The sequence below is a fragment of the Coptis chinensis genome, chromosome 2 (genome assembly GCF_015680905.1).
Source record: "Coptis chinensis isolate HL-2020 chromosome 2, ASM1568090v1, whole genome shotgun sequence".
Classification (NCBI taxonomy): domain Eukaryota; kingdom Viridiplantae; phylum Streptophyta; class Magnoliopsida; order Ranunculales; family Ranunculaceae; genus Coptis; species Coptis chinensis.
The window spans coordinates 59,399,343-59,460,290 of record NC_141457.1 but is presented as its reverse complement, the minus strand read 5'-3'; the positions used below and the strand labels follow the sequence as shown (position 1 = coordinate 59,460,290).

At 36.8% G+C, this 60,948-nt stretch overlaps 1 protein-coding gene, 1 long non-coding RNA gene and 1 pseudogene across 5 annotated transcripts; 1 reads left to right on the top strand and 2 right to left on the bottom strand.

Annotated features, from left to right (window-relative positions):
• Positions 1 to 1,699: 1,699 nt before the first annotated feature.
• On the bottom strand, positions 1,700 to 12,378 carry LOC147516885 (uncharacterized). 2 transcript variants are annotated; one of them, XR_015213758.1, is made up of 4 exons: positions 12,332 to 12,378; positions 12,156 to 12,237; positions 3,169 to 3,243; positions 1,700 to 1,823 (listed from the first exon to the last, which is right to left on the bottom strand). It is a non-coding gene; the product is annotated as an uncharacterized LOC147516885 (long non-coding RNA). The 2 variants fall into 2 exon arrangements; XR_015213757.1 differs by having other exon boundaries at positions 12,156 to 12,372.
• Positions 12,379 to 23,839: 11,461 nt separating this feature from the next.
• On the bottom strand, positions 23,840 to 28,075 carry LOC147516884 (uncharacterized). Of its 3 annotated transcripts, XR_015211233.1 has the most exons (5): positions 26,733 to 28,075; positions 26,114 to 26,159; positions 25,909 to 25,999; positions 24,632 to 24,861; positions 23,840 to 24,140 (listed from the first exon to the last, which is right to left on the bottom strand). XR_015211233.1 is itself a non-coding variant. In XM_086589346.1 (4 exons), the coding sequence occupies exons 1-4, from the start codon at positions 26,854 to 26,856 to the stop codon at positions 24,742 to 24,744; spliced, it is 381 nt and encodes a 126-aa protein (XP_086445472.1). In that variant the 5' UTR covers positions 26,857 to 28,075; the 3' UTR covers positions 24,331 to 24,741. The 3 variants fall into 3 exon arrangements, 2 of the variants coding, with proteins under 2 accessions (XP_086445472.1, XP_086445473.1); XM_086589346.1 differs by lacking the exon at positions 23,840 to 24,140 and having other exon boundaries at positions 24,331 to 24,861; XM_086589347.1 differs by lacking the exon at positions 23,840 to 24,140 and having other exon boundaries at positions 24,548 to 24,861; positions 26,114 to 26,149.
• A 26,057-nt stretch (positions 28,076 to 54,132) lies between these two features.
• LOC147516883 (uncharacterized) lies at positions 54,133 to 59,028 on the top strand (annotated as a pseudogene).
• Positions 59,029 to 60,948: the final 1,920 nt, after the last annotated feature.

The following is a 60,948-nucleotide window of genomic DNA, read 5'->3' as shown; positions in this document are numbered from 1 at the left end:
AATTTAGTACTCTTTTTTTGTAATTAAGAGTAGCTCTTCGTCAGTTCTTATTTGCCCAAGATTCATGAAGACATGAACAGGCGCAACCATTGTCTTCTCTCTCTCTCATAAAACAGACGATGAGTTTTTAAACCCAAAGGCCTCATTTCTACTATTTTTGATCATCAAAGGTTTCCCACAAACTCATGCAAGTATTTTTCTTAGCAAATTAATTATTAGTATTCTTATTATTTTGACTGTTTTTGTATCTCTTCAAACTACTGATTTCTGGAATTTTCTTGACTTCCATATTGGAATGGTTACAAGGTTGTTGGGGAACTGATGGGAGCAATGGACGTCACGACAAAGATAGCGAACCCGACATTCATCACGAATGATTCAATTTCATCTAAATCATTCAACTATTCAAGGATGATTCTATCAAATATACACACACTCATCTAAATTTATTTTAAATATAGTTTCCTAATTGCATCGGAGGCGTCAGCTTTGGTGATTGGGTCCACAAGTTATCATAGTCAATATAAGAGGTGAAGCAAAAATTTGTTCTTTAGTATCTTTAAAATATTAGTAGCGTTGATTCTAAAATCATGTTAAAGCGAATGCTATAAAAAAGAAATTATAAGATCATGTAAGTGTTGCTTTGATCAATCGATTCTTAAGAGTAGCATTGTTGCGCTAATTCCCTTAAGTGTGCTGCATTTCTTTGAAGGTTCTTTAACCTTAAATAAGAAAAACGTATTACTATTGATTCATTGTAAAATGTGTGCTTTCTGCTTTTCAAGAAAATGTTTATTGGTTTTATTTCTCAATTTTATTAATTTCTCAGTTGAAAAGTTCATCAGACTAAATAGATAATTGATATTATATGATTAATACTTGTCAGATAAATATTTTTATGGGGATTATTTATATTTAGATTTTTACAGTTCATCTCTAAATATATTTTTTGTTATTTTGGTTTCACCAAGTTTCTTACTATGGAATAGAACTTGATGGAATGTTGTACTCAAGACGTTTAGATTTCCACAATACCTAATGGTTTAGGATGTCTTGGTTCCGCAACATCTTTAGGAAATAGATTATAGATACGATTGTCTGTCGGTTCTACACCTCAAATCTTCTTTTTGTCAAGCTAGATAACTTTTAGGCTTCGCTTTTAAGCGAAAAAAGATGAATATTATTTACATTCGGTATGTCAAAGTTTTTCCATATTCTAAGAGCTCCATAGATGCTCCAAGGGAGTGATAAGAGTCCAAAATTGTAGTTTTAACCCCTTAATAATATTACATTTAGACCAATTATGTGTATAATAAATAAAAGTTAATACTGTTTACGTGCTTTTGTGTATTTCTGTCACGCCCCGAGACCCAACACACATCCCGAGGACGTGGAATGAATCTCGAGGCCGACACCTATCCCGATTCTACCGAAATTTCGGCAGAGTTTCCTTTGTTTGATCGACGTTAGAAACCCTAAAAAAACTGTCATAACCTTTGTCATAAACCTCGCATAACCACTGAACACTTCATAATACCCTTCCAACAACCATATATATACAAAATCTCCACCCTATACACCACTGTGATACCCATATACATATCCAAAAGGCTTAAGATTAACTACACTCCAATACATCAAATAAATACATCAAAATGAGCTAGCTCTCAATATATACAAAGAAAAAAGAAGGAACTAGACTATCTCTATACAACCAAAAGTATGAACTTGACTCTGTCCTCGTCAAGCATACGGAAATCCTCCCAAATCCCCATAACCCTCATCGCTAGGGTTAGGAAAAGCCTCCTCTGCAACTGGTTCGTCTGAAATGTTAAGTAGGATGAGCAAACAACTATGCCCAGTAGAAACGCACATAACCAATACATATTCTACTTATAGAAATCATTTGAAACATGCAGGTTTTTATAATACGAATCAAAATATCGTGACTATATAAATACATCACTAGCTAGCATAAATCATATCGGCATGCTTCTTTAATATTCAAATATATCTTTCACAACCATCATACAACTATTGTGGCCGCTGCATCCTATTAGAATGGTGAGGGTAATGACCGGTACGGCCGATCCGCGAGTAACTCGGTTCAATGATTCCCAAAGGTGAACCATGCATCGTTGTTTTCCGATTTTACCGGGCAGGGAGATGAAATGCCGTTGTTGTGTTCAGACACACAAAAATCCCCAAAGCTTTAGGGCTCGGTGGGCCTGTGACCACGACCCCATACGGCTGTCACCTAACTTACGGTGGTCAACCGCTTCGACGACTGCAGACCGCCAGATCCTCGACACATCCGAGAGTGGACTAAACTCTCACTCCTCGCGTCTAAACCTCATCGAGGTAACATGTAACCCCACTCAAGCTAATCACCATACAGCGTGACACTACAAGCATGGTTATCTAGAAAAGTAGAAAAGGAATTCCCGGACTACATCCAGTGATGCATCCCTTTAAAGGTGGCCCACCACCTCGAAGGTGTACACCACAGTTGGAATCCTAGAGCCGAACTGCCGTCTCTGGAAATGCGACAACAGTTCCTTCTTTATAGGAATTCACAGTTCCTTTTCTAAATCTCCTCGTGATAAACATAGTAATATCTATATATATATACTCAGATTCGCGATTATTTTCAAATACTCTAGTTACATATCTAGTTTTTCTTTTAAAACTGATTATATAGGTGTGAGTTCATGGATTTCCGAAATCGAGTAGAACAACCTATGACTCCCAAACGGGCCAGTCATAGTAAATAACAACCGATGATTCCCAAACGGCGAATCATCGTAAATAACAACACCCATTCCGAAAAATCCAGAACCTCGCTCCTAATTACAAACAACCGGGTAATTCTTACCCGCGATTTCAAAATCCATCTCTCTCGCTCCTTATCGAGACAAGAGACGCCAACCTTTCCCAAAAACCAGTTTTTCACTTTTAACAAAAAACAATCCTCGCTACCGATTTTATAGAAAACCCATTTCACACGAAAGCTATCTATATATATAGTTTATAGCGAGGAAATACAATGCAAAACATGAATATCATATATACATGCATGGTTGATACACAAACTATCTATTTCCAATTTAAGCAATTCAAATCATGCATGAAAATAAGCAGACTATATATGGGGATGTAGGTTCCTACCTTAGCAAGCTCCGTTCTCCTCAAGCCCACTTAACTGAATCAATCCCGCTTAACCCAATCCACTCGAATTCATTCCTATAATAGCATATACAAATATGTCGATTATTAGAATTGATCGAACAACGAGGAATTCTTATCTAGTGTAAGTCGAGAAGAATTCTCGCCGTTAAGAATTTGGTTTCGGATAACTTTCCATCTAACTACCGTTAACAGAGCTACAGGCCATTTCTGGCACTGTTACTCTGACGGTCTCTACGGCTATTTCGGCCATGGCAGGCCCTCATATCGACGCCAATCCTATCCCCTCTCAATTCAAATTCCAAATTTCAACTACAAACAAATTCCACTCTTCGGTTCATATAAAATCTAATTACAATTACTGTCGTGTTTCTTATCAATCGCAGCATTCTTGAATCAAATCCTAAACAAGTTTAGACTAACATAACGTCTTTAAATTAAAGTGAATATAGCAATTCTTACCGAGTCAGCAAGCGACAAGCGAAAATCGCTCCTAGCTTGCTGCTCCACCAAAATCGCTCACTTTGTCTCCTCCCACAGCTGCTGTCGACCTAACAACCACCCAATTTCAATCATCCTTCATCCATACAACCAAATAGAACGAAATCGAGTTCAAATTATTTGATTGAGGCGAAACTAACTCACCTCTTATCTCGATTTCGCCTCGGTATGCTCAATTCACTTCTACTCCCACTGCTACTGCCGAAATACTACACCCCGTCCAATACTTCCATCAATACATCCCCAACTATCGACGTCGAGTTCAAACAAGTTGTTTGGAGCGGATTAAACTCACCCGGCAAGAGCGCGTAGCTACGGCGACGAAAAAACAATAATTTTTGAATTCCCACGCTTGGTTGAGTGTTGTTAAGGTTTGAAGTGAGGAATTGAGGTTGAATCGATGGAATTTTTGGCTTAATTAGTGTTTCTCTCTCTTAGGTTTAAAGGATTGAGAAAATTGGGGAAGATGGGTGCGATTTGGGTTGTTTTCGCGATTTCGTTTGGTGCGATTTTTGTTTGGGCCAATTTTTGGTTATTAAGGCCCAAGCCCAATATGCCCAATTAGACTTAAAGTCTTAATTCACTCTTAACCGCTAAGTCATTTGACTTCGCGTCGTGATTATTTTTCCGGCCATCCCGCTAAATTTAATCTCCTATATTCTATCTCACCGCAGGCTATAACAATAACCCACTCAAGCGTGTAAGCTGTTAACTTCGTGCCTTCCCGCGGAAAAAAAAAATTAATCGACATTTTGTCAAATTTTTTAAGCCTATGGTCGCTTTACCTAACGCGTGACTTATGAGTCGGAGTTAAGTTTCATCCAGTTACGTACGTTTGAAACATAAACCCGACGACCAATTTACATAAATGACCCTAGATTTGATATGAAATTTACACAATTACCCTTAATAATAATTCAGGACTTTACATCCTACCCTCCTTAAAAGAAAATTTCGTCCTCGAAATTAAATCATACCTTATTGCTCGAACAATTCTGGATATTGTCGCCTCATATCGGCTTCTTTCTCCCAGGTTGCTTCCTCTACATTGTGATTTCTCCACAAGACCTTTACCAACGGAATGACCTTTGACCGCAATCTCTTTTCTCTGATCTAGAATCTGAACCGGCCCTTCCGGATAGGTAATGTCTTCTTCCAACTCCAACGATTCCAAATCGACAACATGTAGTGGATCCGCTCATACTTGCGTAGCATCTGAGATATGGAACACGTTATGGACACGTGATAGCCTTTCCGTAGCTCGAGCTTATAAGCTAGCTTCGGAGATCTTCAATAATCGGGAATGGTCCCACATATCTAGGTGCAAGTTTCCTTTCATCCCTAACCTCTGAATGCCCTTCTTCCGAGATACTTTCAAGAATGCCCTGTCACCTTCATAAAATTCCAAGGGACGTCTACACTTATCCGCGATAGCTTTTCGACGACTCTTGGCGGAGCAACCGATTCAGTATCACTCTAATCTTCTCGGTGTCACTAACCATCTCGGCCCCAACATAATACTATCTCCTCCTGTTTCACCAGTGAGGTGTTCTCAAGGTCCGCCATACAACGCTTCAAAGCGGAGCCATACCAATACTAGATTGGTAATCTGTTATTGTAGGCAAACTCAGCCAATGCCAAATGAGTCTTCCAACTACCCCCAAAATCAAGCACGCAAGCCCGAAGCATATCCTCTATGATTGGATGACTCTTTCCGATTGCCCATCGGTTTCATGGATGAAATGTCAGATTGATTTCAGTTTGGTCCCCAATTCCCTTTGAAGACTTCTCCAAAATGAACCGGTAAATTGAGTACCTCTATCTGAAATTATAGATAATGGTGCCCCATGCAACCTCGAGACATCGACATGTAGATTCTACTTAGCTTTTCAGCAGAGTAAGTAGTCTTAAATGGTATGAAATGGGCGCGGACTTGGTCGGTCTATCAACAATGACCCATATAGAATCCATTCCCTCATCGGTCCTCGGTAACCCGGACACAAAATCCATGGTTATATTCTCCCACTTCCATTCCGAAATCTCCAGAGGTTTAAGAAGACCAGTGTGGTCTATGGTGTTCGACTTTCACTGTTGGCATGTGGCACACTTCTTAACATATTACGCAATGTGTCGCTTCATGCCCGCCACCAAAACTCGGCGTAGATCTCAGACATTTTGGTACCCCGGGATGAATGGTATACTTCGATCTATGTGCCTCCTTCAAGATACTATTCCGCAAAGAGTGATCAAAAGGTACCCAAATTCTTCCTCTGAATCTGATGCTTCCGTCTCCGGATTTTTCCCAATCAACATCCTCAGCATTATTCACATATCCTTGGTACCTAGGTCCATCCCTCGAGGTATTCTGAGCATTCACAATCTCTTGAACCAAGGTGTTTTCTGCGTCACACCGTCATCCGTGCTAAATAACACATTTTCGAGGATCTCCACTTCCATTTCCCGCGATTTCAAAACCATAAGAAGCAGCAGACTCCAGCAATTGCCACTCCTTCATCATCATCTGAGCACAGACATGTTCTCGCTTCCTACTCAATGCATCGGCAACTACATTTGCTTTACCCGGATGGTATTGCAATGTGAAGGTATAGTCCTCCATGTACTCAACCCATCTCCTCCTGCGCTCATATTCAAATCTTTCTCAGAACAAACAAGTACTTGAGACTCTTGTGATCCGAGAATATCTCAAACTTCTCACCATACACATAATGCCTCCATATCTTTAGAGCATGAATGATCCGCTAACTCCAAGTCATGAGTAGGATAATTCTTCTCATGGGCATTCAATTGTCTAGGACGCGATACGCTTATCACTTGGCCTTCTTGCATTAAGACACATCCTAACCCGGTGTTAGAGGCATCGATAAAATCACATAGCTCTTCTCCGGATCCGGAATAGTCAAAAAAGCGGCTGTTACCAATCGCGTCTTTAGCTCTTGGAAAGCTTTCTCGCATGCCTCCGTCCATTCAAACTTCACATCCTTCTGTGTCAATCTAGTTAAGGACGACGCTATGCTAGAGAATCCTTCCACAAAACGACGGTAATACCCTGCCAATCCCAAGAAACTTCTGACTTCCGTCGCTGACGTCGGTCTCGGCCAATTATTCACTGCCTCTATCTTTGAACGATCAACTTTGATTCCATTCTCCGATACAACATGCCCTAAGAACCTCATTTCATTCAACCAGAACTCACACTTGCTGAACTTGGCGTAAAGCTGATGATCAACTAATGTTTGAAAAACCATCCTCAAGTGTTCCTTGTGTTCAAATTTCTAGTCTTGAATAAATCAATATGTCATCTATGAATACGATAACAAATTGATCTAAGTATTTCCACATCACTCGGTGCATGAGATCCATAAATGCAGCCGGAGCATTTGTCAATCCAAATGGTAACACCAAAAACTCAAAATGCCCTAGCCGTGTGCGGAAAGCTGTCTTCTGTATATCTTCTTCTCGAATTCTCATCTGATGGTAGCCTGTTCTGAGATCTATCTTCGAGAAATACTTGGCACCCCTTAACCGATCGAATAACAGTCATTAATCCTAGGCAACGGATATTTGTTCTTGATAGTCACATTATTCACTTCCGATAAATCCACACATAGCGAAATGACCCATCCTTCTTCTTCACAAATAACACCGTGCTCCCCCAAAGGGACTGACTTTCCCTTATAAACCCCAATCTTTTCAATTCATCTAATTGGGACTTGAGTTCTCTCATTTCAAGAGGAGCCATTCGATAAGGAATCATCGAAATCAGCGGCGTTCCCCGCATTAGATCTATTACAAAATCTATCTCACGCCGGAGGCAATCCCGCAATGCATCCGGGAACAACGCAAGAAACTCACTAACTACTGAGAACAAGCTCGGAAGATTCAAACCGCCCTTGGAGACTAAGACCAGCTAACAATCCAGATCTATCATACTTGAAGTCGGACTTGGTCTTCACCACTTCGAGATACCGTGATTTCTAATCCCCTCAAACACAACCTCAGGCTGTCCCGGTACTCTAAACGTCACTGTTTTGGCAAAACAATCTACATGGCCATGATACTTCCCTAACAAATCCATTCCTACGATGACCTCGAAATCTTTTAGGTCCATCACCGTTAGATCGACTATCATCTCACTATCACCTATCTTTATCACACAATGGTGACAAACTTCAAAGAACATAGTTTTCTTTCCTAGAGGAGTAGATAGAATAAGCTTCCTCCCGGTATTAACTACATCCAACCCAAGAATTTCCACCATAGTTTTAGAAATGAAGGAATGAGTAGCACCCGTATCAAACAGGACATGCACATTATGAGTAAACAAACATATCATACCTTCCACCACTTGATCGGTAGCACTGATATCTGCCCCCATAGCATTATATACCGTGGCTTCCTCTTGGACGGATGCAGGATCCACAACTTCTTCCTCTGGCACTAGATAATACACCTTGGCCTGTGGTCTCTGTTCCACCCCTGAAGTGGACTTGGGACAAAACCGCTTGATATGCCCAGCTTCACCGCAACCATAGCAAACCACACTCTCTCCCCGACATTTGTGTACTCGGGGTATTACAGATTGCAATCTAGCTCTCTGACCCTGAGGCCTCAAATTCTGCACTGGTGCTCTGGTCTGAGAAGGAGCAGGTACCCTCGGTGGCCTCTGTGATCCACTCATCGGTCTCGCAACTGGTAGACTCTGTGCTGGCCTAACCACATTCAAACCCCCGCATTATGCAGCCGGTGGTGCCTCCACTGTGGTGCCTCGCCAATGACCGCCTATACATCTGTTGCGACCCTGAACCACTACCTTGGTAAACCTGCCTCTTTCCCGTATCCTGCCTACCCTGAGATGCCGACTGTCTTACCCTTCCAACCTCTTTTGCCTCAGTGTAGCAATAACTCGATCATCCACTCTTTCAATACCTTGAGCTCTTCTCACAGCCCTCGATAGGAATCGATCGGAAGGATCGACATCTTGCTCTCTGCATATCACGGTTTCAGCCCGTCAATGAATTTCCTAGCCTTAGCTTTTTCGTGGAAATCAACTCCTTCCCATATCGTGAAAGAACGATGAATTTCTCTTCATAATTTCCCCACTTGTCATGTTTCCTTGTTCTAACTTGAGGAATTCCATTAAAGCTTCTTATCTCTCCGCCTCTGTAACATACCTCAAAAGGAAGAGTTCCTCAAACTTAGCCCAACTCATAGGAAACGTCTCCACATCCTTAACACTGATCCACCAGTGTTTGGCTTCACCTCTAAGCATGAAGGCAGCCAAAGTAACCCGTTCTGCATCAGTACACATCATGGAGTCCAGCATACTAGACATGTCTAACAACCAGTCTTCAGCTACTTTAACCTCAGAAGACCCCACAAATTCAGGTGGACGTAACCTGATGAAATTTGCCAGCAGAAAACCTGATTGACTTTGCACTGGTGGCCTGAACTCCTCAACCCTCACTGTGGTCGGGGATGCTACCTCTGGTGTTACACCAGGTGGAATAACAGTGGATGTCAGAAGAGTTTGGGGCTCGTTCCGACTAGCCCTCAAACTTTCGATCTCAGCTCTCATCTCATTTTGTGCTTGAGCCATTTGATTCATCATAGCGAGGAGCCTATCCATTCGGTCCTCCCGACCACGATCCGTAGCATCATCACCACTAGTACTTTCCGGATCCATGGTGACTATTCTGCACATACACAAAGAGCCAACTCAGTGTATGATAAATTAGAAAGAGAGTTCTCAAAATTATGCAAGAAGCATAGGCCACGCCCTATGGAATTCACATGCATAGAATGAGCGCGAGAAGAATTTCAAGAGATGAGCGCAGGTCGCGCTCAGGTAAGGCTTGGGCAAGCGCAGGTCGTGCCCCGCACCTCGAAATGAAAATTCACTCCGACCTAATGGTGTCCGATTCATCAAATTTTTCCGACACGTGTCCACGCTCTCCGCTGTGACAAAACAACTCCCCGTGCGACGTCTCGACATTGCTAAACTAGTCTTAACGCTTAACGTACTCACTAGGGGTAATGTATCTAGGGTTTATCGGGTTTCGACTAACACTTCTGAAACGCGTCGCGATCGAGTCCCCCACTACAGCTCCCAGACGGATCTAATAGTGGACGCCTCGATACCATTTTTACATCACGCCGAGACCCAACACACATCCCGGGACGGGAATGAATCTCGAGGCCGACACCTATCCCGATTCTACCGAAATTTCGCAGAGTTTCCTTTGTTTGATCGACGTTAAGAAACCCTAAAACCTGTCATAACCTTTGTCATAAACCTCGCTATAACCCTCAACACTTCATAATACCCTTCCAACAACCACCATATATATACAAAATCTCCACCCTATACACCATCATTGTGATACCCATATACATATCCAAAAGGCTTAAGATTAACTACACTCCAATACATCAAATAAATACATCAAAATGAGCTAGCTCTCAATATATACTGACAAAGAAAGAACTAGACTATCTCTATACAACCAAAAGTATGAACTTGACTCGTCCCTCGTCAAGCATCACGAAATCCTCCCAAATCCCCATAACCCTCATCGCTAGGGTTAGGAAAAAGCCTCCTCTCAAATCGGGTTCGTCTGAAATGTTAAGTAGGATGAGCAAACAACTATGCCCAAAGAGAAACGCATATAACCAATACATATTCTACTTATAGAAATCATTTGAAACATGCGGGTTTTATAATAATGAATCAAAATATCGTGACTATATAAATACATCACTAGCTAGCATAAATCATATCGGCATGCTTCTTTAATATTCAAATATATCTTTCACAACCATCATACAACTATTGTGGCCGCTGCATCCTATTAGAATGGTGGTGAGGGTACGGTACTTTTCGGCCAAATCCGCGGGCAATCTCGGTTCAGTACTTCCCAGTGTGAACCATGCACCGTTGTTTTCCTGATTTTACCGGCAGGGAGATGAAATGCCGTTGTTGTGTTCATACACACAAAATCCCCAAAGCTTTAGGGCTCGGGGGCCTCTGTGACCCGACCCCATACGGCTGTCACCTAACTTACGGTGGTCAACCGTTCGACGACCGCAGACCGCTTTCGGGATCGACACACATCCGTGAGTGGACTAAACTCTCACACTCGCCTAAACCCTCATCGAGGTAACATGTAACCCCACTCAAGCTAATCACCATACAGGTGACACTACAAGCATGGTTATCTAGAAAAGTAGAAAGGAATTCCCGGACTACATCCAAAGTGATGCATCCCTTTAAAGGTGGCCCACCACCTCGAAGGTGTACACCACAGTTGGAATCCTAGAGCTTAACCGCCGCCTCAGAAAATCGACAACAGTTCCTTCTTTATAGGAATTCACAGTTCCTTTTCTAAATCTCCTCGTGATAAACATAGTAATATCTATATATATATACTCGTATTACCGATTATTTTCAAATACTCTAGTTATATATCTAGTTTTTCTTTTAAAACTGTTGATTATATAGGTGTGAGTTCATGGATTTCCCGAAATCGAGTAGAACAACCTATGACTCCCAAACGGGCCAGTCATAGTAAATAACAACCGATGATTCCCAAACGGCGAATCATCGTAAATAACAACACCCATTCCGGGAAAATCCAGAACCTCGCGCCTAATTACAAACAACCGGGTAATTCTTACCCGCATTTCAAAAATCCATCTCTGTCTCCTTAAGGACAAGAGACGAACCTTTCCCAAAACTAGTTTTTCACTTTTAACAAAGAAACAATCCCTCGCTACCCCCGATTTTCTGAGAAAACCCATTTCACACGAAAGCTATCTATATATATAGTTTATAGCGAGGAAATACAATGCAAAACATGAATATCATATATACATGCATGGTTGATACACAAACTATCTATTTCCAATTTAAGCAATTCAAATCATGCATGAAAATAAGCAGACTATATATGGGGATGTAGGTTCCTACCTTAGCAAGCTCCGTTCTCCTCAAGCCCACTTAATCAATCAATCCCGCTTTAACCCAATCCACTCGAATTCATTCCTATAATAGCATATACAAATATGTCGATTATTAGAATTGATCGAACAACGAGGAATTCTTATCTAGTGTAAGTCGAGAAGAATTCTCGCCGTTAAGAATTTGGTTTCGGATAACTTTCCATCTAACTATCACCGGATTAGAGCTACTGAGGCCATTTAAATCAAGTTATTCGACGGTCTCTCGGCTATTTCGCCATGGCGGGCCCTCATATCGACGCCAATCCTATCCCTCTCAATTCAAATTCCAAATTTCAACTACAAACAAATTCCACTCTTCTGGTTCATATAAAATCTAATTACAATTCATCGGCCGTGTTTCTTATCAATCGTGCATTACTGAATCAAATCCTAAACAAGTTTAGACTAACATAACGTCTTTAAATTAAAGTGAATATAGCAATTCTTACCGAGTCAGCAAGCGAAAATCGCTCCTAGCTTGCTGCTCCACCAAAATCGCTCACTTTGTCTCCTCCCACAGCTGCTGTCGACCTAACAACCACCCAATTTCAATCATCCTTCATCCATACAACCAAATAGAACGAAATCGAGTTCAAATTATTTGATTGAGGCGAAACTAACTCACCTCTTATCTCGATTTCGCTTCGGTATGCTCGAATTCACTTCTACTCCTATCTTCTTCTTTGCGAGCCATAATACTACCCCGTCCCAATACTTCCATCAATACATCCCCAACTATCGACGTCGAGTTCAAACTAGTTGTTTGGAGTGGATTAAACTCACCCGGCAGCGGCGGCAGCGGCGGTACGACGCAAATCCAATAATTTTTTGAATTCCCACGCTTGGTTGAGTGTTGTTAAGGTTTGGGCGTGAGGAATTGAGGTTGAATCGATGGAATTTTTGGCGAATTCGTGTTTCTCTCTCTTAGGTTTAAAGGATTGAGAAAATTGGGGAAGATGGGTGCGATTTGGGTTGTTTTCGCGATTTCGTTTGGTGCGATTTTTGTTTGGGCCAATTTTTGGTTATTAAGGCCCAAGCCCAATATGCCCAATTAGACTTAAAGTCTTAATTCACTCTTAACCGCTAAGTCATTTGACTTCGCGTCGTGATTATTTTTCCGGCCCATCCCGCTAAATTTAATCTCCTATATTCTATCTCACCGCAGGCTATAACAATAACCCACTCAAGTGTGTAAGCTGTTAACTCGTGCCAGCTTCGACGCGGAAAAGCCGCTAATCGACATTTTGTCAATTTTTTCGCCTATGGTCGCTTACCTAACGTGACTTATGAGTCGGAGTTAAGTTTCATCCAGTTACGTACGTTTGAAACATAAACCCGACGACCAATTTACATAAATGACCCTAGATTTGATATGAAATTTACACAATTATCCTTAATAATAATTCAGGACTTTACAATTTCAGGTATTGGAGTCAAATATATGAAGAAATATGTCACTTTTGCAAGAGAAATGAGCAAAGGTTGGTTGCTAAGAAGTTCTATGTTTAAAGCCCAAGTTTTAAGGAGAAAAAACCTTTTTAAAGCTCAGTCAAAGCTGAAAAGTCAAAGTCAACGCGGGTATAAATTAAAAAGAGTAGAAAAGTCAATAGAACTTCCGCAAGCCGTATCTTTGGACTCAGACATCGGAATTGAGCCTATTATATGTCAAAAAGACCGGCTCGGAAGGAGCTTTCTAATGGTTTAAGCTTTAATCCAATCAGAGTAGTAAAAGTGGACGAAAAGGGTATTGCAGTATATTTACGCAGAGAAACCCTTTTTGGACTTAAGTAATTAGGTTTTGGGCTTAATTTAGTGGCCCAAAACACAGCTCTAAAGCCCATGCACGAAATTGTAAACCTAACCCTCTCCTATATAAAGAGGGTTAATGCTAAACAAAACTTGGCTACTCCCCTCTTTAGTTTAGTTTTAAATTAGGGTTCTCTCTCTCTCCCTTTTTAGTTTAGTTTAGTTTTAGTTAATTAGTTTAGTTTGTAGCCTCCATTAGAACCTTTTAATAAAATCTTTAGTTTATTCAATTCAACTATCTTTAATAAAGTAGTTCTTCATGATGTCTTTTTCTTTCTATTATTATGTTTATGATAGTCTTATGATTTATAGCTAAACCTCCATTAGAGGGGTTGATGAAACTTTGATGAAGACTTGATATGTTAGTTAGATTTATTGCTTATTCAAGAGTTTCAATCTAGAGGTTAGTTTATTCACCATGAGAATGGGTTAAACTTCCTCTCATGCTAATTATTATTTGGGTAGAGATGCCATGAATAGTTAGGGATCAAATATTTAATCTTTATTGGTTAGAGTTGCAATAATCTACACTAGCATATTAAGAATTAATTAAGGTGAAATCAGATCCCCATAATACTCTTATTCTTATTCATATTTTAGTATTTAATTGCCATAGTATAAGTTAGAACATTTTAATTAGTTCAATCACCATATTAGTATAATCACAATCCATTACTCTCATTAATTTTGTTAGAATTGATTAAACTAGTGAAACTTACGTCTAAATAAATTTGGAGTGGAACGAATTCCCTACTCCACATATTGCATGATAAACGAGAGTAGAACTTTGATCATCTAGTGTAAAAAGCCTTTTAGTTTTACTTATTCATAGCATAATTAGTTAAGAGTAGGTAAAACTATTGTTTTTACGTTTATCAAATGGCGCCGCTGCCATCTTAAACTCATTCAGGACAAGAATTCAATTGGTGGAATCCAAGGGGCAATCCCCCATTCTCTACCCACCCACCCTTTTAATTTTTCATTCTTGTTTCTCATATTTTCGTTATTGTTCAAGCTTAAAATTTACTATTTTAAACTAAGAGCGCGCCCACCCTCCCTTTTGCCTTGCATAAAGCGCGCCCGCGCTCCCTTAAGATTGCGGACTCACAGTGAAGAATACTGTGGTAAAGGTATTTCTAGATTTCTGAAAATTCTGAAAATTCTGAAAATTTTCAGACATAATATTTAAGGTGTTGTTGAGTTACTGAAATATTTTCAGATTTTTCCTAGTTGTTTTACATAGTGAATTATTACTATATTTACACTGTTGTATTTCAGCTTTCACACCGTAAGTTCCGGGAAGCACTGACTATTAAAGTTACTTGGGAAAGTCCAAAAGTTCTAAGATTTTGCCAGAAGTATCTATCATAAGTCAAGAGTTTACAGTAAACGTTTGAAGAGTGTTTGATTTGTTTTGACCATCTAACTAGTTGGTTGTTTTTAGTGTGTTTCTGCAGTTTTGTAACACTTAATTTTTGGAACAACAGTTGATAAGGAGGGTTTGTAGAACTCCAATTGCTCTAAACATTTTACAGGATCCCACATTATCTATCAGAAGTCTCCAGTAAACTTTTCGCAATTTTTTTCTCTATTTTTATTGGTTAACCATTTGGTTGTTTGTGTTGTGTCCGAAAACCGTTTCACAAACTTTGCAGGGCAGTAGAAAGACTTTCATAACTCCGATTGATCTGAAATTTTACAAACGACTTACTGGATGTCTTAGCAAACTACTGTAAAATTTTCAAATTTTTTGGAGCTCGCTCGCGCCCTATTATGCCTATATTCTGAGCGCCCCTGCCCTCTTGTTACTGTTCATCAAAAAAAAAAAAAATCGAATAATACCTTGAGCATGCCCGCGCCCCTTCTGAAGAAAAGCCCAATTTTAACACAGGTTAGTTATAGAACATCTTTTCGTTGGAAATTATTGTTTGTTGAGTCTTCCAACCTTCTATAGGACACTGAGATTCGTATTGAAGACGCTATTCATAAACGTAGCAAGGAGGCATTCAGGTACTCCTTCTTTCACTCCTCGTCTCTTCTGTCAGAGGAGTTTTAATTATAGTATATCAGGTTGTTGTTTGACTGCTGCTAGTGGTTTTTTTTTTCATATTGGCCTTAGCCTTGCATGAGCTTAAGGTCCAGTAAGAGTAAACCATCTAACGTTATCTATCGTAAACGTCAATGCACATGCCTATCTAGAAATTTATAGTTCGAGTTTTGTTTACATATTAATTGTCCTCGAATATATTTTTTAAAACTAATATGGCATATCAATATGTAGACCAACAATCATGTGGTTATTATGCAAACCCTTCACCATGTTCATGCTGTGGTAGTCTTTACCATTGGGCTTCTCATTGCCCATCATATCAAGAATCTGAGCCTACTATAGGATATAATAATAATTATGAGCCTCAATTTTCAAATTTTTATAGTAACCTATACAATCAAGAGTTTTCTAGTCATCCAAACAATATATGGAGTCAACTAGTGTCGTCTACTTCTAGTTCCGTGATGAGTGTGTACAACGAACCAAACACTTTTCCATGCATATTTTGTTCAGATCCAGACCACACCGCCCATTCATGTCCCATATTTATTCAGCCTCAACCTAACCCATCACAGTACGAGATCAACTACAGTCACTTAAATGCCATATCCAAAGAAGGACTCATATCATATTCATTCGCTAATAACTATGACTATCAAATACCATACCAACCAGAACCACACAACCAAGTTTCCCCTCCGCTACCAACATTTGATGAAATAATGGCCCAAAATGCAATAATACTTCAGAACCTAAAGATGCTAAGCTCACCTACGCCAGACATTTCCACCATACCAGAAATTACCTAACCATTTAGTTTGCCACCTTTCTCAGACCGAATTTCCCAAACTATGCTTCAGAACCTAACTATGCTTCAGAACATAGCCCAGATGATTTCCATAATCCCCTCACCTAACAAAGAACTTTCAACCTTGCCAAAGATTGACACACAAGTAGAACAAACTATTCTCATATCCACACCATTCGACCTAGTTAAGACCTACCCTGAATTTCATGAACCATTCCTTACCCATGACCCTCCCATTAACCATTATGTTGACTCCACACCCCACCTGGATGAGGACATTCTTGAAGACGACTCTTTAGGACTTGTTTTGGATGACCACTCAAATTTGAGAGATGCTTCCGAGGAACCTCCCACTGATCCATCTGAAGATGAATATAATGATGATACATTAGAAGATATTTATAAAGATGTGATGGAGGAAGAATTTGATAACTATTGGCATTATCTTAATATGGACCCTCCTGTTGCGCATGTCCAGGCCTTTGTGTTTGCTAACCGCACTTGGCTGGACGATTCCTCGACACATTTGAATGATGTCATTGAGGATACTTATAGTGTTTTAGAGGAAGAGGGTGAGGAAATAGAGATTAATAATTCTAATCTAAGGCATGAACAAGTTAATGTGCAAGAAAAAGAGAAAGTAACTTCTTTATAGCAATGTGAATCTCAATTTAGTTTGGCAACTGAGGAAATTACATTGGAAGAAATAGATGAATTTTTTAAAGATAAAGCCACGAACCACAAGCTTGTGGATTCAGCTAAGCAAGATGTACAGTTCTTAATAGCGTGTGAGGATCCACCAACTGATGAACCACCAACCAACCACCATCCACCTGAGTTACAACCTCCTAAAATCCAACCATCTACCATAACTAAGCCATCCATTCACCCACTATTTCAGAGAAACCTCGAATTTGCACTTGAGCTAATTGCCTTAGAGACTCTTTATAATTTTTTCAACCCTCACGGTGAAGAGGGTTTGCCTAGCACACAATCCCAAGAGTACACCATTCCTGTAGTTGAAAGCCAAGCTTTGACCGAGTGTAGTGAGAAACCTAGTTTGTCTTATTTTTCCTCATTTGAGCCTCATAAAAGACATCAGGATCCATACTTCATTCCTTTCTCACCTAAAAGATCACTAATTCATCTTTTAGGTCATTCTAACTCTTTAAAACAGCTACAACATGATGGTTTGCATATGTTCTTTGATGGGTTGCATAGGTTTTATTTCATTCTTCTATATGATTGCTTCCAATTATATAACTTCATTCTGTTTGGGGGTACATTTAGTATCATGTTTTTATGGCTAGACCCTGAACTCTTTTGACTATTAGTTTATAGTTGACCACGCATCATCCATTTTGTGCCACCCCAATTTCTTGCTTGTTTGGGGGTGTGCACAGTCTAGGGGAATCTGACTTAAAATGACCCCACATTAAGTCTTGGGGAATCTGACTTAAAACGACCACACATTAAGTCTAGGGAAATCTGACTTTAAAAGACCCATATAATTTTTTGTAAAATACCACCTTAGTGGAGTATAGGCCACAAAAATTTTCAAACTTATAAAAAGTTTTCAAATTTTGTTTGGGGGTGGCATATTTTGGTATTTCATTTCAAATCTTTTTGCCACCTTTTGCCTATCATGTTTACTCCAGTAGAATTTGTGTTAGTTAGTACGCAGCAGTTTAATTGTGCTTCATATTATCATATTATATTTATAATATTTCTATTACAGGTACTGCCAATTTTTACCATGTTTCTATGGTAAATTCTTTCCTTATCTCTTTACACTTTGAGGACAAAGCGTTTGATTGTTTGGGCATAGGATAGAAACATTTGCAAAAGTTAGGTACCGAGTAGGATATATATGTATAATATGCACTTTACTTTTTAGTAAAAAAATAAAAATAAAAAGTATTTATACTATGCACTTAGGAATATTGGTATTTTTTATTTTTCTGTGATGATAGTAATCTTAAAGTTTCACGTTAGTTCTTAAATTAGAATAGTTTTTAGAAACTTAGGTTAATATGCAGGTAATAATCATTGCATCTTTCCATAAATATATTGCATGAGCATCTATGTTTGTATTGACAATAAGTTTCTGAAATCTAGGTTAGAGTACTTATTCTACAAATCCTGTGAGAATATAGCCTAAAAGCCTTATGAGTGAAATATCTGAGTAATGATGATATTCACCTTCAGCATATGTTAGAGATTTAAATTTCTTCTTTGGCCAAAATGCGAAAACAAAGAATTTTCCTTACTCACGATCTTCGTGTTCATATAGTTTGGAGTAGGAATTCGAACCAACCTAAATTCTAGGACCACTTACAACTTGGTTTTACTCTTTTAGGAAACTAGTGAGTAAGTTTAGCTATGATTGTATAAATACTAAATACTGGATTTCTTTTCTACACAAAAATTGAAAACATTAAGTTACGTAAACATGCAACTAAGACAAGATAAAATTTTACTAAAATGAAAGTGGAGAGTTAATTTTTCTCATGTGAAGATAACTTTTGTTATTTGATTTTAGTAAGTGCATCTAATCTTCCTAGAACTCTTAGACAAGTCCTAATAAAAGAAAACTTGATCCCTAACATATATGACTCATCTCTAAGCTCATACATGCTAGCATGTAGAACCAAAGCAATGACTTATTTCTAAGCTCATCACTTTGATCCTTAACTAGACACTACACCAACTATCATTTTGGGATAGGATGTAGGTCTAGTTGTTCTTCCTAAACAACTTACTAAACCAAATAACAAATATTTTCCCTCACATGAGTATTATTAACTCCCCACAAAGGAGAGGTTTAGCTCATGGTCCTTAGGCTAAAAGATGACTAATATAGAATGTAAAAAGAGGGAGAGAGAACAAAAAGAATAAACTATCTATAAAAACTCACTTGCATTTAGATTTTATTTCCACTAGAAGAAAACAAAGTTTCCTCCATTAAAACTATTACCAGCTTTTGTTCCAAAACCAAAAACTAAAAACTATCTAAAACTAAAAAACTAAAATAATACATGGTAAAGGAAAAGAAGTCAAGGGAGTAAATGGATTGTCCCCCCTTGTTTTGTTTTCTTCTCAATTTGAGAGAAATCTCCTTTCTTCCCACTTGAAACACCAAACCACATTTACGTCATTTTTATCCACCACATTAAAACCAAGTGACACCTTGCATTTTTTTTTCACTATTAACACCTAATCTAATTAATTACATGCAAGGTGTCAACTTTGCACCAATAATTTGACATTTTTGTCTTGGCATGCTCCATGATTGATGACTCATCAAATCTTACAGGCCCGCATAGTGGGTCCACGTGCAGTCTAGTGGCGGTCTGGTCTTTTGGCAATTTTACAACTTCCCTTTATCGTAGAGTTCATCATACCTGATTGTCCGAAAGAACAACTCACTTGTCGCATTCGGAGTCCTGGTTCAAGAGGTAAGAGCTTCGGAAGTTTGATGCTTCTGTGTAGATTTGTTGGGCTTTACATGGCTGATTTGGAAGAATTCATATATACGTCGTTCCCCATGCTTTAACGCGGGTTTAACCAATATTTTCATGTTTACTGCGAATACCTGCAAAAGTACGAAAATATATTTATTTCATGATTATTAAACATATAATTAACCAAATCTATATGTCTCAATGGGGTTTCCTATTACAGTTTTGGGTGCTTATCAAATGACACAAGGGAGAAGTAAATTCCGAATAAGGAAATCACACGTCCACTTGCTTGACCACTATACCATATCCTAAATGAGAATTTAGGCTATTTTTGGATCGATGTAGCAAGAAATTCAAACTTATATGAAATTATTTTTCGCTAGTCGCCCCTTTGAGCCTTTTTTTAGCCTTTTCATAAACCACAAATCTTTTACCCTTTTATAAGAAACAAAACAAAACAAAAATCAGCCTATCCATTTTTGAATGAGTCTGAGAATAGAGATGAAATGAAGAAAAGAAAAGAGAAATACCTGTGGAAAATCAAGAATTTGTTAGTTGCTTCAAATAAAAAAAGAAAAGAAAGTTTCCATCCAAAGAAAAAAAAATAAATAAAAAAAATAAAAAGTTATAACTCTAAAAACAAAATCAAATGAGTCAAAAGCCAAACGAAAAAGAAAAAAATGGCTAAGGATGGAAACAAAGTGTAGAAGCAAAGTAAGAACAAGGTTTTCTCTAGTTACATAATATGAAGACTCTATTATCTCAGATTTGTCATTTTGAATATCCATTTCCTTCCTTCTTAAACCATCACCTAATCCCCATAACATCTAATAAAGACCTCTAGCTCAATTAGGAATATAGTAGTGTGATAGTAAGTGGCAAATGTGTTTGATCGACTTCGGTTTCCTTGTATGTCATTGAGATTGTATGGTAAAGTGTGCCCACTGCACACTGGAGTGAGCGAAACTTGAGTGGAAAAATCAGAGTGTTTTTGTCTTGACATATATGTGAGGACCTACTTAAGGACGTTATTCCAAAGTTTCAGAAACGGACTTGTTATTGCATTTCATAGCATAGTTCATTATATATATGTTTATCCATAGATGATTGATTATTATGCACGTATTAGCTTAGGTTTCCAATTGATTATTATGTATTAATTGCTAGTGAGATGTATAGATATCTGAGAATAAATAAGAAAACAGTAATTTTTATTTCTTAGTCGTTGCAGTATAGATGAAGTTTGTGAGTACCTTCTCTAGAAAACTCTTACGAGGCTATAACTTGTCCACTAGGGAATTCCTAGTGGTTTAAGGCCTTGTTGCATATGGTCAATGTAATTGCACTCAGCGAAACGAGATTAGTTAGAACTCTATTTTTGGTCACTTATTTTAATTTCTCATATTTGCTTGAGGACAAGCAAAATGTTGTTTGGGGGTGGTTTGATAAGATCCCAAAACTGTAGTTTTAACTCCTTAATAATATTACATTTAGACCAATTATGTATATAATAAATAAGAATTAGTACTGTTTACGTGCTTTTGTCTATTTCAGGTATTGGAGTCAAATATGTGAAAAGATATGTCACTTTTGCAAGAGAAAGGAGCAAAGGTTGGTTGCTAAGAAGTTCTATGTTCAAAGCCCAAGTTTTAAGGAGAAAAAGCCTTTTAAAGCCCAGCCGAAGCTGAAAAGTCAAAGTTAACGCGGGTAGAAAAAGAGCATAAAAATCAACAAAACTTCCACAAGCCGTATCTTTGGACTCAGACCTCGTAATTAGGCCTATTATATGTCAAAACGACCAACTCGGAAAAAGCTTTCCAATGGTCTAAGCCTTAACCCAATTAGAGTAGTAAAAGTGGACAAAAAAGGTGTTGCAGTAAATTCACATTGAGAAACCCTTTTTGGAATTAAGTAATTAGGTTTTGGGCTTGATTTAGTGGCCCAAAACACAACTCCAAAGCCCATGCACGAAATTGTAAACCTAACCCTCTCTTATATAAAGAAGGTTAAGGCTAAACAAAACTTGGCTACTCCTCTCTTTAGTTTAGTTTTAAATTAGGGTTCTCTCTCTCTCCCTTTTTAATTTAGTTTAGTTTTAGTTAATTAGTTTAGTTTGTAGCCTCCATTATAACCTTTTAATAAAAGCTTTAGTTTATTCAATTCAAGTATCTTTAATAAAGTAGTTCTTCATGATGACTTCTTCTTTATATTATTATGTTTATGATAGTCTTATGATTTATAGCTGTTAGAGGGGTTGATGAAGCTTTGATGAAGACTTGATATGTTAGTTATATTTATTGCTTATTCAAGAGTTTTAATCTAGAAGTTAGTTTATTCACCATGAGAATGGGTTAAACTTTCTCTCATGCTAATTATTATTTGGGTAGAGATGCCATGAATAGTTAGGGATCAAATACTTAATCTTTATTGGTTAAGGTTGTAATAATCTACACTAGCATATTAAGAATTAATTAAAGTGGAATCAAATCCCCCTAATACTCTTTTTCTTATTCATATTTTAATATTAAATTGCCTTAGTATAAGCTAGACCATTAAATCTTTATAATTATTTATTTTTATCATATTAGTAAATTCACATCTATAAATATTGTTCTCACCATTGTTTCCTTGTGTTTAATTAATTGGATTCTATTTATATCTTGGTAGTTTAGGAGTAGAACGATTCCGTACTCTATATATTGCATAAATCTATATATGAGAGTAGGAAATAAATAATTGATAACGTAAGAATAAATTAGAGAAATCTAGTTGTGTTTTTAATATTTATCAGGGAGCCTTTTAAGTTGATCAAGTGCTATGATTTAATGAGGATACGAATGCATTAGTTCTGTTTTAATGGGGAGACAAATGTGTTTCTTCAATCCTAGAGTGAAAAATACTCAGTTGATTACACATACACAAAATTACTGACTTAGTAGTACAGAAAACCGTGATTTGAAATCAATTTATTCTCACGGCTTATATATGTGCATTTGAGTCGCCAGAAAGTGACCCTTTGCTTTTCAAACCTAAGCATCCACGTTAAGTATATATTTTTGAGTTTCTAAAGGAGTAAATTAAATGTCTAGGTATAGTCTATAGTTACATCTTTATCCTGATCGATGTTCCCTTAATCCATATGCATAATAGCAACATTATTAGACTTTGCTATGTATACATGACTTTCCAATAAAATACTCAATACTTCCAAAAGCTAGCATTACCTGAACTAAATATACTTTTCTTGTTGAATTGAATTAAAATTGTATTTGTTGATATTGTATTGGTCATTATTTTGACTTTTGAGTTTGTGTTTTAAAAAAAAGTGTTATACACCTTTTATGTTTGATAGAAACTTTGCAAAGTCTTATTTTCAGGTTGCAAGATGGTATAAGTTAAGTTTTTTGGTGCTTCAAGTTCACAAAAGGTAGCACTAATGCCAACCCACATAGCTTTTGAAGTGAATATGCACTTGGTGGATAGCTTTTGTGGCATATATATGCAATAACGATTGCTTTAGTGAATATGACGTTGGTAATCTAGACCCCTTAATCTCCCGAGTTTATGTGCATTCAATTGGTTTTTCTTTGTTCTGATTTAGTTGTAGGCCTTTTTATTTATATACTAGGGTATGCCTGTGCCTACGGCCCGCGAGGCGGTCGACGTGCCTGCGGCACTACCTCAACACGCGACCCCCTGACACTGACAAATACCTTGTTAAAACAGTGAAATAAAAACTCCTCTAAGTAGAGGTATTGGTTTGAAGGATCCTCGTCCGCACGGACATAAATCTTCGACGCTTCGCACTAACTTCTTCATTATCTTTTGACATTATCGCTTGGAGGAAAAACAAAGTGAGCAGACATGAACAATGCACGAGAGGCTTCCTCAGTAGCTCTACTGGACTCATTACCTTGATCATAATGAATTGACTCAAACCCTGCTGGACCAGACCGGGGGCCGGGCCATATAGACACAACTTCCCATTGACAAAATCCACTTATAGACCCAGCCAATTAATATATGATTGTTTTCAATATCCAATGATAAGGACCACAATAACTGGTAAACCAATCCAACATAGATTGCAAGGCATGCACATACCGATTAAATTTGGTTGACTCGAGAAAATAAACACAATAGAAGAAAGTTCAACAAAAAAAAGAAAGCACACCTGCTATTAACTAATTTCCTGAATCTAAGCCTCTGGCGGCCAACACCAACAACGCATGAAGTCACTAAAATAACCTCAAACCCTCGCTAAAATAACCTGAAAGGCTCAAACCCTCGAGTGTAAATCTTTAAGCTGCATGTCATTTGGGTAAAACAAGAGGAAATAAATTATAAGCTAGTTATCATTCTTCCATTAATTCAAGAAAAGAACACAGTAAGTACTAATTCTGAAAAATTAAACTGTTCCAACCAAAAAAAGCGTAATAATAGTGAGTTGTTTAAAGTAACCCGACCGCTCATGCAAGTGTTTTGTCATTTTCACAGACAAATTAATGAACTCATATCAAACTCATTACATGTCATTTCTCATTTTGTTTGTAAGTTCTCTCCATAGATGGAGTAATACAAATGGATAATTACAATACAAATGGCAATCCAGTATCACGCATGAAGAAGCGAGAATTAACCTAGATTCGCTCTAAAATTTCTTGGATAACACTCCCAAAGATTAAGCTAGATCACACTTACCACAGTAAACATAACTGAAATCTCAAAGAGACAATTTAAAATAGCTCATAAATTTACATTATTTGCATAAATTACTGGTCAAAGTCTAGAAATTACCATCAGACTCACTAACACTTTTTGGAATCCCAGAGACATCATCATCATCTTCAGAACTGCAATTGTTCGCCATTGGTTTTGTTTCTTGTCTATTTTCCATGGAGCTGGTGTCACCTTCCTTCATAGCCGACAATCGCCATATTTATATCCGATCTCCTAAAACCGGACTTATAATTTGTTCGACGTTTAGGTGGTAGTTGTACCAACAAATGCTCTTTCAAACGCCTTATCTATTCATGAACAACAAACGGTTAAAGCTCAGATATTACTTTAACCGTGTATAACATAGCAACCCTAAAAATAGTCTAGGCCAAAGCGCACCAAGGAATTGAGTTCAAAGTGGGGGTGTTCAATCGACATGCAAAACCCAATAGATGATGCCGGTTATTAGGCATCTTTTTTCGATATAATTGAAGATTCTTATCTTCTTTAGTTGCCACTATCTCTGAAGTTGGTTTTTGAGGTTCAGTGGAGGTTAACCAAAAACAAGGATTTAAAACTTTTTTTTAAAAGTTAAAACAAAGTTTAACAAAATTAAACATTAGAAACCAAATACATAGAAACAAAATTCGAAATGATTTAAAGTATTAAGTATAAAGAGGGATTGTATCAAAATCATTACCACCATGTACCTTTTCAAGAAATTAAATGATCTCATATTGTAGCCCTTAGATATAATATGTAAGATTCTAAAAGGGGGCTAAATTTCTACTTTGATGTCATTTCCAAAATCCTTAACATAACTATGCATACAAATCTAATTAATGACTTGAGGATGGGCAAAGAAAACATTTTCCTTCTTTGTAGGTCGCCTCGGGTTTTGGGGAACAATCACAAACTTTCCACTATACCACCAAGTAGGGGATTTAATCTGGTCCACTACGACCGATTTGACAAAGAAATCGATCAATCTTCAACCAAGTAACTAAGTAAAACCTTAGTTACTTGAATGATAGTAGAAAAGAAATCCAAGATGAGACGTAGCACACCATGACAGCTTTGTGTAAGTAACACATTCAACTCCTCCAAGTCATTAATTTTGCACAAAAATACCATTGCACCAAACTGAACAAAATTAAAATAATATTAATATCAAAACCACATGATTTTTCAATTTTATCTTTTTTAACTTTTCATAGCATCTCAGACTTAAATGACAATAAAAGTGGAAAATCGGCAGATTGAATTTTTCTTTTGGAATAAAGGAACATACAACAAAAAAAAAAAAAAACGGCATATGCAAAGCTCACGTGCTTCCATCAACTCTAGTGGAATACCTGGAAAACCTTCCCTTGAGCACCTTGAACCATTTTTGCTTCACAGTATGTTTTTGCAAACTCATATTTACTCGTTCCCAGCAAGCCAGGCCTACACAAAGTGGCATAATTGTTAATGAACGATAGAGGACATCCAAAAAATATAGAAAATAAAAAATTCATCTAGGTTAGTCATACTTCCAATATAAGGCACATAAAGACTTACCATAACATATCTAGCTGATGAAATATGTCATACGGCCTATGATCACCTAGGAGGAAACACAAAATAGAACATAAGAACGCAGCGTGATGGAGTAATGTTATATAATGTCAGAATCTTTGATTTGCTAGGATAGAAAGTTGACAAATGGTAGAAGAGTCTGTCAACCTGTATTTTTCTTATTCTTATTTTAATTCTAATAGTTGCCAACTGCGGGAACATTTTTTTTCTCATATTCTTCATGGCTCAAGTTATTTTGTTTATGTTAATACCTAAATCTCGTTGATTGTTGACTATCTACACTATTCCGTATTTTCATAGATCGCCGACAAGATGAGAAAAGGGGTGGGAGTGATGCGGCGGTTAGGGCAAATGTTGGAAAGAGATTAGAAAAGAATATCTGATCTCATGGATCCAGACGTTATTGATAGAAATAACATACCAGGTAGAGTCGCTTTTTTCGCTTACGCCACAACTTTAAAAAACATAATAAGACCACCTGATGGAAATCCCATATGCCCACACCATTGTGTTTTATTAGATAGATTGCATTATTTCTTCTTTATTGCTAAGAATTTTGTGATGGGAGTCGACTGTTGGGATGTGATATGATAAAGTTTACCACGTGGAAACTGAACTCGCCATGCTGAATTACAAAGTGCTCTGTCCAATCTCTTATAGACGCGTGCTAATCCTTCCTGATTGTTGCACCAAGTCAAAATGCTGCCAACTAACCCCAAGTCCATCAGAGCACATTCATCAACAGCGGTTCTAAATCGGTTTGTTTGAATTGAGAAATATTAATGGGTCGTACTCCACACTTTTCATCATGATTGAGCACATCATTGAAGTCGCCCATACATACCCAAGGTTCATGATCATGGGGTTAAAGTTGAGGAAGTGTTTCCCATTGCCATCTTCCCATAGCAGTTGCAATATCCAATCAATCAAGAAAGCAAGAAAGTAAAGTAATGTTAAGGACGCCACACCTTTCAAAAGAGTGACACCTGATCCTGATCAGAGACAAACCCAGAATAAAAGAAAACAGCCCGAACTCAACTAGAAAGCTTGCCAACTTTGGTCAAACACATTCACTACAACTACAACACCATCAACCTCCTGAATTGCAGAAAAGTCCCCAAACCAGAACAATCTGCCACTCAACTACCCAAAAATGAAAGCACTGTCACCGAAATTGTATTTACCACACCGGAACAGGAAAATCTTGCTGTAGTTAGCTGTCGTCGGAACGGTATTTCTCTGTAAGGATTTTGTTGTCGTCTTTTTGGGGTGGTTTAACTATTCAGTACACTCCCCTCGGAGATTTCTAATTTAATTGTACATGCAGCTATAGAAACTAGCAATTTGAAGGAAGCTAGTCAAGAAAAAGAAGATCGATCATTAAAAAATCAGTGGAAACGACTATAATTTACATTCTCTCTCTAGAAGTTAGAGAGAGAGAGGACTACAGTATCAAGGACCAACAATTAGAAAGGGGTGGGTTGAATTGCTGAAGATAGGAAGACAAGGGCAGAATTGGCAATAATGCAAATATGGATGTTGCCCAAACATAATCGAGAGGGACTGGGTGGTTAAGTGTGAGTTGCCAAATCATAGAGGTTTCGTTCATAAGCGAGACAAACTATGGACGGTGCGAGACAAACTATGGACGGTGCGAGACAAACACCTACGTGGCAAACGTCTATTAGTAGGGGTCTCCACTTTATTCGTTTAATCGATAGGGCTAAAACCTAATTTGCAATATCATAGATAAATGTATAGGCCCATAACTCATGGGTCTAGGGCTGAACCCTAGCCACATGACTTGCCACATACGTATATTAATTTATGTCTAGATTCGTTTCATATCAAGCAGATAATTATCAATTAAGAGTCAAGTTCAATTGCAATTACTTGAGCTACAAGAAATCTCTATTCTACAAATATAAATACCAAACTATTTTTCATACAGAACTACGTTCTTGAAATTTGATCCAATCGATAATTTGGGTACGTAGGCAACCGAAAGGTACAATCTCATCATTCTCCCGATCACCATCACTTTTCTAACTATTTTTCTACGTTCTTCATCTCTTTCGTCACTACTTAATGTTTTAATCATATTTGGTCAAAACATAATTGGCGCCGTCTGCGATTCTTATTCAACACCCTAGATCAACATAATTGGCGTCGTCTGTCGTTCCACCGATGCACCAAATTATTAAGCGTGAAGTTATTGCCTTTGATGATTCTCCATCGTTTGATGCAGATAATGTAAGTCTAATGTCTTGCGAAGTACTTCTTCGATAGTTCAAGTGTGTAAGGAAACAAAACAATTACTACAAGCGTTGTCTGAAACGAACCATTCGTTTCGAAGATGATGTGACATCTATCGCACCACAATATAACACACGCCAATGACATCGTAGCGTGTGGGATCATTTACGTGGTGAGGATGAGATTCTTGTTGTTCACAACGTACAGTCATCTATGAGTTCTCAAAAATGGTGTTGTATCTGTCACACCACAACATAACACTCGCCAACAACAAAGTTGCATGTGGGATCATTTACGTGGTGGTGATTAGATTTTTGCTGTTCGCAATGGTTTACCCACGAGTTCAAGACGATACATACGGACTTCGCAATGGTTACTTTTCACGAATCTCAGCGAAACATATCCAATTCATATTTGTCCATTGCCGTTTCATAGTGCTGATAGTCGGCTCATATTCTTTGTTAGCAAGACTTTTATATCAGCTGAATTGAGACATTCTTACATTGAGAAAATTGCATTGCCCTTGTTTTATGTTGCCAGACATCTTAAGCTTATTTCCAAGAAGGAATAGTCGAAGTTTATACTCAATATTTGTTGTGCAAGTTTTTTCGTAATGTCTACGAATCGAGTGGCAGAATGGAAAAGTTACCTTAGTGCTTACAACATTGTTTCTAACACTCATACAGTTAAAAAGAGACAAACTTTGGTTTCGCTAATGATTTATTTTCTTATTGATGATATTTTTATGTCGAACTCATTACTCAATGAGGAAAATGTCAATACCTAATTGTTATTACCTCCCGAGGGCAATGACTGGCAATACTTATTAGCTATATCAAGTGATTGTTGGATTTACACCGAAGGTTCGCATAATAAGTCTGGCTTCGATCTTGGTTTTGTCATTTTGAAGCTGAATGAAGACATAATTGAGAGGTCTCTATGTTTGGGTTTTGATGCTTCAAATAATGTGGCCGAGTACGAAACTCTCATTTGTGGTATACGCACAACTCTTCAACTAGGGGCGACTAAGTTATGATTGATTATTCTAAGTTAGTCGTTAGTTACTTTGAATGATCTTATGCGGCTCGCAATGATAGAATGGACGTTTATTTGGACTTAGTTCAACGAATTATATGAAATTTTATATCTATCAGTATTGTACAATATCCGCGTTATGATGTAAGGCATCCTGATTCTATCACATACTTATCTGTAGAAAATCAAGTAGTCGTTGTCACGACAACACTGGATTAACCACTTATGCTGTCAGATGATTCCAACAAGCTTGGCACTGATAATGTCTCGGTATCTACTGATAACGATCATGCAGTTGACGATGCTCAGAAATTTCTAATGACCAAAAATTCTATCGCAGTGGCACAAGTCTCAAACCTATCTTTCGTTGTTTGGGTAGAATGAACGATTTACTAGGCCTCGAAAAAATTCATTCAGGACTATGTGAACACCACTCTCGGGGGCAAAGTCTCGCTCACATAGCAATGACCCAATGATATTGGTGACCATATATGCGAAAGGATGTTAAGCGTTTGTCTGAGAAGTGTATGCCTTGTCAAAAACATGATATGTGATATGGGTTAAACTTCTCATGATGAAGCGTCTCCCAATCCATAAACCTTGGTCATTTGCAAAATGGGGCCTTGACATTGTTGGTTTATTTTCGACAGCCATGGCGGTGTCCGTTTCTTGCTCGTCGTAACAAATTATTTTCCAAAGTGAGCGGACAAAATAGACAAGTTGAACGAAAAACCAGACAAAAATTTGTTAGTCTATTTCTAGTTCAACAATTTCTTTTCCGTTATTATCTTTGCACTTTTCAAGATTTGGTGATCAATAAAGTCTTTCTTTCACTTCAGTTTTAATGGTATAATTTTGTTTCCATCGCAACATTATTATCGCTATGACAAAATCTGACGAAGTTACTACGTTTAGCTTTGTCAGTCTAAGTTTGAACGTTTTTACGCTCGCTTAGTTCGTTACTATCGCTACGACAAAATCTGACGAAGTTACCACATTTAGCTTCATCAGCCTAAGTTTGAACATTTTTACGCTCACTTAGTTTGTTACTATCGCTACGACAAAATCTTATGAAGTTATCATGTTTAGCTTCGTCAGTCTAAGTTTGAACGCTTTTACGCTCGCTTAGTTTGTTACTATCGCTATGACAAAATCTGATGAAGTTACCATGTTTAGCTTTGTCAGTTTAAGTTTGAACGCTTTTACGCTTGCTTAGTTCGTTACTATCGCTATGACAAAATCTGACGAAGTTACCACGTTTAGCTTCGTCAGTCTAAGTTTGAACGCTTTTACGCTCGCTTAGTTCGTTACTATTGCTACGATAAAATCTGGCAAAGTTACCGTGTTTAGCTTTGTCAGTCTAAGTTTTGAACGCTTTTACGCTCGCTTAGTACGTTACTATCGCTACGACAAAATCTGACAAAGTTACCACGTTTAATTTCATCAGTCTATGTTTGAATGCTCTTTCACTCGCTTAGTTCGTTATTATCGCTACGACAAAATCTGACGAAGTTACCACGTTTAATTTCGTCAGTCTAAGTTTGAACACTTTTTCGCTCGCTTAGTTCGTTATTATCGCTACGACAAAATCTGACAAAGTTACTACGTTTAGTTTCGTCAGTCTAAGTTTAAACACTTTTACACTCACTTAGTTCATTACTATCGCTACGACTTACGCTCGCTTAGTACGTTACTATCGCTACGACAAACTCTGATGAAGTTACCACGTTTAGCTTCATCAGTCTAAGTTTGAACGTTTTTATACTCGCTTAGTACGTTACTATCGCTATGAGAAATTCCGACCAAGTTACCACGTTTAACTTTGTCAGTTTAAGTTTGAACGTTTTTACGCTCGCTTAGTCTAATTTTGCCAAATTAAGTTAGCATTTGGGGCGTTTTTCCTTACATGGGGGCATTTCGTTCTATTTGATTTCAACTACGTAAAGCAACAACATTGTTAGTTTTCCGTAGCATTGTGCCGATCTTTTTACGAGAAATTTTCCGAGCGAATTTTTTTGACAGCTTCATTATTTTTTCTACGGCATTGTGCCGATCTTTCTATAAGAAATTTTCCGAGCGAAATTTTTTGACAGCTTCATTATTTTTTCTAAGGCATTGTGCCGATCTTTCTACGAAAAAATTTCTGAGCTAAATTTTTTTTACAGCTTCATTATTTTTTCTAAGGCATTGTGCCGATCTTTCTACGAGAAATTTTTCGAGCGAAATTTTTTGATAGCGTCATTATTTTTTCTAAGGCATTGTGCCGATCTTTCTACGAGAATTTTTTAGAGAATTTTTTTTGACAGCTTCATTATTTTTTCTAAACCATTAAACCGATCTTTCTGAGCGAAACTTTCCGAGTGAAACTTTTCGTCAGCTTCATTGTTTCCACTCGAAACTTTTCTTTGTAGACTTTTCATTGATATCTTTTGCTAGTAATTCCGCCGTTTGGACCTGCGACAAAAGTCCCGAACTTTTCATCACTCTTTCTTACTTAACCAAAATTTTAAAATAACTCATAACAAATATTGACATACTTGTATCGAAAATCATTGACACCTCATATTCCGCAAGATTTTCAGTAGTTTGATCACATTTAAATAATTTTTCAAGCCACCTCACACCCAATTGCTTCTTAGATCTTCTTTGAATACATGACGCCATAACAATAAAAATAATGAGAATTTTCTTCAAACCCACAAACAACAAACCCAACCTAAGATTCATAACCAATTTTGATTGATTGATTTCAACTGATTCGATCATCAGTATCCTCTTCAGCTTCGTCATAGTCTAAAGCATCATCAATGGCATATGCCTTCATCTCTGTTGTCATATCCATCTGTGTTGATTGCCTTTGGAATTCTTATACCACCTTTGCTCTAAGATAATTCTGAGGCTTCGTAGAGTTCGTTCCTAGTGAGTCCATTATAGTCATTGATAGTGGTAGAGTGAGTTTGGAAGACAATCGAAATTTTTGACGGAATAGGTACTGAATCCTGGAAAGTACTACCGTTTGGGAGTTGCGTGTGTGCAACCATGTTTGGTTTTTTGGTTTTAGTTTGCCTTTTGAGTTAAGGTAGGAGACCGTAATCCTTTTATACACCCTTTTATGGTTTCGCCAACCAACAATTAGGTGGTCTCCACTTTATTCGTTTAATCGACAGGGCTAAAGCCCAATTTGCAATATCATAGATCAATGTATAGGCTCATTAACTCATGTGTCTAGGGCTGAACCCTAGCCACATGGCTTGCCATATACGTACATTAATTTATGTCTAGATTCGTTTCATATTAAAGAGATAATCATCAATTAAAAGTCAGGTTCAATTACAATTACTTGAGCTACAAGAAATCTCTATTCTACAGATATAAATACCAAACTATTTTTCATACAGAACTACGTTCTTAAGACTTGGTCCCACCGATAATTTGGGTACGTAGGCAACCGAAACGTACAGTCTCATCATTCTCCCGATCACCATCATTTTTCTAACTACTTTTCTACGTTCTTCATATCTTTCGTCACCACTTAGTGTTTTAATCATATTTGGTCGAAACAAGGGGTTTTATCTAAAAACCTTTATTTTTATGTCTTTTTTTCGTGGGATTTCTTCGACACTCCTATTTTTCGACACTATAGGGGAATTTCCTATTCTTCGACACTCCTATTTTGATCGAGCTGCCTACTTATCAATTTTTATTTTTCGACTCTATAGAGGAATTTCCTATTCTTGGACACTCCTATTTTCATCGAGCTGCCTACTTATCAATTTTTTTCCCATCACAATAAATAGTAAATGCATGTGTAATTTTAAATCACATTATCTATGATGTGTCTTTATGGAATCCGTGTCGAAAGCACGGGCATTAACTAGTCAACTTAACAAAATAGTTCGGTTTCCTGACTCACGGCTGAGATTCGATTTCAGGGGTATAAATCGAGGGTCGGGATGAGTACCACGATGACAGCCCATGAGTTATGAGATGACAGCCCCTGAGTTATGATAAGTTATGAGTTGAGTTGGATTAGAAATTAATTAGATTATTAATTGTGAAATTAAACAAAAAATTAAACAAAAAAACCCTTCATTTTTCCAAACTTCCTTCGCCTTCTCAATTCTCCACTTTACGTCTCCCATCTTTTGCAAATAGAAAATAAAAATCAACTCTCTCTCTCTCTCTCTCTCTCTCTCTAAATTGAGTTATCTTATTAGAACAAATTCCATCCATTCAATCAAGGTAAAGGAAAAATAAAGAAAATGAATTTGTTCGGTTTTTTTTTTAAATTATTATTATTATTATTATTATTGATAGCCTTAATTCGAGTTTTTGTAATGATATATGATAACTGTAATTCTTGATTTAAATTTTTATGATATTTCAATGATTTTCTTGGTTTGGAGAATTGTTCAAAGTGGGTTTTCTTGGTCTGATTTTTCAGGAAAGTTCAACCTCTTATTCGTCACCAAGTATTCAAGCCTCTCATTGTCATCTTTTTTACTATTAAGTCATCTAATTATTGTGGTGTTATTGTTTGTTATCGGAAAGATTTTTCTTATCTAAATAAAATATTTAGATTTTTCTTGGCAGTAGATTTTGTGTGTGAAACAAATACGACAATGGTTAAGGTGTAGGTCGACGTCTTAAAAGTTGAAAATGTGAGGTAGATGATTTGAATGGTGTAATGATTTCATTTTGGGGCACTTCACCTGGGATGCATGGGGAGGAAAGTACCAAAAGGAGAAAACTCAATTGAGTACCTTATAGATGTGATACAAGAGTATGATCAGTCTGAGCTTGGTGTTGAGGCACTTGCTGATTTTGCTCTTATGCGAATGAAGCCACCACCAATTTTTGATGAAGACATGTCAATATCCTCAGTTTACCCAACACCACAACCTGCCAAGGGACATGAAGATGTGCACCGGGGTAAGGGAACTACTGCTGGCGGTAAGCATCTCCCTCTGTCAACTGGCACTGGTGGACACAGGGGTACTAATGAATGGGATCATAGTCTCAGGAGTCCCTGGGGAGCATCAAAATCATGGACTCCTGGTTAGAGTGTGGTAATGGAGACACTAAGGTTTACACCTTCTAGGCAATGGACTGATCGAAAAATGCATGTTCCTAGGTAAGTACTTCATTTAATGTGGTTGCCACATACAGTAACATTCTTATCTAATGTCTTTATCTTCAAACTAAATAAATCAACACAGAATATACATCATCACTGCTTGCTTGGTACAGTGTATGCTAAAGACTGGAGGTTACAAAATGAGAGAAGAATGTGCAGTGAGTTGTAGTGTAGACACGCTGCTATATCAGTGTGACATTAAAACATCTCCTTTTTTTTTTTCTCTTAGATTTACTATGATAAAACAGATATAGAGCATCCCCCCCTGATGCGGCACAATATACATCTCATACATTACAACTCATTTTCTAGCATATTATAGGAGTTTTAAGGAATACGTATCCTGTTTTATTCCTGTTTCTTTGATGCAGTGAATCTCCTGTATCCTACATTTACCCAAACGACATACTCCAAGGCGTTCCAACACCTTGCAGCAGTGCCTACACCGTTAATGAGGATGACTACCGAACTCCGAAGGTAGCTCCTACTTCCATGACTCATACCTACCTTTAACCAAAATTTGCCAATTCATTCTTCACTGAGATTTGGGTTCTGATGCGGCACAACTTCACCAATATTCGACGTACTCCAGAGCTATTTCTCTCAAGGCAAATGGTCCTCACAAGAATGGGCATCATGATGGCCACCATGTTCACCCACCCTGAACAGAACTTGTAAGGAATCACTGATAGGCTCAGCTTCTTCATCTTCACAGTGTGTCTATTCTTCTTTTCTTCGAATGATGTTGTTCCTGCATTTATCCAAGAACACTATATATTTGTTCGCGAGTCATCTCACAATGCGTATCATGCATCTTCTTAAACTTTTAGTAGGGTTGTTTCTTAGTAAGCAGTTGGGAATTGGTTGTACCGAACACCAGTAAGGCTTGGAAAGATTTCTATTAGAAGATGATGCCATGAGATGTGGAAATAGCTTGATTTGGGACTCCTCCTGAATTATAGGTAATTATGTGAACTATAGGTTTTAGACATTGTCTGCACGCTCAAATGAGAAATATTTTTAAGGTGGAGTAATACACGCAAAGTAGCATCACATAATATGTAGGACGTGTTAATGGCTTAATGTGTGTAGTTAAAATACGATAATTACTAAGTGGTATTGAATGGATTTATATTAGTTATTAACTCATCTCGATTGAGTATGCAATTTGTTTGTGCAGTTGAATCTCTTCCTCTCTTGAAATTTGTACAACAAATGCATGAAACAGTATGGATTGTCATTTTTTCTTTTAATAAATATTATTGATGGTGACTGTGTTTTATTAAAAAATGTTTTTCTGTGCTTTGTATTAACGACAATGGTCATCTTGGTACTTATACTGTATATATCTCTTCATACAAGTTAAATAACGAACAAAGGGAAAAAAAAGGTGCAACATTAAAAGCATAGCCGTTTACCAAGGTATGACATGGTTTATCAATTGTGTTCTCTTCTTAACAATGTTCAATTTCAGGGTTTCTTTGCAGGTCTTCTATTGCTCGATGAAATAAGCAAAGCAAAATTAATTGCCATGAATACACTATTCGGGAGACGAGTTTTATGATACGTGACAATTTATTTGGAGAATTAACCAGCTATGACGGTAAGACGACAAACCCAATCAAATCTTAGTACGTTCAATTCCATTTTAGGTGAATTTAGTTATAGCCACTTGGTGTGTGCCACAGTGCTAATAAGAACTAAAAGATGTGTTTGATTCAAATATAAAGCGAAATTCAATTCCAGTACATTGCTGATGATTGTTGTTCAGTTTTCTCATTTTTATTTGTGGTTGACTGATCATGTAGCTAAAGAGCAACAATGAACTTTGGGTAAGGCAACTTACAAGTGAACACAATTCAAGAAAGCCACTCCATCTCACTTTACATTGGTAATCAGTTATTTTTCGCATAAAAATTGAAGTCTCTAATATATGTTCTTTATATTTTCCGCTTTCTATAAATCCTGTTCGTAGGATTATATAACCTATTGTGTTATTGGGAATAATGTTTGAGAACAACTTTCCAGATTCTTCAATTGTATATAGAAGCTGTTCCAGTTTTGGATCTTCTATTGAATATAAAAGGATTACATTCTTTTCATTGAGCTGTCTTTTTTTGGAAATGACATGTCATTCATTATGCACAATGCCTTTTTTTTAGTGATCTTATTTTGAAAATGAAGTGTTTGTATGCGAATCTTTCTTTGCTATTTTTTTCTCTCTGTCATTTAATTTTAGTAAGTGATTGCTCTTGGCCTATTTTGCTTATTGTCTTAACTTAGGATGGTCGATCTTGAAAGCAATTAGCAAGTTGCTATTCTAGAAGCATTGTTACCACACTAACTTTGAGCGGTATTGGATTATGAGTACCAAAAATAATGATGCAAAATCTGACACAATTAGGGCATTAGTTTGTGCTATCATGTACAACATTTAGAATGTGCTACAACTGTGTGTTCTAATACTCTTTAGAAGATGAAAGTCCATAAAGCTCTAAAGGAGATACCTGGAACTTTGGCAAACAAGGAACATAATAGGATGACTGGGTTCGTAGATATACAATTGAAACATATCGAGACAACCAATATTTAATGCAACTGGGTCAGATTGCTTGAGGAAACTCGGGAGCTGAATGCAGAATAGTTAAATGATTACAAATAGAATTGGGCATGGAGTTCTTATTAAGGAAAAACAATGGAAAGATTGACTTTATCTTTTTGTGGTAGTCGAGATGCTAAATATATTATACTTATTGGAGTTTAAAGGTTTAGATATTAGTATGATACCTGTAGATCAGATTAACATAAAAAAACTTAGTGCATTCAAATTCCAAGAGATCTATGTATACAAATAAATTATAATAAGTCAGCAATAATGTTCTTGGTATCTCCATCACATCCAAGCTTCTAGAAGTGCATTGATGGAAAATTTTGAAAACATAGAGCTCCTGTATTTAGAGAAATAATCAGAGGAACTGACCTACTTGATAGTTGATATATATAAGCTCTACAATTTGCCTTACTTCAAAGTGCCTTATGGATTTCATAGTAATTCTACCATTTCACAACTGTAACCTTATATGGATGAAGTTCATCTCAGTCCTAAATTATGCATTTCTCTATTAAGCCGTTTAACCAAATAACCTTATTACATCGACTTCAACTTGATGAACAGGTTGCCAACAACTACGTTTCAAGAATTTTTTTAAAATTATTATGTTATCCAATTACCTGTGTTTTCCTTACTAAAAATGTTATACGTTATATTGACCTATTTCCAAATGCTTTTAGTAAATTAGTGACAAAATTTTTAAAAGAAAACTACTCATTACTAAATAAGTTGTTATTTATTAACACATTATACTTTTCGAGTTTCCTACTTCTCAAATCTCCATTTCCATTAAACTAAATACATATGTAATTTTGAATCACTCTATCCAGAATGCCACTTTATGAAATCCGTGCCGAAGGCACCGACATTAACTATGTTGCTTTTATTCCTTAAATATGTTTAGCACAACAAGGGAAAAAGTGAAAGGCCATTTGTTTTTTTTTTGCCCTTTACTCAAGAGACCTCCTAATCTCGGATAGATATTTACAATGTCCTTGTTGGCCGGGTTAGGCTCTATTTTCCATAAAGTTTTCAAAAAATGAAATAAGAGCCTTTAAATGAGCTACAAGTCTACAACAATATCAATTTATTTGTGTTTCTTTACATTGCAAACTTTTTGAAATAGAATTAACATCTACTTAACAAAACAGGGCGGTCTGGGATTTCATGACTCGAGGCTGGGATTCGATTTCACGGGTATAAATCGAGGGGTCACAATTGCCTCCACTTGAGATTTGGGCAATAAATAAAAATTCTTATGTGTGGAAACCCTTCGTGTCCAAACCTTTCATTCTCCGAGAATTTAATTGGGACTTAGGTGAAAAACTTCAAAACCTTTTGGGTTCTCCCTCCACCTCTCAGTGCTTCGACCACACCACAGTGCGATTAGAAATTAATTTGGAAAAACAAACCATTGGTTCTCCTTTCATTCCATCTCCCCACCTTCTTAATAAAAAAAAAAAAAAAAAAAAAAAAAAAAAAAACAAAGTGTGTGAGTAGGATTAGGAAGTAATTTGGGATTTTAATTGTGAAAATTGGAGGAAACCCTTCGTTTTCTCTCCCCACTATTATGTTCTCCCTCAATTAGATAAAAAAAAAACCTTTTGCCACTTCGCCTTCTCCAAACTACCTCCACTGTGAGTTCTTTCTCACCCCTCCACGATTCTATTAAAAAGACCAAGTTGTTATCTCTGTGGATTGTTTGTTTCTGATCAACATTGTTTTGCTCTTTCTGATCCGTTTGTTTCATAAACTCGAAACTCAAAAAACTGTTGCAATCGGTAAATAAAAACTTATGCAATTCTTATGTTTTGATGGGTTACCGAATTTGCTTGGATTCCTTCTTATTACAGAATTGAAGTGTCGTTGAATTCCAGGTATGAACTTACTGAAGGTCCTCTAATAATCCCCGTTCATTTCTATTTTAAGTTGATCTTACTGAATTTTCATTCTTGAGGATTGCAATCAAATTTATTTCAGACCACCCTTCGGTGTTAAAGGATTTAGGGATATGTCGAGCTCCATTTTCCCTCCCATTTCCCTGCTCATTTTGTCGATTTTGCTATTTGGATTAGTACTTACTTTTGTTTCATCACTGTTTTCATTAGGATGAACATGAAGAGATTCTTAAAAACAGAGAAAATGTGGATTCTCCACTAACTTGGAATGAGTACAAATCTATGACCTTCACATCTCATGTAAGTTTAGGAAGCATTCGTGTAGTTTATTACATAGTTAATTTTTCTAATGTGACATGGTCTTACACAAATTCTGATTCTTTGATGGTACAGGTTGTTGATGAAACACTTAGGCTAGGAAACATTGCTCCCTTGATTTTCAGAAGACCAACAAGAGACATTCAGAAAGATGGTATGTAAGTGCGCCAATATTGAATTGACACACACCCAATTTTTGTTAAAAAACCTACTATTGTTGTGGCTTATAGAGGAGATAAATGGGCTTGGGATCATATGCATCTGCTACTGTCATTTTCCAACATGACCCTGTTGTATTTGAGTTTCATTTAGCAATAAAGTTTTCAATTATCTAACAGGTATATATATTAATACACAAAAGTATGTAGTCTAACATACTGTTTACATGATGCATATTGCTCATACAGTATTACACTGAACCAACTCATTTAATTGAGGTGAAGGATACTAGCCCGACCTTATCACATCCGCAGCTTAAGTAGGTTATAATATTGATCTATTTATCCTATCAAGAATTATGACATGAACATGGGGTGATCCATATTACAAGGTACACAATTCCACCTGGTTGGACAATTATGGTTTGCCCTCCAACTCTTCACCTAAACCCCGAAAAGTATTAGGATAATCTTGCCTTCAACCCATGGCGATGGAAGGCGCCCAACATGTCATTATAGCTCTTATTTTGATTTTTGAATATTTTGGGTTGTAAAAATGTATCAAAGCCTGTGTTTTTGTCTAATTCAAAGTCGGTGGACAATCTTAGAGTTTCTAATTTAATTCGTTATACCTTCTATTTTACTCATCTCCTTCCTTTGTTTCAGATGAAGAAGCTCAGAGTTAATCACTTTCTTTGCTCATTATCATTGTCTACAAATTAAAAGCAATTCCCAGCAGTGGACTTAACATTCTCAACATGTATTAACTCCTGCTTCTTCTTATTCCTCAGTTTGTGTATTTAATCTTATGGGTAAATAATATTAAAAACTGGGTATCTTCAAGTATCTACTCGATTCCATATTTTTCCTTTTTTTTTTTTTTTATATTTTTGTTTAAATAGGTTACAATTTTTTATTTTGATTTTCATTTGGGTCAAATTCTTCAGCTGGAAGGCAATTGGAAGGTTTTGTAATAGAAGGCTAGTTACTGATTTCGTATACATGCTTATACGCATTTGGCATTAAACCATTTATACCTGCTTATTTGGATCCAACTTATGGTATAGAAGACTTTGCCGCTAGAGTTAGCTTTGCTTCTGTCACTGGAAGTGGTACTTCCCATTCTATGGTAAGTTGATGGTAGCAAATTAAGTGTTGATTATCATCATGTATCACTTTATTTAGGCTATTACTTGAAAAGTTGACATTGCTATTCCTAACTTCATGTTATAGTGTGCTTTTCAATTACATTGACCAATTTGGGACTAACCATTATTAAGAAGCGTTAGGTGGTAATTGATAGGGTTATATACTAAAATCATTACTTTTGTATTAACTCTAATTCTTTATATTTTGAATGAGAATCATATGCGCAAATGTTATGCATATTATATATGTTATTAGTTATATGCACATGTCTAATACTTTATATTGTAGATGATATGGTGTGTGGTGACACACAGAAGGTCATATCATCAGTACCTTATAAAGTATAAGTAAACGTTCACAACCTAGATGGATTTGGACAAACCATTGGTAAGGTTGTAGTATAATATGGTATTAGTCTATCTTGACTACAAGATTACACTAGTACACTTTGTGTGTATTGAATAGGACCAAGTGAGGTTGTTTATCTTTATATTGACTATATAAGAGAACAAACACCTCTGTTATTATGGATGATTGTCCTCTTAATCCGGATATAATAACGGGCACTTACGTGCATTGTGCATTATATATTGCTTTAAATCATGAATGAGTGAGATTCATTTGTGAATCAACAAACTCGATGGATTAGGTAATGACATTGTATGTAAGGTGTGCTGTTGATTATAGAAGGAATTCGTGACCCGCAGGAAGTCGGGTTGATGATATCCCCTTGAGGAGCTCATAAGGATTGTCATGTAAACTCTACAGGTGTATTTAATCCGACATGACAATGGGGTTAAGTGGTACTACTCAAGGACATAAGAAGTTGATTAATGTAGTTGTCAGTAACTTGACTTAATCAACGGGCATTCGATATCTTAAACACGGGGAGATCAATAAGCATATAATATGGAGCCCATAAACGTAACACGTAATTTGGGATTAAGGCGGTACTGCAACAATGGCCTTTAGTGGAATAAGCCATTTGTTGACGGACTTGGGTCGTGTGTTCTGGGCGAACATGGGAAGCCCAAGCCCGTCAGGAGGCCCAACCCTAATTTCTCCTCATAGTCCCTGTTGTAGCCTATAAATAGAAACCTCTTTCTTTGGCCGTTTTTTACCAAGGTTTTGCTCAAGAAAAGTAGATCCAAAATCGGTTCCAAATTTTGTGAGTGAGAGAGACCAAAAGAGAAAGAAGAGCGTAGTAGATCATTGCCCACACAGCATCCATTCTAAAGATAGGAATACAACAGAAGATCAAGAGGTTGCTGATTCGTAGAGCTTGGATTCTCAGAGTTATCACAGCTGATCTAAAGGTATTATTTCTAACCAAACTGTGAACACCCTTTAATTCCGCTGCACATGGATTTTCGCAGTTCGTAAGTCATTCGATACGACCATAACGGTCCCTAATGGATGAGTTTTAAGCCTCATGAGAGTTTTCTAGTGAAGGTACTCACAAACTTCTTCTATTTAGTACAAAAGGTCTTGTTTCCTTATTTATTCTCAGAAGTTAATACATCTCATTAGCGGTGAATAAGGACAAGCTCCTTTGAACTCAGAATAACATATGTACAATAATTTAAGTATCTAAAGATAATTGTACAAAACATGAACAATTAAATGCAAAAGCAGAGTTGTTTCTGAGGCTTTTGGAGAGCTTCCTTAAGGTGGGTTATCACAGTGGTGTGTTCTAATCACAACTCTCTGATAGATTCACTCAAGGTTCGTTCTCTCAAGTGCAGTGGGCACTTATATTCCTCGCATACTCAAATGACGTCCAAAGAAACCGGGGTCGATTGATCACGCTTGCCACTTACTATCACACCATCCTATTCCTAATCGAGCTAGAGGTCTTTTATTAGGAGTTACGGGGCAAGGGTGATGGTTTAAAAAGAAAAATGAAGGGAAAAACAAAATCTGATAAGTTGAGAAACTAGGTGTTCAAGATACTTGTAACTAGAGAAGAACCTCATTTTGTTCTTTTGCTTCCGAATTGATATACATTCTTTTAGCTCTTTGGCTTTGTGACTCCATATGATTTTGAATTTTGGGAGTTCTAACTTTGCTTTGGTTTCCTTTTGCTTTTGATATTATCTCCTTTTGATTTTGAACTTTTGGGAGATTTGATTTTTGACTCCTTCGAATTTTTTTTGGAGTTTAGATTTTTGATGGGTCTTTCTTTTCTTTTCTTTTTAAAGAAAATAACTATTCTATATTTGTAAAAGGTCATCTGATCTCTTTTTTTGATATCCATCCAGTTCTTAACTCATCATTTGGGTAAACTTTTTATTTGGTGTTGTAACGGGTTAGGAATTTTTGGTGAAAAATAAAAACGCTTTTAGCAAGAGTGAAGGCTCAAGAGGGGTAACTAGAGGAAAACTATCTTTTTGGGGTTTTAACGTTTATTTGGCTATATCGATCCCAAAAAGGCCTAAATTCTCTCATAGGATATGGCGTGGTGATCAAGCAAGTGGACATGTGGTATTTCCATCCGGAAATAAGACTATTTAATACTAAACAGAAAAAAATATTTTTGGTCTTTTTCGAATTTTTTTTTAGAAAGGAAGAAATATACTATTATATACACTATATAGAAAATGCCTAGTTTTTGGAAAGTGTTACTATACCAACTCTATGATAGAACTATGTTTGTCCTCAAAGTATGAATATATAAGGAAAGAGATTACCATAGAACATGAGCAAAAATGGCGATACACCTGTATTCTATTCTTCATGATAAAAATACGCCACCCCCAAATAAGTTTGGGGCGTGGGTTGTTTGATATAGAACGAGAAATACATGGTTTATTATATTAGGGATATTTATTCTACTGTAAAATCTTTTTGGATTTTTGTATTTTTTGAAAACATATGTAATGCAAAAAATCTAACATGCGTGCATGAATATTATTACACTAACAAGTGAAGAAATAAAAAGTGTGAAATGTAAAGTATGTAAACAACTATCTATACATGCACATATGAAATGTGTGTGTGTGTGGTTTGTTTGTTGTTGTTGTTGTTGTTGTTGTTTTTTTTTTTTTTTTTTGAATAATTGTTTTTTCTCAATATAAAGGTATCTCTAACCATATAGAGGTTTTGACAAGAAGATAAAATTATACGTGGATCCGGTATCATTTTGGTTACTCCGGAGCATATACTTTTCATTTTTATATCCTCTAGTTTTGAAAACTATGGAGAGATGTTTTAAGAAACTCATATTCAAAAGCCGTGATTTCTAAATCTGAATTTTGAAAACAAACCATAACAGGTGATCTTAGGCAACTTTCGTGTTGGCTCATTATTAAATTCAATCCAGTCGGACTGTGGCTTCAGTTATGTGTGTTGGGGGATTTACTGCGCAAGACATAATGGAATGGTTTAGCTGATTGGACACTAGCGGGTGGTGGAACTAGGTCTCTTTGGTGGATTTTGGTAGTTCTGGTTAAAATGGGATAGAACCAATGCTCTGTTCTGATAGTTGTAGGTACCTTGTCCTTGTCTGAATGTATTTGATGGTTGACGAACCCTAGAGGTATGTGGTTGGGTTTGTGGCTTTGGGTGTTACCTCCATGGTGCATTTGGTACATTGAACACACATACTTCTTCTAGTGGAAGTAATGGTATGATGGTGAGCAAGGGACAATTGGTATCTGGTTTAATCTGAGACAGAAAGTGCATGGTGATGTGGGCGACCCTTATTAACACTTAACTAGTCCTCAAACTGCCCTTAGAATAATGGAGATTGCGTACTTCTAAGGGTTAGTCTATGTGGAATCCATTGCCTATTTTGTGTTTTTTTTTTCTTTTTTTGAAAAATCACATAATTCTTGGTGTACGGAGAAAAACAACTATTTTGAAAAAGAAATGTAAAATAAAGAAATGAAAATTTGTATACTCGCTCTGCAAGTTCACACTTACTCAAACGACGAGTAAAAAATGTTTTACAAAGAAAATGCGAGATATACGTGGATTAAGGTTCTGACACTTACAACCACACACTCCAAGTAGAGTGGTCTGGTTACCTTAAGGATACACTCCCATGGAATGCATCGAGAAAACACGATGTGTCTTTTATAGTCAAGACTATATGTGGGGTCGTTTTAAGTCAGATTCCCCAAGACTATATGCATATGATGGATGATATGTTATTAGCTATATACTAATAATCTAAAATGTTGGAGATCTTTATAGAAAAATATGTAAAAGCTAGCATACACCCCCAAACAGAATGAAATGATGCATTTGGAGTGTAAGATGCAGAATGATAAGAGAAAGTTTATGCAACCCATCATGGAACTTATGTAGTAACCCGTCATATTTGAATTGTCCAAAAGAGTGTGAGGTTGGTAGTGGATGTTCTTCAGGAAGCTCAGATGATGCGGAATATGACATATTAGGCTTTTGAACCACTTGAATGATGGGTTCATCATCGCATGCTTTCAAGAACTCTAAGAACTCTTCATCTAGTTTGGGTGAATCTACAAAATTGGGGTCAGTGTTGGCATCTTTAAGAAGATCATCGATTTCGTCCATTGTTAAGTCTACAACGACCAAGCTAGATTGGGATCCATAAAACACCATAGATTTTATTTCCTCTTTTTTTAGCACTTCAATCAAAGCGGGGTTCTCATCAACTAGAATGATAGGCTCATGAGTATGTATGTTGGGCGAAATCTCTTTATTGGGAAGGTTTAGAAAATTATGAAGGATCTCAAAGGTAATTGGCTTAAGTGCGAATTTGGGCTTCTTTGAACTGGTTTAGTGGTGCAGTCCTTAGAAATGGGTGATGATGCATTAAGGCATGTGAGGGAAACTATGACTTTAGGCAGATAGTCATCGTCATAAGATCTGGAATTCACACGATAGTCAGGTGGATGGTGATGGGATTTTAATTGGTCATTAATATCAGGATAGGCTTTAACAATGGGCGTTGTTATAGTAACACCTTGTTTCTCTTGTTGGATGGGTTCTGGACTGGGTGGAAGGATATTAGTCTCAGATGTGGGCTCTTTTGAATTGGATTGGAGAAAATATAAGGTAGTTGCTATTTACTGAGTTAGTATTGTTTGCTTGGCCATTTCCTGGAAGAGTTGGTATGTGATGGATGGTGGAGTAGAATATGAATTTGATATGGATGGTGATGTGAATGGTAATGGGTTTTGGATGAAATCGCACTCTGACTGACCATATGGATATATGAATGGTGGTTGACTATTTGTGGAGGAACTCCATGAATTATCGGCATGACTAGAAAACTCTCGAGTGTATGGGGTACTAGGAAAGTTTGAAAATTAAGGTTCGTAAATGTAAGGATTTCCCGTAGTAGACTCGATTCGGTATATGATGGACAATGGGATAACCAGTGATAAGGACTACCGTTAAAAAAGCAAGGTTCTGGGTTTGCATTATAATTCCATGACGGTTGCGATTCATATTGATAAAACATGAATACTCAATCAATGATGATGCACAAATAGTAGAAATTCATTTTTTTGGATTTTTTTTTGAAAATATTTGCTTTGGTCTATAATTTACTATGCCCTAATCAAGAGAACAATTAAACGCGGGACTAGGATGGCTCTACTACATGTCTTAGAAGAGTAGGCAGTCACTTCACCAAGTGGTGTACTACCAAGAATCTCACTCACGATGAATCTGGGGGAAGGGAGTGAGGAAGGTAGTTAGTCCACCAGAATCTGGTAACTGGTTACTCTAAATCCTCGTGGCTATATTTTGTCCTTTTCTAGAGGGCTGTGACTACTTGGGCTCTAGTTGATTGATTTTAATTCATTTTTTTGGTCTAGGTGTAGTGCTCTAAGAAATTGATCACTATTAAGAGTAATGAATTGCTAAGATGAAAGATCAAGATTGAAATCGAGTTGAAATAATATTTGTTCTTGAGTAATAATATCGGTTACAGTATTCTCTCTTTTTCTCTCTCTTACTTTCAGTTTTCCATTTTGTTGTAATGATCTCCAATGAATTAATCTTTTTCTTGCTAGTCTATTTATAGTTCGTTTAGAATAGCTTGGACCAATCCCCTCTTGACATGTGTCCATCCTCTCCTTCTTCCTTCCTTTTCCCGCTTTCCTGCAACATATCAATTGTAATACAAAATATCAATAATAACCGCCGAAATATCGAATTGACGATATTTGCCCACGACATCGCCCCCTCTCGAAACTTTCAAATTTCAACCTGCAAAATTTGAATGCTTCGAGAATCTATCAGAATATGAACAGTTTCAAATTTTAAAAATTTCAAAAAATCAGGTGGTTACACCTAAAAATCTGAACAGTTATCACGAAATATTCACTATAAAAAGAGTTTCATCGCTTTCTCTCTCTTCACTTTCTCCCAAAAAGCTTTATCTTTCCAAACCCCACCACCATTATCGTCTTCAGAAAAACTTCATTTTGTCTGTACTTGCTGTTACTTTCAACAAATTCTTCTGCACAATATCAGGTTAGTACTATAAAGTAACTTAACATGTTATTACTTATTCTGATTCCATAGTTTCTTGAAAATATTTTAACTGATCTCACCATCTTCTTTTTTCTAGATTATGTTACTTAGCTTTTAGGCTTTGAATACTTGAATATTACCTGTGTACCCTTATACTAACTAGATTTTTAACACCAATCTTTGACAGTATGGCTAGGAGAAAAACTTGTGTTAACTTTATACGTACTCTCTCGAAACAATCCCGGCTTCGACATCAAGAACGTATGCGTTTGAGACACACCTCTTCACCTCGAAACCCGACATTATCATCTCGAGACACCGACACGTGCTTATTACATAATATATTATATACTTATACTATATATAGCGATAGTAGCTCAGATAAAAGATATAATTCTAATAAAAAATTTATTGTTTTTAGTGATACCACCATGTCGAACGAAAGTACTGAGTCTGCAACTCGCATCAACTCGTCTGCTTCTGCTTCTGCTTCGTCATCCTAACGAACTAAGTTTGCCGAACCAGAATGGCATGCCTCCTATTTGGCTGATGGTTTACCCTACCATCCATTCGAGACTGTTGGTTCTGACACCGATCGCGAGATTATTGATGACCAGAGTATTTGGAGTGGTGGCTTGAACCCTTGTTTTCTAGAAAGACCCAACTTACATCTAGTTAGAGCTGCCTATCAAATTCCAGACTATGTCCAACTTCGACACTATGCTGGAAGTAAAAAAGGAACTCAATGCCAAAGTGACGAGCTCAACACCACCATTATCACTGTTGGACAATTGGCTGCCGGCTTACGCCTTCCCCTTTCTACCCTTGACCGAGAAGTACTAAACTATCTGGCCATCTCTCCTGGTTAAGGAACAGGCAACTTCTGGAGATTGTTGTACATTTGCAACTTCTACAATTCTCATCTTGAACCCGATGTCCGGTCTTCGAAGAGAATTTGTCTTATCGATATCTAAAAACATTATTCCTTTCTTGAACATTACGAGAAAAATAACCATGATACGAAAGTACCCAGTGGTTATTTTTATCCTAAGAAATGAATTGGCCGTGCTGGTATTATAAGGATAAACCGAGATAATGACTTCCGATGGCCATTATACCCTATCATTGTTTCTGGTCAGTGGGAATCACTAGAACCGATAGCAGTTCCATCTTTGGCGCACCCTGTTTTTAACCTCAATGGTATGTTATCTTTTGATATCCTCTCCTTCTTTATCTCGAGCCTTGATTCTGACTTATCTACTATTGTGAGCTTATTTCAGTTCCTAAACCATCTTTGATGAGAAGTTTTGGGGAATTTGCTAGAGTAACAGATCTTCTAAAAGGCACTGATAAATAGATCAATGTTCGAACTGGCGCTGATATTTATGGCAACCGAAAACTGATTGTCGAACTCATTGATATCGCCAACTATGTTGCTCCTTTATATTGCTTAAAGAATTCCGTTCTTCAAGGTCAAGATTCCTTACCTTCCAAACCCTGTCCCTTACAACCTTGTTCTTCTGAACAAACGCTACGAACGACTTTCAACTTTACTGAACTATCCGTTAATACTCCCCCATGTTATTTTACATATATGCAAACTGGTTTTAAAATTACTGCAGATCTTTTCCCTCAAATTAAACAAGAAATTCTTGACTTCTATAATTATCCTCTTTTGAATGACGTATTTGATCAGCATTGTTTATGCTTCACAGATATGGCATCTTGTATTCCACAAGTCCTTGTCAAATCCTCAAAATTATTGGATAAGATTTTGAGCAAAAAGAAAACCACGGATGGCAGTTCTTCCCAAGCTCCTACTTTTTCCCGAGATAAAAATGTCGATCCCATTCATCATTCGAAGAAAAGAAAAGAACCATCCAATCCTTTGGCTCCACCAACCTCTGAAATAAGCAAACCCATCAGACCTACTGACACTGCATCTATTACTTTACCTTCGAAAACTTCCACCCTTCCACCCTTCCACCTAACACAAACCCCATTGCTTCTGCCTCTTCTTCGCCTTCCAGTGACTTTGAAGTTAAACTCGTTATGCGAGATCAAACCAACGTCCAAAACACTGCTTTTCTGTTATCCGAACTGCGAGCATCTCTGGGTCTCGGAAGCTCTTGTGACAGATACTATACTTCCTCGAGATAGGCGAGCAATTGCTGCAATCAGCTCCGATGAACGATTCTGTGTTCTTTTATTGAAAAAGTAAGTTTCTATGATTTCCCTTATTCTTATCTACTTATTTATTATTCATAAATCATATATTCTCCTTCTCAGGTCAAAATTGCTGCTGTGGGGCAATTTGATTATGAAATGTCTTGCTTTCGTCGATATAGAGAAGAAAATGCTCAACTGAAGAAAGATAAACATCATCTTGAGCAAACTCTCGAGAACGAAAAACAATATTCTGCCAAGATGAAGAAGTTTTTTGACGACACCCCAGCTATGAATGAGAAATTGTCCACATCTTATCAGTCTATGGAGAAAGAACTTGCTCAAACCAAAACCTCCTTTGCTACTGAAAAAACTGTCTGGACGACTCGACAAAACAATCTCGAAGTTGAACTGGAAAAAGCCCATGCCCAAGTTGCTTCATATGCTGCCAATATGGAATATGTGGCCGAGACCATGAGAAGCTTACGGAGATACATTCTTGACGATGTTGCCGAAGAGAAAGGGCTAGATTCTGACACTGAAATCGAGTTGCCCTCCGAACCTGCTGATACCGATGCTGTAGATTCTACCATTCATGTAAATGATGCTGTTGGGACTGGCGATCCAGAGATATCTACTCCACCTTTTAATCCTGACACTTTCATTAGTACTCCTAGTGCTGATCTCTACATCCTTCTTGGAGCAAAGAAAGCTGATTTGAACCCCAACGAGGATCTTACTCCACTTTAATTTGTTGTCTTATTACTCTGTCACTGTAATCTTGATACAATGATCCATTTATTTTTTGTCCACGATCCCGATGACAAGCTTTAAATGCTGATTTTGATTTAAACCTTCTTTTGTAATCTTTCTAAAACTCCTTTTGATATGTGAACAAAATATCTTTTTGCCTTCTATAGATTCCTCTTGCATACAACACTTATGATATTTACCACCTTTAAACAGTAAATAAACTCCTCTTCTCTAACATGTATATAAATTTTAAACCAAGTTTCGATACTCCTCCAACTAAAAGAAGTATCGATACTTATCATATAATTATATATTTTTAAAACGAGTTTCAATACCCCTCCAACTAAAAGAAGTATCGATACTTATCATATATTTATATATTTAAAACGAGTTTCGATACCCCTCCAACTAAAAAAAGTATCGATACTTATTATATACTTATATTTTTAAAACGAATTTCGATACCCCTCCAACTAAAAAAGTATCGATACTTATCATATATTTATATATTTAAAACGAGTTTCGATACCTCTCAAACTAAAAGAAGTATCGATACTTATCATATATTTATATATTTAAAACGAGTTTCGATACCCCTCAAACTAAAAGAAGTATCGATACTTATCATATACTTATATATTTAAAACGAGTTTCGATACCCCTCCAACTAAAAGAAGTATCGATACTTATTATATACTTATATTTTTAAAACGAATTTCGATACCCCTCCAACTAAAAGAAGTATCGATACTTATCATATATTTATATATTTAAAACGGGTTTTGATACCCCTCAAACTAAAAGAAGCATCGATACTTATCATATATTTATATATTTAAAACGAGTTTTGATACCCCTCAAACTAAAAGAAGTATCGATACTTATCATATACTTATATATTTAAAACGAGTTTTGATACCCCTCCAACTAAAAGAAGTATCGATACTTATTATATACTTATATTTTTAAAACGAATTTCGAAACCCCTCAAACTAAAAGAAGTATCGATACTTATCATATACTTAAAATTTTAAAACGAGTTTCGATACTACTCCCACTAAAAGTAGTATTGATACTTATCATATACTGAAATTTTTAAAACGAGTTTCGATACCACTCCTACTAAAAGTAGTATCAATAGTTATCATATACTGAAAATTTTCAAACGAGTTTCGATACCACTCCCACTAAAAGTACTATCGATACTTATCATATAATATTATTCTTTGTGATAAGCACGAAAATATTACGTTATTTACACCCAATTTTATATCAGTTAGTCTATTTAATTTATTCGTTTGACTTAATTAGTGTGTTTTCGGTAATTTTGTAGGAATTGAAGCGGACTTGATTAATAGTGTCGATATTGGCAGGAATCGGAATGGTCAGTACGGGAGTTCAGGATTTGGTTGCCTTAGATTCTTTAGTTCAATAGGTGCAAGTATTGGCGAATACATTGTCTTTATTTGATATGGATCGGCTATTGTTTGGATTATTGGTTTGGACCTTGTTATTTTGGGCCCAACTAAGCAACAAAAGAATAAAAGGTAAATGGTCCATAAGCTTAAGTACACCCACGTGACCAGCCCATGTGCATACCAAATAAGCCCACCGAAACAGGTATTAAATCTCACTTCATTAAGTAATCCTTGGAGCACTAGATCAGACCTCTATTTCCATTCTCACTTCTGACGAACAAAGAGGAAAAACCCTTCGATAATTCCAGGAGCTAAATCGAACAACCAAGCTACACACTTTACCATACATCCTTTACTCCTTATTCCATCCAATCGCCCATTGCTTTAAACCCTTATTTCTAATTCCCATTTTTGGAGGAAAAACAGTATCCAATTCCTAATAAGAGTCGTGAGCAATTTAATCTCGGGGTTTCCAATTCGGTTCCGAATCACTCACATATGTTCCACCGAATTAGAAAATTCCAATTCTAATCAAACACTGCCCTAACCAAACCTCTATATATACAAGGGGAAACAAAGAGAAGGGAGCGCTCTAGAATATCCAGAAGACAGAAAAGAACACCGAAGAAACAAGAGCCGAAGAGCGAGAATTGGACAGAGAAGAAGTAAGGCGAAGCGGAACTTGCTGTCGACATGAGTTTTTCCTCACCTTACTTTATTTTCAGTTCGATTATTATGTGCAGCTAAACTATAAGCTAGGGCTAAGATGAAGCCCTAGCCTTGATGTTATTATTTTGAGTTTGGGTTTTGACGATTTCACTTAGATGTTAACTGATTAATCTTCGTTCAATATATTCACGATTGATAGTAGTTTATTCTTTCACTTTGTATGTCATGCATCCTTAGTCGTTTGAATATATATTGTTATTGATCAAAGCTTGATTTAATTGCAAATATTAAATTTAGATATTATTCGTGCCGTAAAAAGACGAGTAATCTTTTACGTTTAATCTTTAGTGCTGAATTTTGAAAGATGCTTTTATGTATAAATAGTATTGTCACGATAAAATCCCGAGAAACACTGAATTCTCATTCGGATGTTTCTCGTATTAAAATGAAACATTGAAACCTAATCTTAAAATATTTACTAAAAGGTTTAGTGGCGGAATCTAAAGTCCTAGTATTTCTTTCCAATCGTTCGTTTAATTTCAATTGTTTAATTTATTATTTTCGTAAACGTAGTTAAAATAATTAGCTTTAGTTAATAGCAATTCCAAATTTCTATAAAACAACATTGTCGAATTAGGTTAGGTAATATTTTAGTATTCAATTGTCCCTAAATAACAATCTCTGTGGGATCGACCCGTTTGCCGCAACTATTTTCAACGATAGCTGTGCGCTTGCGGTTTAACTAGGGTTAGATTAGTCTATTTAATTAGACCAACTAATTTCCTATCAAGTTTTTAGCGCCGCTGCTGGGGATTGCAGTGGTACAATTGAGTTTTAAAGTTTTCTTTATCGTGATTCGTAGTTTAAATTTAGTCGTAGTTTTATTATTTCTTAGTTTTCGTGTCTAATTTTGATTTTCGTAGGCAGTAAGCAAATATTTCTTCTTACAAGGTTGATAGTCGTGATTTTGTTGTGGACTTTGTGAAGTTGCTTGCTTGTCGTCACCCGGCATCGCAAGTAGCCCTCAAAGGCTCACGCCGGAGGTACGTCTCTTTCCTTTGTGGGGTTGAATTTTGTTTGTTTCGTGTGTTTTGCTTGTTTTATTGTTTCTTGTATTTAGGAAGGTTAAATCACATTGACCAGCCTTAGACATCTTGCACTAGGACAGGTTTTAGCCCGCTCACTAGGAAAGCCCTTTTGACACGTGGATCGAGTGACGTTGCTTTTGCACAAGAACTGGGAATCGTGTTATTTGGGTTTAGGAGCAAATATATTAAACAATATTTAAAATTCAATCTGGGTTGAAATATATTGTTTGTGTGAGCATCGTTTGCATCATTTATTAGAGTCTTAGGTTTTAGAAGTGGTTTATGATTGAGACTCGATCCGATAATTCAGAGTTATTACCATTTGATTCAGAAATTGAACGGACACTCCATAGGAAGATTAGAAATCTCGCCGAGTTAGAGATACCCATAACCTTTGTCGGCAATACACCAATTTTTGCTGACATGGCTGAATGACGTTGTTGCCCAAGTACCTAGGTCCATTAAGGAATTCATATATCCTACTAGGACGACTTGACCGTCTTGCATCGTTCCCCTGCCGACCAATGCTAAACACTTTGAGTTAAAGCCCAATCTGCTTGGGCTACTTCATTCCTAAGTTTAGTGGGACTGATGAGGAAGATCCATATCTTCATGTAAGGGAATTTGAAGATATTTGTGGGATTGTTTAACTTTAACAGTTTAGCGATGAGGCTATAAAGTTGAAACTATTCCCATTTTCTCTTAAGGAGAAAGCGAAGAGTTGTTTTCACACTCTTCCATCGAATTCCATAACGGGTTGGGAAAAGTTATGCGTTGTGTTTGTATAAACTTTTTCCCTAATCATAAGGCGACTGCTTTTAGAAAAAGTCTATCATCGTTTTGCCAAAATGATGGAGAGTCATTATGGAAGTGTATGGAAATATTTAAGGACATGCTCTTGCAGTGTCCTAACCATGGCCTAGAGAAAGATAGGATAGTCCAGATTCTCTATGAGGGTCTTGATTTTAATTCTAAGGCTATGATTGAGACCATGAGTACTGGAGATTTCTGTGATAAGACTGTAGATGAAGCATGAACCTTTTTAGAATAAGTCTCTGAAAAGGTCCAGCAATGGGAAACTAGCCGTGAGCTTAAGAAGGTGGCTAGTAGTACTATACAGAATGGTTTGTTCCATGTTGACAAGGAATTTGACACGAACGCTAGGATGGCCGCTTTAATTAGAAGAGTTGAAGTCCTCGAGCTAGAAAAAGAGGCAAAGTCTCCAGCTTCGGTTAACAATATCGAGGCCCCTAGTTGTGTTTTGTGTGATAGTCTTGATCACATTATAGATAATTGCCCTGGCATAACTGCACAAGTCAATGCTTTTAATTCATACCAAAAACCAGGCAATAATCCTTTTTCTAACACGTATAACCCAGGGTGGCATAACCACCCCAATTTGTTTTGGTCTAAGGGTATACATCAGGGAGGCCCCGTGGGTAACTCAAACCCAGTACTACAGTATGCACCTCAACCACCTAAACTTTCACCTATAGAAGAAGCCATTACTCAATTATCACAAAACACCATGAAATTCCAAGAAACAACCCAACAGTTTATGCAAGCCAGTCAAACTGTTACTCAAGATAATGCTCAAGCCATTAGGAAGATTGAAGTCACCATAAGTCAAATTGCTAATACTTTGAATGAAAGGGACAAGGGTAGGTTTCCTAGTAAACCAGTGGCTAATCCAAAGGGACAGTACGAAATAGGCTCTAACTTGAGCCAAGAGTACCACCAGGAGCAAGCTAAGTCTATTACCGTTCTTAGAAGTGGTAAACATATTGATAATAGGGTTGAGATGCCTAGGGATGTTGAGGTCAGATCTGATCCTATAGAGTGTGAGGGCGAGAAGAGTGATGTAAGTGGTTCTAATAGTCGTGATGCTTCTAAGAAGTGCTTAGAGCCTCCTATGTCTTTCGAGTCTAGTCATGTACCATCTTATATACCAAAAGCCCCTTTTCCTGAGAGGTTAGTTCAGGCTAAGAAAGGAAATACTTTTAATGAGATAATGGAGATGTTTAAGCAAGTTGATATTAATATTCCGTTACTGGATGCTATAAAACAAGTTCCTTCTTATGCCAAGTTTCTTAAGGATATGTGTACGCAAAAATGTAAGTTGAATGTGCATAAGAAAGCTTTCCTTACTGAGCAAGTGAGTTCGATTATTCAAAACCGCACTCCACCTAAGTTTAGAGATCCAGGATGCCCTACTATATCCTGTGTTATAGGTGATCATATGATTGAGAAGGCATTACTTGATTTGGGGGCTAGTGTTAATTTGTTACCTTATTCAGTTTATTTACAGCTTGGTCTTGGTAAATTGAAACCTACGCCGATTACACTTCAAATGGCGGATAGGTCTGTTAGGGTTCCACGTGGTATTGTTGAAGATGTTTTGCTTCAGGTTGATAAATTTTATTTCCCAGTTGATTTTATTGTTCTAGAAACACAACCTGTTCAAGATCTTAAACACCATATTCCTGTCATCTTAGGTCGTCCATTTTTAGCCACATCCAATGCTATCATTAACTGTCGTAATGGAGTGTTGAAGCTTTCTTTTGGTAATATGACTACAGAACTTAATGTGTTTAATGTGAGTCAACAACCTCCTGAACCTAATGATCTTTGGGATGTTAATCTTATTGATAGTATGGTTCACAAGACTTTCTTGGAAAGTTATTCTGATGACCCTCTTGAGTCTTGTTTAACTCACTTTGGTGGTGATTTTGATGTGGATAATTCTATTTGTAAAGTAAATGCTTTGCTTGATGCCACCCCAATCTTAGATACTAATAAGTGGAAAACCAAGGTAGAACCTCTTTCTCCTTCTGAGTCTAAACCAGTTCCTTCCATAGAGAGTCATCCTAAGCTTGAGTTGAAACCATTACCTGATACTCTTAAGTATGTCTTTTTGGGACCTGATGAGACTTGCCTGTTATTATTGCTTCTAATCTTGATAGTGAACAAGAGAGTAAATTGCTTAGGGTTCTTAGGGACCATAAGACAGCTTTAGGGTGGACTATTGCTGATATTAATGGGATAAGCCCCACTGATTGTATGCATCATATTCATCTAGAGGAGAATGCTAAACCAACCCGTGAATTCCAGAGACGGCTTAATCCTAACATGAGAGAGGTAGTGAGAGCCGAGGTTCTCAAGTTGTTAGATGCGGGTATCATTTATCCCATCTCTGATAGTAAATGGGTGAGTTCGGTTCAGGTTGTCCCTAAGAAGTCTGGTATTACGGTAGTTAAGAATGTGAATGGCGAGTTAGTTCCTACCCGTATGATTACTGGGTGGCGCTTTTGCATTGACTATCGTAAGTTGAATCTAGCCACTAGGAAAGATCACTTTCCTCTTCCTTTTATTGACCAGATTCTTGAACAGTTAGCCGGTCATAAGTATTATTGTTTTCTCGATGGTTATTCCGGTTATTACCAAATATGTATTACACCAGAGGATCAAGAAAAGACAACTTTTACTTGCCCTTTTGGAACTTTTGCCTACCGTCGTATGCCGTTTGGGTTATGTAATGCACCTGGTACCTTCCAGAGATGTATGCTTAGCATTTTTTCTGACATGGTAGAAAGATTTCTTGAGGTGTTTATGGATGATTTCTCCATATTTGGTGATTCTTTTGATGAGGGTTTGCACCATTTGGAATTAGTGTTAATTAGGTGCAAGGAGAAGAATCTTGTGTTGAATTGGGAGAAGTGTCATTTTATGGTTCAACACGGTATTGTTCTTGGTCATATTGTTTCTACTAAAGGAATTAAGGTCGATAAGGCTAAGATTGATGTTATTTCTAGTCTTCCACCACCTAAGACTGTGAAAGATATTAGGTCTTTTTTAGGTCATGCTGGATTTTATAGGCGATTCATTAAGGACTTTATCAAGATTTCTCGTCCTTTATGCAATTTACTTGGTAAGGACGTCGATTTTGTCTTTGATGATGATTGTTTGAAAGCTTTTGAGAAGCTTAAGCATTTATTGACTACCGCTCCTATCATACAACCACCTGATTAGAATTTACCTTTTGAGTTAATGTGTGATGCATCGGACTATGCTCTTGGGGCTATTTTAGGTCAACGGTTTGATAAGTTGGCCCATGTAATTTATGAGTCAAACTCTTAATGATGCCCAAATGAATTACACTACAACCGAGAAGGAGTTGTTAGCTATTGTGTTTGCTTTAGACAAGTTTAGGTCTTATCTCATAGGGTCTAAGGTTGTTGTGTTTACTAATAATTTAGCATTGAAGTATCTTCTTTCTAAAAAGGATGCTAAAGCACATCTTATTCATTGGGTCCTCTTATTACAAGAGTTTGACATTGAGATTAGGGATAAAAAGGGAACAGAGAACGTGGTTGCTGACCACTTGTCTAGGCTTATAGTAGAGTCTTCTACTAGTCTTTTGCCTTTGAATGAGTCCTTCCCTGATGAGCAACTTTTTGTTGTCTCCCAGTTGCCTTGGTATGCAGATATTGTTAATTATCTTGTTATAGGCCAGTTTCTTTCTCATTGGAGAAAACAAGATAAATCTAAGTTTCTTGCTGAGGTTAAGTATTTTTTCTGGGATGACCCATACTTGTTTAAGTCATGCCTTGATCAGATTGTTAGGAGATGTGTTCCTGAGATTGAGTTTCGTAGTATTCTCTCCTTTTGCCATGACCATGCATGTGGTGGTCACTTTGGTCCTAAGAAGACGGCTGCTAAGGTTTTGCAGTGTGGTTTTTATTAGCCTACTCTCTTTAGAGATGCACATGAGTTTTGTTTAGGATGTGATCGATGCCAGCGTACGGGTAATATTTCCCATAGGAACATGATGCCTCTTTCCCCTATTTTGGTTGTTGAGCTTTTTGATGTGTGGGGTATAGACTTCATGGGTCCTTTTCCTCCTTCCTTTGGTTATCTTTATATCCTCGTCGTGGTAGATTATGTTTCTAAATGGGTTGAGGCGGTGCCATGTAAAACGAATGATCACAAGGTTGTAGTTAACCTTTTGAAATATAATATATTTTCTCGTTTTGGTACTCCTCGTGCAATTATAAGTGATAATGGTACTCATTTTACAAATTGTGCGTTTGAATCTTTAATGAAAAAGTACTCTATTACTCATAAACTTGCTACCCCTTACCATCCCCAAACTAGTGGCCAAGTTGAAGTATCTAATAGGGAAATTAAACAAATTTTAGAAAAGACGGTACGACCTGATCGTAAGGATTGGTCTCAACGTCTTAATGATTCCCTTTGGGCTTATAGAACTGCTTATAAGACTCCCATTGGTATGTCTCCTTATAGGCTTGTGTTTGGGAAGGCATGTCATTTGCTTGTGGAATTAGAACATCGTGCTTTTTGGGCCATTAAAACTTTTAACTTTGACATGCGTAGAGCAGGTTCACAACGTAAGCTTCAATTGAATGAGTTAGCTGAGTTAAGGAATGAGGCATATGAGAATGCCAAGATTTACAAAGAGCGGATTAAGATTTTTCATGATAAATCTATTCTTCGCAAGTCTTTTGAACCTAATAAAAAAGTTTTGCTATATAATTCTCGTTTGCGTCTTTTTCCTGGTAAGTTACGTTCTAGGTGGACTGGTCCTTTCATTATTAAAACTGTTTTTCCTCATGGTGCTGTTGAGATAGAGAATCCTACAGATGGTCGTGTGTTTAAGGTTAATAGTGAAAGCTTGAAACCATATCTTGATGGTTTTGCTAATAAGGATGTGGAAGAGGTGGATCTTATTGATCCTGTTTATCATGACTAAATGAGTATGCTTGTTGTATTTTAGTAGTTTAGATTTTGTTTTTCTTTTGTAAGAGTCGCTTCGCATTGTTCCCAAATATTTCATTCTAGCCCCTAGTCTCCATTTGGGTTAACCAATGAGAAACATATTATTGTGATTTTCAGGTTATAACAGGTTTTATATTTATGAAATGTCGAAAATAGAGAAGAGACTTTGTCGAATTTTTTTGAATTTTGGGGCATTCATTTTATGTTTAGTTGGTAGACAAAGTGCTAATCTAAGAATTGGGTGTGCGAAGCATTCGTCTGCTAGAGACGTTAACTGTAGCGCTTATGGGAGGCAACCCATGTTTTTATTTTTGTTGAGTCTTTTGTGCACGTGTATCATGCATTCCACTCTAGCACCTTTTCTCCGCCTTTTTGGAGACGTGTAACTCTATGGAATGAGACACGTGACACATTTTAGTCATTGTAGTAACTTGGTCCTCTTTTATATTATCATTGTTATATCTTTTGTGAGGTACTAATTTCTACAGGTGACTCAAAGATATTATTTTTCGTTTTTGGAAGCTCTTGGTAACCTCTTTCCTTATATACTTTTACTTGTCCATATTGTTATCTTTTAAATTACGCATCTATGTTAACATTGAAGACAATGTCTATAAGAAGTTTGGGGGTGGGAACAAAATGTTTGTTTAGCGAAAAATAAATATGTCCAACATGGTATGATTAATGGTGATTTTCTATGATGAGAAATTTAAAAAAAAAATTGATTTCTAAAGCCACTGATTTTCAAGGAATCTATGAAGTTAAGAGTCACTTTTGAAGTTATTGTTGCTTTTAGATTATTTTCTACCTCTAGAAATAGATTTTGTTGATGAAAGTTTAAGCCAAAGTGGAATATGCACTATTAGCCACCTGATACATGTCAGATTGAAGAGTAATTTAATCTCCTACTGAACTAGAAAAGGAATATAGAGACTTAACCCGTGAGACTTGAGCCTTTGAATTTCTTGGAGAGTCTTTACGTAAATTCAGAGTCCAAGTTGACTCATTCATTCTTCTGTGCTTAAATTCGTCTCATTTTTTTCTTGTTTTGGTCAATCACGAAGTGACATCAACTGGGGAGATAGTCATTAGGTCTTGTAGTCTATTCAAAGCAGAATATCATACTGATAAGTCAAGTAGTAAGCCATTTAGCCTTTATCTATACCACCTAGTAGGATTTTCATGTTAACCCCTTTTGAGCCTTATATATTAAGCCTTTTTTTCTTAAACAAACTATCCTTAACCTAACTCCAAATAAGGAGTGTAAACCCATATTATTAGCCTTACCCATATTTCTAAGGATTTATAAAGGACTAAAGAGAAAGCTAGAAGAAGAAGATTCTGAAGGGAAAATTTACTAAAGTCAAATGAAGAAAATCATTCCTTTTGCTCAAAGTGATTCAATAGAAAAAGAATAAAAAGAAAAAAAAAAAAAAAAAAAAAAATATATATATATATATATATATATATATATATATATATATATATATAAAAAAAAAAAAAAAAAAAGAGAAATCATTGAGCGTATAGTGAGAAAGTCAAGTAATGTGATCTACAAAGTGAAGAAATTTTCCATAAAGGTAAAGTACAAGATGGTCTTTAGTTTATTCTCAGAAATTTTTGATTCCTTTTTACCATTTTCTTGTCAACCTATCCTAAACTCCGTCTTAATACCCAGACTTATCACAAAAGTATGATATAAAGTGTAGAATAGGTGAGAGGATGCTAAAGTGAAGGACCCGACACTTCACATGTGATTGATATTCTTTTCATGAGACTAATTTGTTTTTGAAATTTCATATGTCCGTCTTTTCCGGCTAAGTATGTGGGATGTTCTACTATTTTACTCATTTCCCTGCATACAGAGGTAAAATTGAAACTTATCTGAGAGAGA

Excerpts from the sequence above, each read along its gene's own strand:
- LOC147516884 (XM_086589346.1), bottom strand. The coding sequence starts at position 26,856 with ATGGACTTGGGGTTAGTTGGCAGCATTTTGACTTGGTGCAACAATCAG. Across the intron at positions 26,160-26,732 it reads GCGAGTTCAGTTTCCACGTG|GTGATCATAGGCCGTATGAC; the intron begins GTAAACTTTATC and ends GTTTCCTCCTAG. Across the intron at positions 24,862-25,908 it reads CTCAAGGGAAGGTTTTCCAG|ATAAGGCGTTTGAAAGAGCA; the intron begins GTATTCCACTAG and ends GTTCATGAATAG.